We start from the raw sequence: 72,089 nt of genomic DNA, 5'->3' as shown, positions 1-72,089 counted from the left end.
GAAAATGGCTATACTGCTCAAAGTAATGTACAGATTCAATGCTATCCGCATCAAGCTACCATTGACTTTCTTCACAGAATTGGAAAAAACTACTTTAAATTTCATATAGAACCAAAAAAGAGCCCGCATAGCCAAGACAATCCTAAGACAAAAGAACAAAGCTGGAGGCATCAAGCTACCTGACTTCAAACTATACTACAAGGCTACAGTAACCAAAACAGCATGATACTGGTACCAAAACAGATATATAGACCGATGGAACAGAACAGAGGCCTCAGAAATAACACCACACGTCTACAACCATCTGATCTTTGACAAACCTGACAAAAACAAGCAATGGGGAAAAGATTCCCTATTTAATAAATGATGTTGGGAAAACTGGCTAGCCATATGCAGAAAGCTGAAACTGGATCCCTTCCTTACACCTTATACAAAAACTAACTCAAGATGGACGAAAGACTTAAATGTAAGACCTAAAACCATAAAAACCCTAGAAGAAAACCTAGGCAATACCATTCAGGTCACAGGCATGTGCAAAGACTTCATGACTAAAACACCAAAAGCAAAGGCAACAAAACCCAAAATAGACAAATGGGATCTAATTAAACTAAAGAGCTTCTGCACAGCAAAAGAAACTATCATCAAAGTGAACAGACAACCTACAGAATGGGAGAAAATTTTTGCAATCTATGCATGTGACAAAGGGCTAATATCCAGAATCTACAAAGAACTTAAATTTACAAGAAAAAAACAAACAATCCCATCAAAAAGTGGGTGAAGGATATGAACAGACACTTCTCAAAAGAAGACATTTATGCAGCCAACAAACATGAAAAAATGCTTATCATCACTAGTCATTAGAGAAATGAAAATCAAAACCAAAATGAGATACCATGTCACACCAGTTAGAATGGCAGTCATTAAAAAGTCAGGTAACAACAGATGCTGGAGAGGATGTGGAGAAATAGCAACGCTTTTACACTTGGTGGGAGTATAAATTAGTTCAAACATTGTGGAAGACAGTGTGGCGATTCCTCAAGGATTTATAACTAGAAATATCATTTGACCCAGTAATCTCATTACTGGGTATATACCCAAAGGATTAGAAATCATTCTACTATAAAGACACATGCACACTTATGTTTATTGTGGCAATGTACGCAATAGCAAAGACTTGGAACCAACCCAAATCCCCATCAATGATAGACTGAATAAAGAAAATGTGGCACATATATACCATAAAATACTATGTAGCCATCAAAATGGATGAGTTCATATCCTTTGTAGGGACATGGATGGAGCTGGAAACCATCATTCTCAGCAAACTATCACAAGAACAGGAAACCAAACACCGCATGTTCTCATTCATAGGTGGGGGAGTTGAACAATGAGAACGGGTGGACACAGGGAGGAGAACATCACACACCAGGGCCTGTCGGGGCATGGGAGGCTAGGGAAGGGATAGCATTAGGAGAAATACCTAATGTAGATGACGAGTTCATGGGTGTAGCAAACCACCATGGCACATGTATACCTATGTAACAAGCCTCCACACTATGCACATGTACCCCAGAACTTAAAGTATAATAAGAAAAATAAATAAAAAAAGTTCCCCTTGAATGTCTAACCATAGCAAATAAAGTTCTAACTATACAAAATTTCTGATATCCAACCATTTTTGACCTACAAAAAATAGCATTTTCAATCTAATAATCATCAAGCACAAGAATCTTTAATACATTAAGGAGACCAGCAACTGCAAGATAATTTCTTATGCTAAGGAAGAAAAGTTTAGGTAAGATGATCTCCATGAAAATAATTTAGTAGGCTGAGTGCAGTGGCTCATACCTGTAATCCCAGTAGTTTGGGAGGCTGTGGCAGGAGGATCATTTGAGTCCAGGATTTCAATACCAGCCTGGGCAACATAGGGAGACCCCCATCTCTATAAAAAATAGAAAATTAGCCAGGTGTAGTGGCACATGGCTGTAGTTCTAGCTACTTGGGAGGCTAAAGTGGGAGGATTGCTTTAGCCCAGAAGGTTGAGGCTGCAGTGATCCGTGATCGCACTAGTGCACTCCAACCTGGGCAACAGAGCGAGACCGTATCTCAAATAATAATGATAACAATAATAATAATAATTCATTAGAATACAAGGAACAGGAGAAATTGTGAACAATCTATATGTATTAGTCAGACATAATATCGGCAGAAGGGCACTCATAGAGTAGACTGAGTCATTACAGTAGTTGTTTTAAACAGGGTAAACATTAAGGGAAACTTGCGCCTCTTTGGATCAGTCAATTTTTGCAAAGGAATTTGAGCCAAGTGAAAGGAAATAAATAAAGGAGGAGTGAATTCCCACCTCTGTGTGTGAGGGCTTCATAAAAATTAGTGAGACCAGAGGCCCTCTAGCTCAGACATTTTCCTATTTATCAGCAATAAATAGTGCCGATGAAAGCTTCATTCATTTGGGATAATTTACTTCTTTAGCCTTCATGCAGCACTGGCAAAATATTTCAGCTTTATCCTCCTTCCCACTTAATTCCCAGTAGCCATTTAATTCAAAAACATCATGCTTTAGGAGACTGAATCCACTTCAAAGGGAAGTAAAGATTTCCTTGCCATAGGAGAAAGAACATAATGGAGGATTGGGTAGCATACTGCAACTACATTTTGAAAGTGTTTCATTCTACCAAGGAATGTATGAAGCACTGTTCGAAACCCAACCGAATAGATACCCCTCCCCCAACCTTTCACATGTGAAAAGTGTTTCTAGAAATAGGGCCTTTTAAATATGAAAAGTTCATGCCTATTACAACAGGGCTGTTTTCTTCAGTGTATTCCCACTTTTAAAGGAATTTACAGTGTAGGGACTATTAAAATAATTCACTCCTTTTGGTGAATTTAGCAAATTTCATAGGTGAGAACTGAGCCATGAGACAGAGCACAGATGAGCAATTTTACCCCATACCTGTGGATGGTGTTCCTTTGGACTTAATGAAAACAAACTTGGCATCCACGTTGTGGAGTTGCCATATTTCTAAGGAGACCTGAAACTGATACCACACACAGGCCTTTTGAATCCACTACTCATATCAATGTTATCCTTATAAGCTATTATCAGTGTGAGAGCGAGCTAGTTGGAGTAGCCAAGAACAAATGCTTAGTGTCAATTAAATGAGGCATTCTTTTCCTTCAATAATCACAAGCAGAGATCCCAAGAGAACCTTGTGCTGAGCCTGATTTTGATTCTATCATATGGCTCCTCTCTATTAATTAGAGAAACTCATGAAGTGTACACTTTTTTGTTGTTGGCAGATCAACATCTGGACCCTCCAGCTCACAACTTTCCAAGTGCCAGTCCATTTCACAAAGCAACTCGGAACTTTCATGAAAAACAATCAATATAAATGCCCTGGCCATAAAGAAGAGTAGCCCTGGAGGGCCTCACTCAAGAGAATTAGAACATGAGGCCTACTTTAGTAAAGATAAGCAAGGTTATATTGCAGGAAACAAAACTTTCAGGGGCTCAGCACAATGCAAACTTATTTCCCACTTATCTTGAGTGGGCCATGAGTCAGGACCACTCTCCTTTCAGGCGGTATCAATCTTTTGGCCCCTGCATGTCAACCTCTGCTTCCATTATCATCGTCACAGGGAATGACAAAACTCAGTAGTCAAGCATCAGCAATTAAGTGCTGCAGGTACTACATCTGCACATATTTCACTGTCCAAACAAGTCTCATGGTCATGGCTAACTTGAAAGGGGCAATAAAATCACATCATCCCATGTGGCTAGAAAGGGAGAGAAACTTGAAATCATGCTGAACCATAATAATGGTAAAGGCAAAGTCTGAAATGAGTAAATGAAGACAGCCTGCATTTAAAGCCACAGGAAAAAAAATTCTAGAACAATACTATCTTAGAATCTACCATGAATCTATTTCTCAGATAACTTCAGTATTTGAATTAAGCATATTGATTCCACTGATTTGTTGATTCTGTTGAGGATATATCCCTATGATGTCCCTGGGAAGCGATGGGGCATTCCCAGTCATCTGGGATGTGCAGTTTCTAAATATTATCAATGGCGCCTCATTCATTTTACACAAATAAAACTCGATAGAAAAATATGCTCAAACGTTCTAAGTTTCTAAGGCTTTTCTCCAAGGGCATAGTACACTGTTAATAGTTTACATAATACTTTATTAAGAGTAATAGAAGGTCCCTTCCCTTGTCCTACTCAAGATTTTATAAAAGTTGGCCTTGGAGCACTCAGCAAATTTTGTCACCCTCATAATTCCTCCTCTGAGTGATACCTGAACATCCCATGTTATCTTAGTTCAAGGACAAGCAGCTAATAGGCATGAATTGATTCAATTTATTTAAAATGAGCTGCATGAGTGACCTGAATGGATGTGCTATTTATTGAAGGAGGGCCTCGCTGCATTTCTCTGCTCACAGAACTGCAGAGAACTGTTGTGGGGGCAGGAAGAAGGTGGGGAGAAAATGAGTTAATGCCATAGCCAACTATTCTGAAAAAGCTTCCTGATTTGAGACTGATAACATGGGGTGAGATCTGTCGAAGGATTTCAGTACACTGTGCAAAGGGGCACTAAAAAGAGGTCAGGCCAAAGCAATCAGTAGAATTTACTCAAACATCTGTAGCTTCTTAGGGCATTTAATGAAAATTTCCATATTAACATTTGGTTTTACCAGGATACTGCATAATTTTCTGCTCAATTTACCCCTGACAGTTTACAGACATAAAGGCATTCTTATCAAAATGACTTTCCATAATGTAGAAAGACATGGACATTTTATGATGTTCTTTGCAGGATAAGGGAGAGAGGATCAGAGAGGGAATAACTTTAAGGCAAGGAAACCAAAACCAGGCTCCTTTAAATATGTATCATACTTTTATTTTTTTTCATGAATTTTTAATATTCATCAAAAATGCATTAACCATTCTGTTTCACTTCAGCCTGGGGATCATTTACAAAATAGAGAGTGGTGTTCAGATCCAAACAGTGGAAAGTCTGTGCCTCAGCAACAGAAATTAATTGAGTTTAGGAAAGAAATCCATTAGTTCAGTTCTGAACTGAAGGTGTGGATTCAGGTTCTAGGAGTTTTCTTACCAAACAGTATTTAGAGGAAATTCAGGAATCACCTAAAGAATGGGGCATTGTGTCACTGACTCGAAATGAAGAACCCTGAGTTATTAGATTCATAGAGACTAAACAGTATTGATTTTTGATCACCAAGGAATTTATTTAAAAATATTACAAAGCCTTTGAAATGGGACCAGGAGTTGTCACTTGTACCTGCTTGAACTACACAGAGAGGCAAGATGTGAACCACATGCTCTGCCACTCTCTCTGAAGATAGAGCTCTATTCCTAATTCCTGGATGTAAAATATTTAGATGTGCTTCCCCAAGGAACCAGCCCATTGAGCTCTTTATTTCCCGAGTTGGGAAATCATGTATCTTAGGTGGAATCTATACTTTCCAGTGATTGTCCTTCCTCCCTCAAGTAGATCTGGTTCAATGTTATCTTTATTTATGAATACTTTAATTTGGGATAAGCCCGTGTTGGAGTTCCATCCACAGAAATTCTGATTTAATTGTTTTAGGGAGGGTCCTCAAAATTAGAGACTGAAGACATGCTATAATTTGTCAAGAAAACCAAAAATGTAGAAGTAATTGACAACTCAAAGAGACATCAAACAAACAAAACATCCTCCACACATACTGTTTACTAAAATGTAAAAAACAAGACACAAAAATTAGGCATGCCTTTAATTACTAGATGGTGTGAACAACATGAGAATCATTTAACCTTGATGGTCAGGACCTTCTTCTTCCAGTGATCCTGGAGGTCACCAAATGAGACCTGGTCACCACTTGGCCCACATAGAACAATATGTTACTGGTCAAAGTTAGGTAAAAGCCCTTTGCAGATCTTCAACTTCTAATATTAATCCATGGAGGAAGAAAAGAAGACTCAATTTTGGTTTAAGAAGAAAAGGCAAATAATGCTAAACTTGACAATATGAAGGCACATATATATCTGACAAAAAATGAAATAGAAAAGAAAGAAGGTCCAGTGGGCAGATGCAATGCTAATGTTGATGTAAATAGAGGTATGATAAATGCAAGAATACAGCAAAAACAATAAAACAAGCTCCATGGGAGATGTGGAGTAAAGTGAGGTAAATCCTCATTTTTCATAACAGTGAGTCAACAGACTTCATGTAAAGTTAATAAATCAATAAATAATAGATAAGTTATGTAAAGTTAAGAAGGTAACCAACAGAGGAAAAGAAAATAGTAAAAGGAGCTGGGCACAAGAGAAAGAAGAAATGTATTATAAGCTGTAAGTAAACTTTAAATTTTAAAGCCACATGCTTATAGTTTTTGAAAAAAGGAATAAAGAAAGAAGTAAAGAAATGATTAGGAAACATGCATTGTTTGATTTACAGCTCAGCCAAGAGCAGAGAACATCCGCTTATAACTATTACAGTGCAGACAGCAGGGGCTGGGGAGCAGGTTTTCATGAGCACCAGCCCACACTGGGGCTGCAGAAACAAGAAGGGGTCAGGGATGGGCAGGTGTAGACAGAAGGATCTGAGCCTGCAACCCTGGCTTCAACATTACACTTAAGAGCTTTGACCTTTCCCAGGAGGGCATTTGTGACACAAGGACTTAAAAACTGGGACACATATACCCAGAATTTACCTTGGCGCAGCTGTGTTCTGTTCAGGTTAATTCTACATAATCAAAAAGACATGAATCACACATGCAGATCAAGTAATTCATGTAATTAAAGAAAAATGAGCTAGGGATAAACAAGAGGGAGGGCCCTCCTAAGAGTGTAAACAAGAGTCCAATGTCATTGGTTCCACTGGATGGAAATTTCGGGGGATCACTCAGAAGATGAAAGCCAACAGAGAATGTGGAAGTCAGAAGCAGCTCAGGAACTTTCTAAAGATTTTTAACCTGGATAGAATGCGGGGTGGCATAAACTGGATGGAATGAATGAATGAATAAATGAATGAATGTATAAAAAAAAGCTAAATCTTTATTTTTACCAACTCCTATGTGAAATTTAGCCTTTCCTTCCACTATGAATAGAAGCAGCCAACTGTAAATGCACTAGCAATCGTGTGACATTGACACCCATAGAAATGGCAAGTAATTTCATCACACTATTGCTGTTGCTGTCTCAGAAGATGGTTTTTACTCGGTATTTCTTCTACATAATAGTAACTCTTAGACCTACCACTAGATCTTATTATTTAATGTGCTAACAAATAAGTGCACACGTTACACTAACTCAGATACATTTTTAAAAAATATGTTATTACTCTTTCAATAAAAGCAGTTTCTTTTGTAACCCTTTGTATTTTATTTTAAGCATTTAAAATTCATTCTGAGCAGAAGTCCATAGGCTTCACCAGACTTCCCAAGTGGCCCATGGCACAAAACGAGTTAAGAATCTTGAGTCCCATTGTATGTTTTATGATGCTGCATTAGGAAAATCACCACAAACTTTGCACCTCAAACACCGCAGTTTATTATCTCCTAGTTTCTGTGGGTCGGGAGTCAGGACACAGCTTACTTAGCTGGGTCTCTGCTCAGGGTCTCACAAGGCTGAAATAAATATATTGGCTGAGTCAGGGTTCTCATCTGGAGCTTAGGGTCCTCTTTCAAGTTTGTTCAGGACGTCTGCAGAATTTAGTTCCTTGTGACTGCAGTAGAACTGAGACTATAAGCCGCTAGAGGCTGCACACAAAATCTCTCCACATGAGGCCAGAGGAGCTGGCTTCTTTCTAACTTCTATTTTTGGCCTCTAAATCCTCTTAGAAGAGCTCAACTTACTAGATCAGCCCTCTCAACATAATTTTTTATTATTAACTAACATCAGCTGATTAGGCCCTTAATTGCCTCTGTGAAACGTCTTTACACTTGCCATACAACAGAATCAACAGTCTAATCATGAGAGAGATATCCCATTTGAGTCACAGTCCCTGAAGTGGTGGGGATTATGCAAAGCGTGTGCACCAGGAGTGGACACCTTGGGAGACATCTTAGCATTCTGCCTCCTATATCAACTATCTTATTAGAGGTGAGGACAAAGAAGCCCAGAAGTCTTCATATCAGGGCTGGAGGCACAGTAGGCTCTGCCCCAGGCCTCCCTTGCCAGTTTACCTTCATCCTAACAAAGGTTCTAATTCTAAACCAGATCTAGAGAAATGACTGTTCTCCACTGATACCTGATGATAGATTCCACCTAGATGCCAGTGCCTGGTATTCAGCCTCTGGTGATGTATTTGCTTATGTTGTTTCAGGCATTCTTTCAACAAATATAAATTGAGCTTCCCTGAGGAAGTGATACTAGAGCTACAATGTGCAGCAAATGTTGCAGTTTAGAAGATGGAGAGAAGGTGCTAGATTTGCAGAGGCTTGAGGCAGAAGTGATCAAAGTTACTGAGAGTAGGTGGTAGAGGCAGAGAAAGCCAGGGAAGGGTGGCTGGAATAAAGCTGGAGTTCTGCTACCCCAAGACAAATCAAACACCTCCATGAGATGGGATCTGGCCTTCATTTTGAAAAGAATATTTAGGTAGCCACATGTGGCTAGGTACTACATCTTGGACAATGCTGAGCTAGAAGCAATGCAATGGCAGCTTGGGTGAGTTAGGAGGTGATATGAAGGAGATGGTGGGGCTTTGAAGAAAGTTTAGTGGGTGAAGTAGGCAGGGCTTGGTCTGTGATTGGTGGTGGGAGCGAGGGAGGGGAGGCTGGCCAGGAGAGCTCCAAGGTTTTACCTAGCAGCTCACCTTAAGAATTTAACTCATTATGACACATGCTTTTTATTAGCTGGTATCAGCTGACAGATATCCCCTCTGAAGGGCACACTGACTTTAAGCTCATCGTGAACAGCCATATCAGCCACTGGGGAGGGTTGCAGCAGCCTGCAGACACAGAATGCTGGAGGAAGAGGGAGGCTGAAGGTTTAGAGACCTTCACAAGCAGAGTGGGATTTATACCTGCAGAGGCTGCCTATTTAACTGTTGAGGCTTCTACTTGGCTCTGGTCTGACTCCCAAAATATGCTGGGTAAATATTCAAGGGCACCGAGGGTGATTTTCAGTGGATTTGGTTTCTTAGCACTGTGATGACTCAGCAACTGAGACAGCCAGTTTCAGACAACAGAGGCAGAGCCGCAGAACTGGATAAGGATCTGACAGCTGGTGGGCTTGAGTGTGGTGACAGTATCCACACTCTCACAACAGGGAAACCTCCCATTCCTCCAAACTACTTGGGGATTCCAGAAAATAGTTTCAATGTTTCCTCCTCAGCAAATCTTCGACTAAAATTTTACTGTCATTGCTGCAGTAAAAACAAAACAAAACAAAAACAAACCAAAAAAAACAAAACCAAAAACAAAATACACCTAAATTCAGACTGGAAAAACTAACAGTACGATAACATTGAATCTCCACTAATGAACTGAGTCAGTGCATCCAACACTCCCATGTGTTAAATATTCTCTCTAAGTAGGGCAAGGCTCCTCCAAACTCTGCAACGTGCCCGATTCTCCCCAGCCTCAGCATTGCACCGGCAAGAACCAAACATGGTAAGTTGAAAATGATACCAATTTCTCTTTCATCAGTGGATGACACATCATTTAAAGCAGCTTCTGTCCTGATGGAATTGAAAAGGTGGTTCTAAATTTAGAATCTTTCCAAAAGATTTGAGATTTATAAGAGCCCAAATCGAGGACTGCGTTTTTTAGCAGCCTTCGTGGTGTGATCAGACTTGATTACCCACATTTTTTAAAGCTCACGCTCATTCTAAAATATAATGACTCTTTTTCAGAGCATCAAGCCATGGCTAAGCTCCCTGCTCATTAGAAATAGTTTGCTGAGTTTCGATTATCCTGGGGCATATGGGGAAAGGAGCCATTCAGCAGATAACTGACATCCTTAGCAGGGTCCTATTGAGGAGAAAGAGATGACAAGACTTGAGCAGTGGTTAAACAAGAGATGAAAAAAAAAAGTTTGGTATTGACAAGTATTAGGTGAATTTCAAGTTCTCAGCCTTTCCTGTCCCTTGGGCCCTGATAGCCATTTGACAAGATGATAGACACTCCCTCAGGCTAATGTCTTTAAATTCACAAAGGGAAATGCACAGAAGTACAAAGTAGAAACAAAATTATAGTGAAATTTACTAATCCAAATATCAAAAACATAAATTTATGATGCAGTAATGTTTGTGCTTCTTTATTAGTACAATAAATAATAAGAATCAGTGGAAAGTCTAATAATAACATTTTAAAGTCAGGTTTAGGGGAAGGACATTTTAAAATATTTGAAACAATTGTAATGTGTTTTTAAAATAACTGTGATTTCTACGATGTCAAAGACCTAGATATGGCCAATACTATTGCAGTTGTTTGCCTACATACATTATCAAAGGGAATGCTAAATTCCAATAAAATGAAGGTATTGTAACATTTTTTCTTACAAGTTCATGGTTCCTCTGGTCAACTACCCTATTTAAGTATCTGGACATTAGGTCCAGAACAATGAAAATTATCTGGTCACTGTCGATTAAATAATTCTAGTCAAGGTAACCCATTCTTCAGTTACATTGACTATATTAAACTGACAATGGCCCAACACCATTATCTTTTCCATAATTTCAAAGACTTTGAGAACAATGAAGGAGAATGGAATTTTCTGTAGAATTTTAAGGCCATACTAGTGAAAGTGTAGAGAACTCTAATTTTAATTCTGCCTCTATGGAGTCAAGAATATGCACAATATGCAAATATATTCAACTAGCTTTTGAATTAGCATATTGACCCAGGAGCATTGGCACTGGAAACAAAATAAAAATTAAAGCATAGCTTTTAAGCATCAGGAGTAAAAAGAATGTTGGCTTGCTGCCTAGAGCTCACAGTATACCTTCTACAATTTTGTCTATGACACAAGAACAGATTTGTTGCCCCCGACCCACTGTTGCTTGCCAAGTAAAGCCTCTTTTCTCCAAAGAGAAATCTGTAGCCAACTGCCTTATAAAGGTTTAGTTTATAGTTACCTCTTAGTGATTAAGTCCATTTCATCTTATTATACTTAAGAAACCCCCCACATGCAAAAACACAAATTGATAATTGCACTGAAAACAGAGCTTATCATCCTCATTGAAGAAGATACTTTGCTTTGGGAAATAATTTTCTGTAGCATTTTTAATTCCATCAACTCAATTAATGGCCATCTTGTGCCATGTACTCTACCAGGTGGTGCAGATGTAAGCATGAATATGAAAGATGTCTTGTCCTAGAGGGGCTGACTGACTCTTCACTGGAGACTCCTTGAAACGAGTTCACCTGTGTTCATTATTTTTTTAAAGTGCTTCAAGCTTGACAGAGAGGCTGCACTCATAGAAACAAAAACAAAAACAAAAACAACTTGAAGCTTTAGATGCCATTGTTAATTGAAGAAAGTGATCAGACATGAAGATAGAGCCCAGAAACGCAAGCAAGGCTATTTTCTCCTAAGGCAGCAGCAGTGATAGCAGACAGCAAAGATGACCCTCCAGGGTCATCTTTTGGGGACTGGGGTTTAGGAAAGGGACACAAAGGCTGCAAGGAAACGCTAAACAAAAAAGTGGAACAAGAATGAAGTTAAGAGGATGCTGGGCCTGCCTGCCTTCCTCATGGGACAGTGAGAGTCTACACCCTCAATGCATTTTGTCTGATTGGATTTCTTTTAGAATCTGGAGAAAGAATCACATTTTGCATCCAAACAAGGAAAGGCCAAACTGGCTTGCATAAAAAAAATCACAGAACGAAATATACAGGGGATCATGCCAGTGCGAGAAATGCACAGAACCATGGCATGGGGCTTTAGAACTCATTTTCTAACTTTCTGGAGGGCAGAGAGGTTTCAGAGAATGCCACAGTCTTAAGAAAGGCCAATGCATAAGCACTTTTTCAGGAACACCACTCTTGTGTAACACGAAGTGCACCTTGAAAGAAGATGTTAAATATGTGATCCCAGAGATAGACTCTGAACAAAAGTACTGAAACCATAGGATTAACAGTTGTGCAACAAGCCATGAAAGACTGAAAATGGTGTGTGAATGTGTATCTTCTATCATCACACTGTGAGGGTGTTTGGCTCATCGTGGGTTGGGAGTTAGCAACTTTCAGTAACACAAATTACCACCGTCTCAAGTTCTAGCCACAGTGAAATGGCTTGGTTAGGAGCACCTTCCAGGGGAAAAACCACCTGTGGGTTTCGTGCCCACGGCAATCTGGGGTAGAAGCTAGGATCTCAGTCTGTGGTCAGAGTCCCAGGTCTCTAGAACTTTAAAGAATATTGCAGTGATTGAGAGAAGGTGCTCATGGACTCAGAGAATCTCAAAATCATAGACAGGGGCACACTGGCCACCAACGTACCTGAATAACTCATAAGGTGGAAGGCAATGGGGACTGTGGCTGGAGGGAGACAGGAAGCCTGACCATATTGCGGGTTTTGTCTGCCAGATGCTCTGAGTTCCAAGTGCCAAAAAGACAAGGGATCTTCTATATAATGTTACGATGCACATACACTCACACAGATAAACACATACATACACACGCATACACACTAGCTTCTGACTTTTCTTTAAATATAGGAAATTCCAGTTAGACAGAGGAAACCAAAAACGTATGACAGAAGAAAATGATGAAGTGTTACGTGCCTTGCAAAGAAGAAAAAGAAAAAGCCATTTTAAGACCTGGAATTAGCATAAACAGAAGGCAAAGGGGGAGGGAATGTAAGAGCAGCAGCAGAGAAGAGAGTCGTGGAGAGCTGCTTCCCATCCCCTGCTGGTCTCCCCTCCAGACCTTTCCCATTCTTGGGGGGTATGTCTGAATGGGAGGAGACTAGGTAGCAGTGGCCTGGAAATGGAGCTGTAGAATTTGCTTGAAATTGCATGTTCCTAGCACAAACATCTTATTTAGATTTTATGTCTCAGATTGTCTTCATTCACATCTTCTAGAAACAGAGTCAGGGAGGTGGGCTCAGACAGTCTTCTGGTGACTGCAATTGGGATATATACCTGCAAAAGAGTGAGAAAGGTGGGACTGGGCAGACAGCAAAGCTGACCCCCCCACTGCACTAACAGCAAAGGCCTTAGACAACCCTGCCAGGAGCTCTAAGTCTACATTGGCTTTCTCAGTTGTCTGTTTGAGGCAAGGGGGCCAGGCCCTTGTGTTCTTGCATTAGTCAGCATTGCCTAGCTGCCCTAGAAGGAGACATAACTATGATGAGAGAGTCCCTTGAGGCCAAGGGTAATTTCAAGGTAGAGTCCCTGGTATGAGCAATCAACAACTGAAATTCCTGACAGTAGAGGGTAGAGGTATTTTCCTGAAGAGGGGATCTGGGCAGTGCCCCATCATATCCATTATGGAGATCAATAAAAATGGGAACATGCTGGTGGAGATTATAGAGGCCTAAATGCCCCTGTCTTTGTCAGTTTAGGCTGCTATAACAGTATACCCTAGGCTGGGTGGCTTAAACAACAGAGATTTATTCCTCACAATTCTAGAGTCTAGGGAGTTTGAGATCAGAGTACCAGCATGGTCAGGTTTCAGAAGAGCCCTCTTCCAGGTTTACAAATTGTGCCTTCTTACTGTATCCTCACATGGTGGAGAGAGATAGAGAGACAGGTGAAAACCTCCCTTCTCTCTCTCTCTTTCTTTTTTTTTTTTTTCTTTTAATATGAAACCTCACATGGTGAAAGGGGCAAGGCAGCTCCCTGGGGCCTCTCTTATAAGGGCACGAATCACATTCATGGGGGTGTCCAACCTCTGACCTAATCACCTCCCAAGTTCCCATTTCCAAACATCATCACATTGAGCGTTTGGATTTCAACATATGAATTTTGAGAATAAACAAATAAGCCCCATTCCCACCCTCCCCTCCTCAGGTTCTTAGACAGGGTCCTCAGGTGAGCCAGGCTTACCCTGAGCACGTCTGTAAATGATCCACCACTTGGTCCACCACCACTGCTCCCTTTGGAGACCACCTGTCACTCATAGTGCATCACTGATTGCTTCTCTCCACTCTTAGACCCCCAGCTCTTAACAGAATGGCTAGGTTCTTTCCCTTGTCCCAACTGAGCCTCTTTATCTTTTTGAATCAGAGAATGTCCATATCAGAAGGGCCTCAGAGATCTGCAACACAACCCAAGTTTTCACAGACAGCTGAAGGGAATCAGTAAAGGCCTCACAGAAATATTAATGTGCAGCTTCACACCACTGTGGGAAATGAATACAGAAGAGAAAGCAGGAAGGAGCATCTGGTGGGGAGGAAAACATGGACTCTTCAGAGGCTCTGAATATTTTGAAGGGTTGGGGAAGGATGCAGTTACGACTCGTGAAGTTTCCAAATTCTATATTCTATTTCTCTTCCCCTTTAACACAGCTTTGTGACATGTTCCCTAGCAAGGAAACATTTAAAATATTTTTATTATCCACGTGGTGTGAATCAGCCATTTCTTGACTGCCTATGAGTCAGCAATACCTGGGATGACTCCACATCCTGTTTACCTGGAACAATCCCATTTTACCTCTAGGTACTTGCTTAATTATTAAAATTCCACCCTTTTGCTCTGAAAAACAGGCTTTGTTTAGTCAACATAGTTGCCTGAGCAGTGGGCAAGGGGTGTTCTTCTGCAAAGGAGTTTTTAATTACTGCAGCTTCACAGCTCTGCTTCCTCACACCATATCTTTTATATGTAGAGCCTGAGGCCTTCCGTAGGGTCTTCTCCCCTGATTGAGCACACAGCTACACAACATATACCAGTCTCCCTTGCACACATGTCTGAGTTCTGCTTAACGGAATGCAGGTGGAAGTAAGGTTGCCACTTCCAGGACTTCCCTCTAAATTTGGCCCTAGTGCAAGCCTCATTGTCTTTCCCCTGAGGAGAGAGGATGCTAGAGAAGCTAGAGCCACAAGATGGAAGGAGCCTGGGTCTTTGAATGACTGACTTCCTGGTGCCTACAAAGGTACATTGATCTATAGTAAGCAAGAAATAATCTTTTAGTGTTTTAAGCCACTGACATTTGGAGTCCATTGCTACTGTAATTAGACTCTACATTTAATATATTATCTTTCATATCCAAACCTGTAGTCCTGGGCTGAGTTTCCCAGAAGAAAAGCCTGAGCAGAGTTTCAGGTGTACATTGTTCATTGAGGAAGGGCTATCAGAAAAGGAATGAGAGAAACAAGATGGCAGGAGGAGTTGAGCAAGGATATGGTCTCCACTGGAGTCTAGCCTTGGCCTGATCCCTGAGGGCTCTGACACAGTATTGATTTGTTCTCTCTGAGAACAAATATACCCTCATATAAACTAGTTATTGGCTGTGAGTTGCCTCCATGGGGGCTGGTAGAAAAGGGAGGCATAAGTGGCTCTGAGTACCGAGGTTAAATCTTTAGTTGAGGGTTCAGCGGTAGGAAAGAAAATTGTGATGCCTCACCAGCCAGTAGAAATATTATCTGTGGACAGGCTGCATATGTCTGGTAAAGAGCCCTGGGAGGGACACCACTGCTTCTCATTCACTTACATTAAAAGATTGTTGTGAACCTATTTTAATGCAACTTTCATCACAACCTTGGTCTCCAAAAACTAAATATTTGAGCTAAGAACTAAGAAAGCCTGAGGATACTTACAGGGAAACATTTTTAAATAAATCAATAGGGCTTTGGGTTGTAATCAACTAAAAACGATTCTGGTTATCTTAGCAGAAGAGAGATTTATTAGCAAAGGGGATTATTAGTGAGAGGGATTTTATTATCAAGTAGCTCCAGGAACTGCTGAAAAGGCTGGAAAATCTACCTCTTACAAATGACAGGAACCAAAAAAAGATGGATAGAAAAAAACAAAACCAAATTTATTACATCTCAACATGATGCTACTGCTGGCACCACAGCACTGGACACCCTACAACAGTGATCATCTCCAACATTACCCTTTACTTCATATATATGGCAATGCCTTGTACAGCATTCCTCTCATGTGAATTCAGGACTGACAATAAGAGACAGTTCTATGCTTAGCCAGAAAAGGAGGAGAAGAATTATCCAGAAGCTACATAGAGTACACTTTTCAGAGGCATTAGAACCTCTGCCTGTCGTTCCACCATTATGACTTTAAGTCTTTCGCCCATTAAGGCTTTGGAACTTCAATAGACCCCTATAAAAATGGAAATACCCTTAACTTTTTTTCCTAGCACCTTAACTATAAGCCAGCACCATACTTATGACTATGTCCAGGTTGGCAGAGGACAAGGCAGTGATGACTTGGAGTATTACATGTCTAGAGAGACAAAAACATGCTGATAAAGAAGAACCTAATTTAGTGTAGAGATTTTTTTTTGGCATTCATTGACCATGCTGTTTTGTTTTGTTTTGTTTTGTTCCTGATGAGACTTTACTGCCTTCAAACTGGTAACAAACATCAGCAGAAAGAGCTCTCAGTCCTGAAGCAATAACTCATTATCCCTCTCCAAGAAATAGTACATTCATCCTGCATAGCAAAACTGGGCCCTGCTTCTGACTCTAGCACAAAATCCACATTGGTTTATGGTTCTCAACATCTGGAGACTCAACTGATGGACTTACTTTGCACATGTAGATCTTTTAAATAAATAAGATTTTATCTGGTGTGGTAGATTAGCTAAATTATGCAAACAACCTCCCTGTATCCAAGTCCTTTGCAATACTATTTTCTAGCTCCTCCCATCAAGATATAAACTCTATTTCCCTCCCTTTAAATGTTACTGGATCTCAGACTTCCTTAGATCAATAGAATGCGACAAAAGTAATAGCATGCCTCTTCTGAGTCTTGGTCTTAAAGAGATTTGCATGCTTCTGCTCTTTCTTAGAACCCTGCTCTGTCTAATCTAACTGGATGGTAAGAGGCATTTAGAGCAAAAAATAGCAATCTTAATGGAGGTAATTTTGAAATAGCCAGCCCTCAGCCAACCTGGCAGCCAACCCCAGACAAATAAGTGATCCTAGTCAAGACCAGAAGAACCACCCAGCTGAGCCCAGTCCAGATGGCTAACCTACCTGCAGAATCATGGACTAACAAAACAGTTGTTGTTTTAAAACACTAAGCAAAAGGGTGCTTTGTGAGCCACAAAATCTAACTGCTAAAGAGTGAATTTAGCTCTTGGCAGATGGGCTGGACAGAAAACAAAGGTATGCAAAGCCTGACTCTCACACTTACATGTGTCATCCCAGAGACTTCCTCCCCTGCTTAATATTCCTTATATACCAAGGCTCTGGGGAAGCATGTCAGCCTCAGCCATTTGGCAAGCATTAGTTATTTGACCACGTATCATTACCATTTCCAGGAGAACTTGATAATACCTAATGGCTGCTCACTTCCAATCTCCAGAGAGAAAGAGAAAAAAAAAAAGCCTCAACATGTTTGTAGTAATCACTAGCTACATAATTAAAATAGAAATCTGTCATCTAAGCCAGAGGTGAGGCAGGTAAAATTAAACATAAACTGCCATAAAAATAATTTTAGACTTTTAAATTAAAAAATATCTTTTCATAATTAGTTAACATATGCTATTGTTTTAAACAGGCTTGCTGTTAACCTTTGGCACTTTGCATATGCATTCCTTTCTTAGCCAAAATTTAATTATGTCTGGGGAAAGTGAAAAAGTTACCTATTCATTAATTTTTTCAATGCCTATTCTATATATGATGGGCCTTCAAGAGATGCCAAAAATAAGAGGACAGTCCCTGCTCTCAAAGATAGGATAATACAGAAGGGGAGAACATGCTCCAAAATATCATTTGATTGTTGATTTTAAATTAATTAGCATAAGGAGAAGCCTCTCTCAAAAAGTTGGCAAAGGTATGCAAAACCTGACTATCTCAGTTACTTGAAGGGGAATGTATCTGAATACCAAGAGGGGAAGAGGTTGGATATTGAATACATGAAGGCCATGCAAAGCCACAAGCAAGACAGCTGATGAGGATCTCTCAAAGCATACCCTCAACAATGGATTGGGTTCTGCAACTCTCAGGAAGGGGATTGTCAACACCTTGGCTTGTGAAGCAACCCCTGTTCTCCCCAGAAAGATCCAACAGTGTTTCCTCAAGCAAATAAACTTTCTTTTTAGAATCACAGACTCGAGCATCAGAGGAATGCAAATCTAAGCACCAGGTGACTCTAATACAAAAGACCTTCTGCAGGAAGACCAAGTATTTTTGTGCTTTTTCACAATCCCACTTGTTCCAAGTCAAAAAAGCATCTGCAGGTTGTTGCTATAAATGTCTTTGCTGCGGGTGTCTTTGATTACTTCTATAGGCCCTTATTTTCTCCCTATGTTGAGTATTTCAAATACATTGTGTTTGTTTGGCATTGCAGCACCAGTCTGGCTTTAAGAAGGTACTTGACTGGGGCTACGTCAGTTGAAAATAAGACACCTAACTTTGGACAGTGGACAAATGTTTCCTTCCTCAGTGGGAGAATAGAAGTTCCAGAAGAGACTTGCACTAACTCCTACCAGCACATCTCACCTACCTGCCTTCCTTCTTGATAGTATGGGTAAACCGAAAATAAAATGCTAAGCACCCCCAACCAACTGATGGACCCTCCTCTCGGCCAAGGGCATTCCAAAGTTAACCTGAAAAATTAGTTCAGACCATAATGGGAAATGGGGATCAGACACGCTCCCTTATACACTCCTCCCTTTGGAATTCAGGCATAGTTGACCAGCATTAACATTGAAGCAGAGATATTAAGACTAATCAAATAAAATTTCTGTAGCAATAAGACACCAAATTCCAGCCTGATTCTGGTATAGCATCACATGACAGATAGCAGGCCCTGAAAGAAATAGAAGATTTTACCCCCAAAATACATTTCTTTGACATACTTTGAAATGGCCCTGCAAAGCCATCTTTTGGGTGGAAAATCTACATTCTGTAGAAAATCCCCATTGCTTTCCTGGTCTTTTCCTTGATCCAGGAGAGAATTAACTAAGGGTCTGGCACCTTTTCAGATCTGATAAGAGCTCTGTAGCCTGCAGTAGCCTGCTACCTGGAGGCTTCACCTGCATGATAAAATCTTGGTCTCAACAACTTTTTATCTTAACCCAGACATTCCTTTCTATTGATTCTAGGTCTTCAGATAACAACTCTTTCAACCAATTGACAATCAGAAAATCTTTGAATCCACCTATGGCCTGGAAGCCCCTGCTTCCAGTTGTCCTTTCTTTCCAGGTGAAACCAATGTACATCTTACATATATTGATTAATGTCTGATGTCTCCCTAAGAAGTATAGAACCAAGGTGTAGCCCAACCACTTTGGGCACATGTTCTCAGGATCTCCTGGGGCTGTGGCACAGGACATTGGTCATTAATACGTGGCTCAGAATAAATCTATTCAAATATTTTACAGAGTTTGACTCTTTTCATCAGGATATGGATGAAAGATCCATGTTTATAGACAAAGCACACCCCACTTCTCTTGCACAGAAATTTCTCACCTCAAGCCCATCAGTCCAATAACTTTTTCCTCTCAGCTGTATCACTGTTTTTTCTCACTCTAGTGGGTCTTATGATGATATTTTTTCCCAATTATAAAGAAAATTATTCTCCCTTAATACCCCATCAGTCTCCGGAAAACAAACAAAAAACTTTTACACTCCCCTTTTATAAAACTCCTTGAAAGAGTGATCTTTTCTCACTGTCATCAATTTCTCTTATCTCATTCTCCCATTCTGACAAACCTTTTGCTCATCATTTCCATTAATCTGTTCTCACAAAATCATCAATGATTTTCACATTGCTCAACCTAACAGTTATGTGTTCTTATCTTACTTGACACGTCAGCAGCTTTGGGCAGAGTTGAAACCTTCCTCCTCCTCTAGAACGTTTTTTCACTTGATTTCTATCACATTACACTCTCATCATTTCTCTTTTATACTCTAGCCATCTATTCTAAATCTCTGTTGCTGTTTCTTAGATATGGAAATTAGAAGTGCCCCATGGTTCAGGACCTGGCTTTCATCACTATTTCATCTAAACTCACTTTCTTGGTGATCTCGTCTACTTTCATGACCTTGTATAGCTTTAGACATACATGCAAGCATACAAATATGTGAAGGCTTCTAAATTGATCTCCCCGGCCTGAACCTATCCGCTACTCATCTCACTTATTTGATAACCTACTTAACCTTTCCACTTGAGCAACTAACAGGCACATTAAGCATTACGTTTCCCAAACCAAATTCCAGATCTTCCCTTTTCATGTGCTCCTCACAAAGTTTTCCCCTTCTCAGGGAATGGCAATGCTTTTGTTTGTTTGTTTGTTTGTTTGTTTGTTTGTTTTGAGACGGAGTCTCTCTCTGTTGCCTGGAGTGCAGTGGCGCGGTCCCGGCTCACAGCAACCTCTGACTCCCTGGTTCAAGTGATTCTCCTGCCTCAGCCTCCCAAGTAGCTAGGATTACAGGCATACACCACCACGTCCAGCTAATTTTTATATTTTTAGTGAGCCAGGGTTTCACCACATTGGCCAGGATGGTCTCAATCTCCTGACCTCGTGATCCACCCACCTCAGCCTCCCAAAGTGCTGGGATTACAGGTGTGAGCCACAGTGCCCGGCCAGCAATGCTGTTTTTATGCAGTTGATCAGACCAAAATCCTTGCCATTATTCCTAACACCATATTGCAAATATGATCTGTCAGCAAACCTGATTGTCTCAACTTCAAAGCATTTCCAGAATTCAACCGATTCAATGCTTTATCACCACATCCACTGCTATGATACTTCCCTAAGCCACCATTATCTTTCCCCTATAATATTGTGATAATCTTTTAGCTAGTCTCTATTTCTTCCCCACCAATATTCCATTCCCCAAAGGCTAGCCAGATTGGTCTAATAAAAGGTATAAGTAGATGGTATCATTCTTTTTCTAGAAATATCCCAGTGGACCTTCACCCCATTCAGAGTTACAAGACAAAATGTTTTACTGATCCTAAACAATATGAGCTTATCCCTCATTTGCTGTTCCTCACTCACTTTGACTCACCCTCTTTCTGCTCTTCAAGCATGCCATATAGACCCCCAACATCAATCAGCCTTTGCAGTTGCTTCTTCCTAATTTTCCTCAGATATCTACATTATGCCTCTTTCACTTCCATTAAAATGTACTGGATTGTCATTTTATTTTACAAGGTCTTCTTTCCTGGTCTAAAATTTCAACCACTATTTCCATGATTGTTCTTCTTACCCTCCTTCCTTGCTTAATTTTTTTTTTAAATTTTTATTTATTGGCTGGGCGTGGTGGCTCACGCCTGTAATCCCAGCACTTTGGGAGGCTGAGGCAGGAGGATCACAAGGTCAGGAGATCGAGACCATCCTGGCTAACACAGTGAAACACCATCTCTACTAAAAAAATATACAAAAAATTAGCCGGGTGTGGTGGCAGATGCCTGTAGTCCCAGCTACTCAGGAGGCAGGAGAATGGCATGAACCCAGGAGGCGGAGCTTGCAGTGAGCCGAGATCATGCCACTGCACTCCAGCCTGGGCAACAGAGCAAGACTCCATCTCAAAAAAAAAAAATTATTTCTTTTTAAGACAGGGTCTCCCTATGTTGCCCAGACTGATTTTGAACTCCTGAACTCAAGAGATTCTCTTGCCTCAGCCTCCCAAAGTGTCAGGATTACAGGTGGGAGCTGCCACACCCAGTCCCTTATTTTCTTTTCTTTAACAGTTATAGTCACCTAAAGTTTTACATATTTTCCTTATCGATAATTTTTCTACAGAATATAAGCTACACAAAGTTAAGAATTTCAGTCTGATTTATGCTTGTATTGATTGAAATATTGCCCTGTTTTGAATCTCCGTATTTTGTCACAGTCTTTGCAGTTTGTCCCAAGAGAGATGGATTACACTTCTCTGCCCACTCTTGCTGTTGGGCGTGGCCATAGGCTTGCTTTGATCAATGGAATGTAGACAGGTGTGACAGCATGGAAGTTCCAAGCCTTAGGTTTAAAGGAGCATTACATGTCTGCACTACCCTTCTTATACTGCTGCCATTGCCATGAGAATCACATGCCTCATGCAACCACTGGTATCAGGAGAATATGGGCTATACGTCATAGAACCATACAACCTAAACAGTTTATAGCTCACAGTCTTGCTTAGCTGAGCACAAGCTAGATCAGACAGACCCAAGGCACTGAACACATGAACAAAAGAAAAATAATGCTTATTGTTGTATGTCAGTGAGATTCTGTGATAATTATGCATTAATAGTGGATGAATATACTATTATATTCACATAACAAGTGCCCAGTAAATAATTGGTGGATAAATGACAGGATAAAAGAAGTCTAAATCCTGGCATCTGTGGGAGTCATTAGTTTCTGCCAAACACTCTGTCTTTGCATCTTCCAGCAGAAAGAATAGGGCTTTATGACTAGTTCTAATCAATAAGTTATGAGCTGAAGCAGCACTGTGTCACTTCCAGGCTGGAGAATTTAATTGGAAGACATTATAAAGCTTTATATTTCCCTTTGGCATGATGAGAAGCAATGTTTGCAATGGTGACTGCTCCATGTGTAGCAGGAATGAGCAGAACCTCCCATTGACCTGCAGTAGACATATAGAAGCTTAGAAGCAAATTATTGGTGCTTTAAACCGCTGACATTTGAGGTTTGTTTGTTACTGTAACATAACCCAACATATACATTTTCTCTGCAAATCTATACACAAATTAGACATATGTTTAGCATCACATTCAGTAATTTCAAGCGTTAGGGCAGTGCTTCTTACCTTTGTTTACGAGACAGGACGTTTCTAACATGTTCTGGGGCTAAGAAAACTTGGGTCAAGGTCTAGATATAGCCACAGATTAGATGGGTAACATTAGGTAAATCATGAAATCACTCTGACCCTGTTTTCTTATTTGAAAAGAAATAAGAAATCAACACTCTGGGCCAGAGAAAATAGTGAATGGAACCTTACTTTCCAGGGAAACTTTGCTTTTAATATTTAGCTCACTAGACCATCAAGCTGCTGTTTTTCTCCTTTCTGCAAAGGTTTCTACTTCTTGTTCAGAAGCATTTGATCCTTTAAATATGAGCTTGCTGTCTTGGTTAGCCCCATGGCCCTAGCAAAGTTAACTTTTGGAGACTTTCACATTCTTAAAGAATCTTTTCAGATCATTGTAACTCCTTGCAACTCCCCTTCATCGAGGTCACTGCAATCTCTAGATATTAATTCTGTGATTATTTACATATTAATCACTTCACTAAATAAACCACATGTCCCATGATGAAAAAGTCTATATAATACACTCAGTTGTATAGCACAGTGTGTAACACATAGTAAGAGTTCAATGAACAACGGGCAAATTAATGAATGAATGAGTGACAGGCCTCCTTTCTTTACTGTGTCACTCCACCAAGACCAACACTAAAGTTGGGTTCAAAAATGTTTGTCGAATCTGAATGCTTAGAAAGGAAAATGATCTAAATAAAGTGATTTTACCTCAAGCATACCTGAAACTTTCCTATTTAGATGTGTTTACATCTTAAAAAGGGATCTATAGGCTAGGTGTAGCGGTTCATGCCTGTAATCTCAACACTTTGGGAGGCTGAAGTGGGAGAATGGCTTGAGGCCAGGAGTTAAAGACCAGTCTGGGAAACACAGTGAGACCTCATCTCTACCCATGCCCTCCCCACCTCACAAAAAAAAAAATTAGTGGGCATGGTGGTGCATGCTTGTAACCCTGGCTACTCAGGAAGCTTAGGCAGGAGAATCACTTGAGCCCAGGAGTTCCAGAATACAGTGAGCTATGATTGCGCCACTATGTTTCAGCCTGGGTGAACAGAGTGAGACCCTCTGTCTCTAAGAAGAAATAGGGTTTATATAGAAAAGGCTATCTAAACCAAATAAAAGACTATCTAATAGTAGAAATTCATGACTAAAGAGATATTTAACAGAAAAAGGACAGGAATGCATTGTGAAGCTCTTTCATATGCATTATGATGTTGCTCTTCAAATTGTACCATCTGCGTAATTGTTTACTCATAAGGCCAATGAGGATTAAGAGATGAGAGAGGCAAAGAAGTGTTTGAAAAAAACACACATATTTTTTCTAAATCAGTATATTTTTTATTCATTTCACCCTCATTAAAAGTGAGTAACTAATTGAATTAGTTATTAGTATGTCCTAGAAATTATAACCATCCTTTGAAATGTAAATGTTTAGATGTATGAAGAACAATTAAAGAAGCAACCCAAAAGAAGATTATTTAACGCATTGTGAAGTAGCCAAAACATTTTAGGTTGTGCTTTTCACGTCAATTTATTTGGCAATGCTTCACCATAATGTGAAATACCAAAATAACTTAGGCACTTAGGCAAGGATATCTTTTTTTTTTCTTTAGCAAGAATGAACTGTAAAACATTCTGTGCTTGGATATAAAACTGGAATCATAGGACTCAAGAAGTAATTCCTCATCATAAATGCTAACTCTATAAAGAGTAAAAGAGTAACAAGTCTGTAAAGAGTGTGGGTTTCCATCTGAATGTACGGATGCTGAACCAAATTATATAAATACTTGGTTTGGATTGGAAACCAACTCATTTAGCACTGTGTCAATAGCCCTAAAAACTGCATGTTTCCTATTTTATACATATCATCTGCTCAATTTGCCTTTAATTTACTGTATAAGTAGTGTGACCTCATTTCACGGAAATGAAGAAAACCTCAGATTCATTCAGAAGCAATAATTATGGATTGCAGAAGGATAACATAATGAGAAGATCCCGTTTGCATAAAATTGCTATTTGAGTGTTGGATGCTAGTGTTGGCTTTATCAGGGTTTGACACATCTGCCAGACTCAGCTATAGCTCCAATGGGAAGCAAAAATTTAACGTGAGTGCTGAAAATGTTAAAGCCTATAAGATTTATAGGAATGGGTGTCTCAGCTGATGTAACAAGTTATCTTTCTATGTAATATCATTATCATGTGCCTGCCAACTTCCTAAGCCTGTATGAGGATTATTTTATTTCAGACTTAAATTGACCCTCTGAGGCCAGCATTATCATTATCATTCCCATTTGACAGATGAAGAAAGGAACTTGCTGAAAGCTATGCAGTTAGACGGTGACAGAACCCAAACCACCAGATCTGAATATAGAGCCCAGACTCATGACCTTCTTATTACATTACCTCTTCTCTCTCTTTAATTATCTTGTATCCATATATCCATCCATCTATCCATTACTTTCATTTCTTTCACTCATCATCTCTGTCTGTCCATCCAATCATATTATTTCTTTGCCTTTCTCTGTATCTCCATGTGTCTCTCTGTCTTCCTGTTTGCTCTTTCTAGCTCTGTGACTTTCTCTAACTCTGTCTCAGACCCTGTGGATTACTATCTGTCTCCCCGTTTTTCCCTGTGTCTTATTCTTTCATTCTCTTTCTCTCACTCATTCAATCTCTCTATTTGCATAATTAATCCATCTATCATCCATTTATATACCCATCCATGGATGCATTAATCTTTATTTTTCCATCTGCCCATCCAACCATCCATCCACCCAAGCTTTCTATACCTCCGTCTCCTCTTCTGAATATGTCATATACTTTCTCTCTGAGTCTCTCTCCTTATTTCTTTATTTTCCCACCCCCACCATCCTACTATCCTCCTCTCCCTCTCTCCATTCAAAATTGCTGCAAATCCAAGTATTTTAGGCCTGTCCTTTCATCCTCTGTCCCTCCAAAGTCAGGAAATGTGCCATGCGTCACCAAGGCAGTAACAAAATCTATGTACTGGTCAACCAGAGGTCGATTCTGTTGCTACTAGACTACAAACAAAGTATTAAAGGAAATTATTTATGGATCTCTTGCATTTCTGCACATCTTGTGAGTGAGGCATAATCTGCTTTTTGTTCCAGGTTATCTTTTCAATGATATTTGTATACTTAGCAGCCTTGGAAGACAAAGATAGTGTCTCCCTCTGATGTCAAGGGGAGGTTTGCTCATATCCTTGGAAGGTAGGTACAGTATCTCCTTCTAGAGGAAAAGGCAGGCATTTTTACTACCCAGGATAATAAAATAATGTCTCCTTCTGAGCAAAGGGAGAGCTTGCCTGCCAATATACAAGCTTCAGATTCCTTAAGCTCAAGGTCTCTCCTCCCTTCTCTAATGCAACCTACTACATGTATAGGCATCCATTTGGGCCCACTTGCATAGCCCCTGTTGGACTTGAGGGTAAGCAGAACCAACAAAAATAAGTGAATGTTCATGCTTCTTGGTGTGCCCTGAGTGAGAAAGTCCTTTTTTCTCTGACACAGGAGTCTCCTATATTCTGCCTGCCTCCATGAAACTATGGCAGACCCGCCCATTTGTTTGCAAGTGGAGGGAAATCTCAGCCCCTTCTGAGTTATTGAATCAAAGCTATACCTTTGTTTACTCGGTCTCATGGCAACATGATACTGAACATCAAGTTATTTATATCTTGAATAGGAGAATATTTTAACTAAATTCTTCTAGCCTCCTATTTTCCATTGGAAAACAGCACCTATTTCAACAAGAAACTCAGGATCTCATTGGTCTATCTGCTATTTTCAATAAGGAAGAAAATCCTTGAAGACTTAATTTGTGGGGTGGAGCTGGTTTGTCACTTGGGTGTCAATGAGGCAGAAGGCTTCACATGGCTTCACATGGTCAATGTGGCCTGAAAGAGCTGAATGTGGGGGAGTGTGACTGTATCAGAGGACCTTGGTGCCCCAGCTCACAGTCTCAGCCTCACTGCAATCCCAGGTGCGGGTGCAGCAGGCAGGTCCTTATAGGCGTAGACTTCCTCTGTGCCCACTGTATCTCATCTCAATTGTTTCCTGTGAGTCTTTCTCTTTCTATTATGGGGCTTCCCTCATGCTTCAGAGGCAACACAGACCATTCATCAGGTATGGATGGACTTCCTGGAAGTACAGAGCTTCTAGGACCTCCAGAGACAGCCCTCAAATATCGGGGGATAATCATTTCTCCCTGTTGGTTCTCAAATTGAAGACTCTGAGAGACATCTGTAAGCTGTTTAGAAAGTTCTAGAAAGGATTGAATCCAAGTTTTTCATGGCAGTGACCCCAGGAAAATGCTTCTCATATTGGCTCTTCCTCCCTTCCTCACACTCTCTTGTTCCTCTGTCCTAATCTCTAGGATCACCTCACGAATAAACTGCCTGTACACATGTCCTGGCCTCATGGGGAAAATACAAGCCAATCCAATGGTAGAGCAGAAAGACCAGGGTCTCTGGAATCAGGCAGACTTGGGTCTGTGCATCAGCTCTGCCAGTTTTTACCTAGGAGACCTTGAACAAATTGCTTAACGTCTCTGAGCTTTAGATTCTTCATTTGTAACATGGGAAAAAATAATACTTTGTAGAGTTATATATGGAATATTGATAATGGATAAAAAGCATTCAGTCCTTAGTACAGGGTCTTTCACAACATCAGTGCTCAACAAATAGCTGCAATTATTGTTATTACAGCCTGAGCAAATCCCAGGGGCACCCCAGGCACTACAGGTGCAGAATTGTGATGTTCTGACTTTAATGGCTGTCCCAGGATGCTAAGCTGTAGAGCTTAATCACTTTAAGGACCCCAAACCACATCAATTATTTATAAATTACTGTTTATAGAAATGGCTGCATCATAAATAGCTTCTAGATTCTATAAATGTATTTATGCATATGTGGCAAATACAAAGATAATATATTTGAAGCATTAAGCCATTTTTAGTTGATTCCTTGTACTTTCCTCTGTCCAGTCAGGTTAGGAATTGTATATTTGAGACAACAGGGAAGAGATGATACAGAAAAAACATAAATTTTAAAAAAATTCTTACTCTTTTTAATTTTTCCAAAAACCTGGAGCAGAGATCGTAGCTTTAGGAGAAAGTCTTCTCTTCTCACTAAATAGGAAAAACTTCCCAGAGTATAAGATAAATTATGGACAGTAGAGGTTTAGAACGAGACCATGGTGAAACAACATGGGAAGTATGAAGGCAGGATTTGGAGAGGCGCATCCACTCAGGTGAGCTCCATCTCATGCCCCCTGGAGTTGTGTGGGATATGAATGAGGTCCCACAAACAGTCCAGTGCATTTCAGCAAGTACTGTGTTTCCTCTGGTGGAGATGTTAGTTGTTCTGCCTGTTGTCACCTATTAAAGAACAACTTTCAACAGTAGCTGGATTTCCAAATGGCCTCCGAAACTGCTGGGTCAGCATTCAACTTATTCATGTGGAAAATTCTCTTTACTGCATTTCAAGACACCTAGAAGACCCTAAATGAAAAGTAGTCCTAAGGATAAAGGTAGGAGAGGATTACATCTTTGGAACAACTAGCAGGACAGACTTCCACCCACAGGCCAAGACAGTGGTAAATCAAACCCCATGAGACATGCATTAGTTATCAAAATATGCCACCTTGTCTACTTGTTTATCTGGTTTATGCTAGTCACATTCCACAATCTCCAGGAATCCTGAAGTGCAAAAGGCACACATTCTTATGGGTTACAGCCCAAGAGGAGGCCATCCCTCTAAGATGTGAACTGTGAACTGAACTTCAAGTGAACTCTCCCACTTAACCCCAATGTGTCATTTCCAGAAAATTCTTACATTACAGTCACTAATGAACTAGACAAATGGGTATCTGTGAACACCGCAGCTAAGAGGCACATCTGGGTAGAAGCGGTTCCTGCTGGTGGCTGAGTAGTGAGATGTCTTAAACGTGGATGGCAGCCTCAGGGCTTCTGAGATTATCACACTCAGCAGGCACAGGGCACTGACAATTTTAAATGGGGTAAAAGCTGACAGCTGCAACCCTTTCCTTCACAAGTTCAGTGGGAGCCAATGGTCTTGAACTACATAAATGTCCTTTCACCAGGAAAAGGTTGGTGCATTTTGCAGGAGAGGGCACTGAACTTCTGAAAGACACTGAAAAAAATATCTTTTCTTTGACCCAGCTACCTGGTCCCCAACCCCAGGAAAACGCCTTTGTAAGATATCTCTGTTTCAGCTGGTTAGTGGATAATGAGTGTATTATTATAGTTATCTAGAGATGAGTAACAAATTACCCAAAACCTAGCAGCTTAAAACAACAAACATTGTCTCATGGTTTCCGTGGTTCAGGAACCTGGGCAGCTTAGTTAGCCACATGACCCTGACTCGAAGTCTCTCACAAGGTTGCAGTCAAGCCACTGGTGGCTCTATAGCCCCATCTGAGGGCTGCAGTCCTTCACCACACATGCACTCCACAGGGCTGCCTCATGACATGACAGCTGGCTTCCTTGGAAGGTAAGTGACAAAAGAGTGAGAACGGGAGCACCCAAGACAGAAGTCATGATCTTTTATGACCTAACAATAGAAGTAACATCCCATCCCTTGCTTGGTATTCTGTTTGTTAGATATGTCAGTAAGTCCAGCCCACACGTGAGAGTTGGAGATTACACAAGGGTGTGGATACCAGGCAGGCAGTGGATATCACTGGGGTTCATCTTAGGGGCTTCCCACAGAGAAAGTCAGTTGAACCCTTAGGATTCTCAAATGTGTTGCATTCTGCCTCCAAGGTTCTTAAGTTTGCTCCATAGTCATTTTATTTTTCCCCATTTCATTCCACTCAGTGTTTGCCCTGAATCTTTTCTGTTCATGTGATTCTTCACCAGCTTTTCAGAGGACAAAGCTCATGAATTTCTACTTCATGACCAAAGATAAGTCATCTATTTTTCCCTCTAGTTTCTTCCTTTACTTCAGAATTTAATCTATGTATATATCCAAATCCTCCTTTCTATTTTGTCTCATCAAAAAGGAATGAGAGTACGAAGGAAATGTAATTTTGCTGAATACTATCTATTGGCCAAGCTCTGTTTTGAAATATGTATTATTCAAATATATAATATATAATATGCATATTATATATAATATATAAAATATTTCAAAATATATAACATATTATATATTGTGTATATTATATAATGTGCATATTTTATATGTACATATTATATAACATACATATTATAACTACAAATATTACATATTACATATAATATACATATTAGATAATATACAAAATATATATGTTATATATTGAAATATTTTATATATTATATAATATGTATTTGAATAATATATTTCAAAATATATATGTATATTCAAATATATAGTATATAATATACAAATATGTATTTGAATAATATATATTTCAAAATATATAATATATATACTATATAAAAATTTATATATAATATACACATACAATAACATATACATATATGCATATATAATACCTATGTATATGCAGTACAATATGTTCCATGATGTAAATATTCCTACTGTATCCAATATATAATATACATATTATATAAAATATAGTATTTCACATATAATATGTATATTATATATTGTATATAAATTAATTATTTAATAGGTTCTAGGGAATGTGGTAAACTTGACAGTTTATTGTCTCATTTAATCTGTACAGCATTTTTTACTTGTCGTATCTGAGATTTACATAAGCAAAGTAACTGGCTTGAGGTGAGACAGCTGGTGAAGGATTGCAGCAAAGCCGTAATCCAGGCCAGCATTTCTATTCATCACTGTTTCCTTGTCTCTAAACTGATTCACATCCTTAGTGTTGGTCCTATCTCATCCTGCCTTGTTTAGAAGCCTGCACCCTTCATTGCTTCTATTTTTTCATTTCTGGTCTTACTAACTACAAACTTACTTTCAGCTAATAAGTGTGAGCCTCCCTTATCCTTAAAAAAAAAAAGACACAGAGGGAAGAAAATAAAAAAATAAAGCCTTGTGCCTTCAACTCTCACCTTACTGTATCTTTGCTCCATCTCTCCTCCTCCAAATGTCTCAATATAGAGACTGTACCCCATGACTCCACAGTCTTGCCTTTCCCTCTCTGTCCATCCTCTGGGTTCCATGCCTCCCCCACCCTCGCTAAGGTGGACAATGAACAGAGCCTTGGCTCAATTCTTCTCCTTCACTGCTCAAGTAAATTTACCCTCCTCAACACCTTTTTCTTAAAACACTTAATTTTTGTGGTTGCTGTATTATACATTCCAGCTTATTTTTTTGTGTTTCTCACCAGTCCTTCTTGATTTTATTCATTTACATTTTCTCTCACCTCTAAAATAAGATCTTTGTATTAGTTTCCTAGAACTGCCATAACCAAGTACCACAAACAGGGTGGCTGAAAACAACGGACATTTGTCTCTCTCAGTTGCGGAGGCCAGAAGTCTGAAATCACGGTGTTAGCAGAGCCACGCTCCATCTGAGACTCTGTGGAGAATCCTTCCTTGCCTCTTCCTGGCTTCCGCTGGTAGGCTCGATCCTTGGTGTTCCTTAACTGTTAGCTGCATTGCTTCCATCTCTGCCTCTGTTGCTACTTGATATTATCTTTTCGTGGGTCTGTGCTATGTCCACATTTCCTCTTCTTATAATGACACCAGTTCCATTGGATAAAGGGCCCATTCCACTCCAGAATGACCACATCTTAACTAATTACATCTTCAATGATCTTATTTCCAAATGAGATTGTATTCTGAGGTACTGGAGGTTAGGACTTTGACATATTTTGAGGGAAACACAATTCAACTCACAATAGTCTTGTCTGAGATTCTGTGCTATATTTTCTACTCTATTTCCTGAATCACATCTGTATCCACTGCCTCTAGGTAATGGTGCCACAGATTATGTCATTTTCTCAAAATTTTGTACTTTGCACCAATGTTCTCTTGAACTAAAACAAGCGGTTTCAAATGCCTAAAACACCTCCCCACTTGGATGTCTCATGAACATAGTAATGTAAATATTCCAGAAGGCCAGTGGCCAATGTGAGATGACATACACCCATAAATGTCCAAACCACCATCCTTATTTACCAGGACTCCTGCAGCAGCCTCCAATCTAATATCCACTTTCACTCTGCCTCTGCTACCATTTCTCATGGTGTCCAATATGGAAACCACAGCCTTTTATTCCACAAAACCCCATGGCTTCCCATTGACTTGAGGTATGGGGGCGGGGATCAAGCTCCTTCAAAACTGTAAATATTCCACAACTGTTATACCATGAACATCAACCTAGGCAAAAAGAGTTCTGCAATTTTCTGGCCCTCCAAATCTTTTGTCTCCATGGACATGTGAGTCCAACCTGAAATTCTCTCCACTGACTGCAACCCAAACCTTTCTCTCACCAAATCTGCCCTTTCTCTCAAGCGCTCATCTCTAAAAACAAAACCACCATTATCTCAGCCATTGATGAGGAACAGCAGCCTCATCTGTACATCTTCCTTTCTTTTGGCCTAATACATTCATTTGGTGGCCAGAACACAATGACTCAAGTCCTGCTCTGTTTTTTTCCCCTTCTCTTTTCTTTCTGGCTCTATAGACACACTCCTAGCTCAGGCCCACATTTTCTCCCAACCAAGGCATTGCAGTTGCTTCTAAATCACCCTTCCTGCTTTCAGCTTCTCTCATTCCCCAACCCACTATACATAGTGAATGCATTACAATATTTTTAAGTTATTTATTTTTTTTTTATTGAGATAGGGTCTCAAAATATTGCCCAGGCTAGTCTCAAACTCCTGCCTCGAGCAATTCTCTCACCTCTGCTTCCCAAGTTGCTGGGATTACAGGAGTGAGTCATTGTGTCTGGCTCCATAAAAATGTTTCTAAAGTGGAGTTTTGATCATTGTCCCACACCTTCTTCAAAACCCTTGGGGCTTCCACAGGGTTCATTGTAAAAGCCTGTGGTTCTTGAATGTTCATCAAGCCCTCAACAGCAGACAATGATAGTGCCTTTCCAACAGGTCTTGGCCTCCCCACTGTGGGCATGGTGGGGAGTGCCAGAGTCAACACCCACAGGAAAAGCTCTAAACAATGAGCCTAAATTTCCTACCTTCTCAGTAGGACAATTCTCAGAGGATCCCCAGCATTTTAAGTCCACAGTGGTAACCAGTGCCATGTATGCCGTACTGAAGCCTGAGGCAAAAGGAAATATGTATGCTTCTGTGTACTTGTTTTTATGTATTTTTAAATGGCTAATGGTTTTAATAAAAATACTATTAGTGTTTGCTTCCATGGAAACCAATAAAGTAAAAGTATAGCTAAATGTTTTTGATATAAATACAATGTTTAAATTTAAAATAATGATGTGAGTTTTAATACTTCTACTTTTAAATTTTACATTTTTCAGGTACTTAAATGTTCTGGAAAAAAATTCCCCATTTTAAAAATACAAAGAAAGGTATTCTTGCATATTGTTGTCTTTTTCCTCAGGCTCCTATATGGCCCAATGCAGTATTGTTAGATCCTGTCCTTATTTAAAATTTTAATAATGTGTGTATCATGGATTTTTGTGTTAATTTTGATGGTTTAAAATATTATATTACAATATTGTCTGTATTGACTACTGAGTGTTTGAAACTCCCATAAATTCAGCAACCTGGGTGAGCTTCCCTCTCCTCACACTTGTCCTAGCCCTAGGAGTCATCTGCTAACTCAGGTTTCTTTGGTTGCTTTTCCTTCCTTCCCTGCCTCGCTCCCCAGTTCCCTCACCCTACTTCCTGGGATTATTTCCCAAATAGACTACTTAAAATCTTTATCTTGAGATCTGCTCTTGAGAAAATCCAAATTAGCATATCATCTGTGGTGTAGCAACAACGAACTGTCCCAGAAACAGTTCCACCTTTGTCCCTCAAACCTAAGCTCAGCCAATTCAGCATGTTTCTATTCCTAACTTAACTGTGATAACATATGTGAAAGCTCTTTATCAAGAAGCACCGTAACATTATAAGTGTGATGTCATAAGAAATATATTTAGTCCTTGCCCCTTGTTTTGGCACAGAACTCTTAAAACCCTGGGAATTTTCTGAATGATAGGAATGTTTATTATTATTCATAAGGAGCTCCTTTTGATCACACCTGAGTTTACAATAATGAGGTGACTTATGGCAGGTACTCTAGATAGTCTCAGGATGGGGCTGGCTACAAGGAAGACCAAGTGATTAGAAGACTAAAACTTTCATCCCCACCTGCCCACCTCTGGGAATGATGGGGGAGCTGGTGATTAAGTTCTAAGAAAACTCTTAAACAATAAGATTTGATGAGCTTCTGGTTTCGTGCGCTGGGAGGGTAGTGCACCCCCACTCAACATGGACAGAAATTTCTGCATTGAGGGACCCTTCCCCACCCTATGTACCTTGTCATCTGCCAACCCTTTTTAATATCCTTTATACTAAACTGGCAAACATAGGCGTTGCCCTGAGTTATGTGAGCTGTTGTAGCAAATTATAAAGCCTGAGGAGGGGGTTGTGGGAACCCACAACGTCTGGCCAAGTTAGAAGTGCGGGTAACCTAAGGATCCACTACTTATAATTGGTCAGAAGCAGGAGGGCAATCTTGTGGGACTGAGCCCTTAACATGTCGGATCTGTACTAACTCCAGGTAATTAGGGTCAGAATTAAATAAAAGTGTAGGAAACAGTTGGTATCTGCAAGAGAATTGCTTGGTGTGGAAAACCCACACATTTGGTGTCAGAAGTGTTGTGAGTAAAAAATAGATCTTAGGAATGAGCAATTGTTATTAGCTTCCTGTTTGTTCATGAAACTCACTGTCCCTAGCATTTCTTTATTCTGTGTTCACAAGTTGAAAAATTACCCATGCCACTACTCTGATGAAGGCATTGTTTTACATCTCCTCTCTCAGATTTCTCTCTTTTTTCCCTCTGTTCTCGTATCATAGTGGTAATTCTTATGATAGCCTCCATCCCATGTACCTTCTACTCAGGGCATTTTAATACCTCTTATCGCCCTCTGTTAGACTGCCAGTCTCAAAAATGTGGGCAGTGTCTGCTCAACTTTCTAAACAACCACAGAAGCCTACCTTGCAGTGGACACCTGCACATTAAATGTGTGGTAAGTCAAATTAAATGAAGAATTTAATAAATTCAGAACCAGTGCATTCAGCAACAGAACCTTTACTTGGGTGAACAGAGCAGGTGGAGATGCACACAAATCCATTCAAAGCACAGCTATCAGGGAACACAATGTACCAGATAGCTGTGCTGCCTCGGCGGTAGGTTCAGGAACACGCTGGCCCAGGAATCTGGAGGTGGATTTGGCAAACAAGGCTTCACAGAAAGTTTTTGCCTCACCCACCAACACAAGGCTCTACCTTTGCTGTTACCAAACTCTTTGTGACCATGTTGCTTGACTCAATATGCATCAAATGAACAATATTCCTAACAGGTGTTCCCAATCAGGTCCAGAATTAGGGTATGAAAAAAATAGCTGGCATTTGCTCTGATTCTGATGATAGGGTTGATTTAAACCTTGGAAAGCTCTTTTCAAAACCACCTGGCAGAACATCGCAACACACCCACATACACCATTCAGTTGGTATTTAGAGGACTTCAATAAATCACCAGGTTCTCCAAACTGCTCTGTGGACAGCTGAATTTTTCTCGGCCATGATTAAACTGTTCATGCCATCTTCTCCCCTACTTTGTCAACAATTCAAGAGGTTCAAGTCTCAAACAAACATTTTATATTTCCTCTTCACAGCCTTTCTATGCTATTTAAGTTGTATCAAGTTGCTCACCACAGTATTATTTATAATAGCAAATTGGGAAGAAACCTAAGTCGTGGAAGAGTCATAGGTTAAGCAAATTACCTGTATTCAATTTTCACAGGATCGCTTATAGGAAAAATTTTACTGATAGTAATATACTACTAATAATATTACTAATAGTAATAATTTGGATTATGTAAATATGGATGATTATTTTGTCTCTTCCATTTATAATTCATTTTAATGTATTACAAATGTGTAATCCTTTAATAATTATAAAATATAAATATATAATTATAAAAATAGTACACTTTACACACTTAAAAAAATTAATTGTGTAGACATCCTAGATTGGGGAATAAATCATAAAAGATGGACATTTGGGAGAGGGAAGTTCTAGTCCCATTCTTTGCCTTGATGAAAAGACACTTCAAAATTCTGAATGTGTGTGTTGGTTGTGAGATACCCAGTTGTAGTATTTGTAAATTGTTAACAACTGACTACAATAAGGATCCTGATTTGTAACATTTGCTAGTTCCAAGATGTAAATATACCCGTTGTAATCAATTCCAAGCCACAGATACGAAGTCACTGAATATGGGGTTAAGTAGAGGCGCATGATTGACCTTGCAGGGCTATAGGAGCTGAGTCAGCCCCAACATACCACTGACCTCATTTTCTCACTGAGCACCTCTGTGAGCCAATGGCTAACCATCTGAAAATGGCTCTTACAAAGCAATTATCCATGGTCAGTTTGAAACTCCTCTCCCAAGAGCATAGCTTTCTAACAAGACAAACTCACTCACCAAGATACCAGCTAGAAAGAGCACACTCACATTACCTTGGCCCATCTGTCTACGCTCCTGGAGCCCTCTTCTGTATCCTGGACCAAAATAATTGTATTCAGTTCTGAGGCCCTAATATCAAACAGGAAACTACATACTGGACTTTTATCAAGGGAATAGCCCAGTTATGAAAAATGTTAAATGTGAAAAACAACATATGTGAAGAAGAGCAGTAAGCATATTTTGAAATTTTTAAATAAACATTAGAACACTAAAACATCATTGAAAAACTGATCAAAGAACTTCAGGGCTGGTAGGACCTTAGTGAATACCGAAACCAATATTTTGAAGTAAAAAACATTGAGTCCCAGAGAACCCTGACTGGTTCAAAGTCAGGTTTCAATTCAATGTTTTCTGATGCCAAATTCACTGCTTTTATTATTAATATGGTACCATATAGAAATTCATGTTAGCTTAAATTTTAGTAGGATTATTATAATATAGTACTTATGACAAAAACCCTAAGAATGTTTTCTATTTTATCCTGTGAGGAAGAAGTAAAGTTGTTTTTTTAAGTATCTTCAAAAGATTCATATTCTATGAAGAAACTTTTTTGACACTTAACAGGAGGCATTGATGTTCACTGTAAATAAAATTCTCTCCTCTACTTTTCTGTTTTCTTGTGTGAAATAGAAGCACGGCTGCCCTGTTCACCTCTTTCTATTTCATCAAAGTGAGAGTGGCCGAAGCATACACTGCAAGGAAGCCACATCTTTGACTTTGCTGCTGGTTTAGTCTTTGGGGAATGAAACCTGAAAATGACTTCCTCAGAAGGAGAGCTGGGCAGCTTGTTCTGGCTGTTACTGCCAGAAAGATGCATCCTGTCACAAGTGACTACGTTTCTGAGTGAAAACCTGAATGCTCTGAAACCTCATAAAAACTAACCAGTTAAACATAAAATAGCAGAAAGCCAAATTTATATTCATACTTATATTCTAACCATCATGTTTATTAATGTTATAAGTGTGTCTTGGGGTGTACAAACCAACCCACACACATCAAACTACGAAGGCTTTTTGATTTGTCTACATTAATTCTGGTTAGGATTTCAATGGAGAGTTTCTCATCAGTAGCATGCAAATATACATTAATAGTCTGTGTAACTAGCTGAAATGTAGATTCAGTCTTAGGATGAAAATTAGTAATTTATGCTACAATACAAATAGTTTAAAAGAAAATTACTAGGTTGACAATTTAAAAAATTATTAGTAACAAAACCAATTGTTTATGTACCATACATTTAAGAAAAACTTAAAAAGCATAATTCTCTGGCTGATAGACAAAATGAGAAACCTTCGTTACAGGTTTCTTCTGGGTAATTTTAAAGTGAGATTAGGAGGTATCCAATAAGCAAAGAACAATAATTTGGAAAAATAACCAGGAGGCCTATTTCTCCAACAGATCTTACTTCTGTGGTTGACATTTTTTCCTGCAGTGGGTGTGAAATTGTAAAGAATCCACTTAGGTACCATTTCACATTCACATGCTAATTTATAAAATTTGGACTTCAGTATCTTTCCTAATAGAGCTCTTCAGAATAGTTTAAGAGTGTTATTTCTTTACTTACTTAGTTATCTGCTTACTTCTAGATCTGGAAGGTAGCATGAGAAGAATTATCCACTGAGGACACTACTCAGAGTGTGGTCCTCTGACTCGTAGCATCTGAATCACCTAAAAGATGTTACAAGTGCAGGATCTCAGGCTTCACCCACAGACCTACTTTAGAGTTTACATTTTAAACACATCCCAGAAAATTCAAATGCACATTAAAGTTCAAACAGCACGGGTCTAGGTCCATTTTACACATTAAGCCATTGAGAAATTGTTCCAAATACTCATAGCTGGTTAATTGATGATGAAAACTCAAGCCAAGATTTCTTGAATTCCAGAACTCTGTCTTCTTCCTGCTTTGCTTTCTTCCCTTTGGCACCTTCTTAGTTAATATAAGTAACTCCTTCCATACAACCACTTAAAATTAATCCAATCACTATCAATGTCCATCATTAATGCCAATGCCAGCTTTGGCTGGATCTGTCTCCCTCAATGACTTAAATTTTGTCAACTTTTTTTTGTTAATATGGTCCAAAATTAGACATTGACACAATGGCTGGCAAAGTTAAAATAAGTGTATTTGTATCCTTTGGCAAAGGCAAATCTACTCAGGAAGACTGAAAAAGGGTCTTTGGAGTATTTTTCAGTTCACCAGCAAATTAGAGAAGCTGTCCCTGCCCCTCCTCCCCTTCCATTCCAATCAGGAAGAAGCAAAAATGGGCCTTAAAATGCCTGCATTTTCCTAGAACCAATAAAGTAAATGGAACCTCATTTCAAAAGGGTGGCTAAGTATAAACCAACTGAGGGAGAAATCTTCAGCTGATAACTTTGTGTCAAGAGGAGATTCACAGCCGTCAAGAGGAGATTCACAGCCGGTGAGAGTGATTTGAAAGCAGATCATAGGAAAAATCGTGTCTTCTATCACTTTAAGAGGAATGAATTGAAGAATAGTTTACTTTTTCCAGTCTCTTAAATCATATCAATGAAAAAGGACAGCCCTTATACAGCAGGAAAGAAAGGAGGAGGGGGCACCACCAAAATTTTGTCATTGCAGAGGCAACAATTCACTCAGTGTTTCAGTTGAAAGTTTGCAACCAAACACAAGAGATTTGCAATGCATTGCAATCATAAAGAATTCTTCAGGGCCGGGCACGGTGGCTCACGCCTGTAATCCCAGCACTTTGGGAGGCCGAGGCGGGCTGATCAAGAGGTCAGGAGATTGAGACCATTCTGGCTAACAAGGTGAAACCCCCTCTCTACTAAAAATACAAAAAATTAGCCGGGCGTGGCGGTGGGCGCCTGTAGTTCCAGCTACTCAAGAGGCTGAGGCAGGAGAATGGCGTGAACCCGAGAGGTGCAGCTTGCAGTGAGCCGAGATCAGGCCACTGCACTCCAGCCTGGGCAACAGAACGAGACTCCGTCTCAAAAAAACAAATAATAATAATAATTCTTCAGATTCCCATGTCCTACCACGATTCTTTTATGTTAAAGTAGAAAGGGATCCTGAGACATCATTGCCATTTGACACATGTGAAAATGAGGCTCAGAGGAGTTGCACAACCTTCTCAAGGTCACATAGTAAGGTACAAAACCAGGACAAGGATCCTGTGTTTCTGACTCTCCATCCACTGCTTTGACTTGGCAAAATACCTACATTTCCTGCCTAAAACGTTTGCTGGATTTCCGGACAGGAATCTAGCTTAGTTTTTGTTTTGTTTTGTTGGGATTTTTTGTTGTTATTGTTTAATACATTCCTATAAGAGACTTTAATAAAAACAGAAAAAATTTCAAGATCTTGGGGAAATAACAAAAATATGTGGGTTCATTTCCCAGGAATCTATTATCTGGAACTTAAAATGTTGACATCTTCTTATGGTGATAATATTTAGACTTAGAGATCTGGGTCAAGTATGGGGAAGGTCAAGAGAAATCTGTTTGCATCCGTTGGCAAAAAATAGTGCATTTAGGAAGACCAGACAGGGGTCCTTGAAGTCTTTGGGGCTTAATTAATATCTCAGTAGTATGTGTGGCTTTTTGGTACTGCTCCTACTTCTGTTTTCTAACTTTAGGGAATGAGAATTTGGCCTCAAAGCTACAGACAGCTGTGAAATTCAATGCTCTATTGGAGCATTTTAAACAGCACATTTGGCCCTTTGGAGGTAACTAAATGGGTTTCACTTCTACAGATTTATAGAACTTGCTCTTTTGCCCAAATTTCTACCTCTTCCGGCTGACTCACTCCCAGCTCTTTCAAATTGAGCCCTTCATTACTCACAGTCTGTACAATATGTAAGATAAGCTAGGATCAAATTCATGCAAGCCTGGCAAAGATTATTTCCTTTCAGATGCTAGAATTTTACCCATCTCTTTTTCTACCATAGTGACATACTGGAAAGTACAAATTGCAGATCGTGTAGTCTTGCAATGCAGGAATGAAGGTATGGTCTACAAATGGTTTTCAACCTTGGCTGCCCATTACAGTGATCTTGGGAGCTTCAAATAATCCCCATGTCAGGCTGCTTCCCACTCCAATTTCATCAGAATCAGCCGAGTGAGACCCAGGCATTGGCATTCTTTAAGCAACTGCTCATGTGGGTCCAATGTTTAGTTAAGTCTGCGAACCAGTGGTTTTAAACAGCTCTTCTCAAACTTTAGTGAGAATTGGTTATCACCTGGATGCTTTTTAAAACAGACCGCCGGGCCCAACCAGTGGTCAGCAGATGAGTGCCTCAGTGCTCCTCAAACTGTGGCTCACAACCAGCACAATGGCATCGCCCAAGAGCTTGTTAAAATGCAAATTCCCAGATTTTGCTCAAGACCAAATCACTGGAAGTGGAGCTCTTGAATCTTCAGGATTACTAGCTCTCCAAGCGATGATGGTGTACACTAAAGTTTAAATACCATTGGTCTAAAGAAGCTAGTAAGAACTGTACAACCATGATAACAACTGAAAATAATATTGACAATGCTAATACTTCAGTCACCCATAAATTGCTCATTCTATTGTTTGATATCACATGCCCCGATAACTGCAGAAGGCCTGGGTTAAATCCACTTGTGAGTGGATTTCTCACCCTATCTCGTTCATCTGAGTGAACCTTGCCAATCCTCTCAGTCAGTACTCATCAATGCTAAGGTTTCCTCAGAAGATGAGGCCCCTCCTTGCTAGGCTACATCTCCAAAAAAAAATTAATAGCAATATATCTGTCAAGGGCCCAGATTCTCACTTTTGGTCAAGGCTAAAAGAGGGCAATTTAATTTGAAAGAAAAGTCCAGGGCATATCATTGGGGAAAAGTGTCCAGGATAAAAATATATGTGAGAGGCCCGGCATATTGCTCTGGCTTCAGTCAGGAATGATGTTCTCACTCAAGCCTCTAGCCTGCTTCATGGGGTCCAAGCAGGCTCTGGACATAAAGCATAAAGGAGAAAGAGCTTCTACCTGGACACAAACTTCAATCCCATTTTTCAGCCCCTCTTTCTCCAATACAATTCCCTGGATAAAACATCTGATCTCCCTCTCTTAACTACGGTCATCTGCCAGGTCCCCTGAGGTAACTGAGCCCAGCATTTATTTTTTCTGTAGCCATTGTCTCTGTGGGGTAAAAACTTTTCTAGAGCTGAAACAGTGCATCAAAGTCACTAACAATTTCAGGGTTAACTTTTAGTATTTTCTCTTTTATAAATGGAGTCTTGTTCTTGTCACTCAGACTGGAGTGCAGTGGCGCTGTCTTGGCTTACTGCAGCCTCCACCTCCCAGGTTCAAGCAATTCTCCTGCCTCAGCCTCCAGGCACCTGCCACCATGCCCAGCTAATTTTTGTATTTTTAGTAAAGATGGCATTTCACCATGTTGGTCAGTCTGGTCTCAAACTCCTGACATCAAGTGATCCACCTGCCTCACCCTCCCAAAGTGCTGGAATTACAGGCATGAGTCACCATCCCCAACCACTTTCAGTATTATCTTTAGCTGTGAGCAGTATTATAAGCTCCTTCGAGCTAGTTTTTGTTTTTGTTTTTGTTTTTGTTTTTGTTTTTTTGAGACACAGTCTCTCTCTGTCGCCCAGGCTGGAGTGCAATACCACGATCTCGGCTCACTGCAACCTCCATCTCCTGGGTTCAAGTGATTCTCCTGCCTCAGCCTCCCGAGTAGCTGGGATTACAGGCAACTACCACCACGCCCAGCTAATTTTTGTAATTTCAGTAGAGATGGGGTTTCACCATGTTGGTCAGGCTGGTCTTGAACTCCTGACTCCCAAGTGTTCCACCTGCCCCGACCTCCCAAAGTGTTGAGATTACAGGCATGAGCCATCGCACCCAGCCAGAACTAGCTTTTTTTAACCAGTGGAACTCCAAAACTGTGAGGAAGTTTAGCCACCCCAACATCTATTGCTTTGGTATGCTGATTATTTCAACATACCAATGGGCATTTGAGGAACAGCAACATATCAAGTGCATTTGGGGAACAGCAAATGCAAAAGAAGGGCTTTACTGAACTTCCTTTATCTGCCTAAGGAAGACATTCTTCAAAAGAGACTCAATTGTCATGAATCCCTTCCCCTGTAATCTTATCAACCAGGGAAGATGAACTGAAATTACAAGACAGGAGACTGGAGGTTGACTCATGCCCAGACAGACTATTAACAATTATCTGAGGGCTGCTCCCAGACAACTTTTTTTTTTGACTCCTGATTTTATTATTTGGTTTCTTTTTTTCATTTAAAGTAGTCTTCTGTGGTTGGGAAGCCTCACCTCCCAAGACCAGAGTCAGCTGGAGCTGGTTGTTGTTGGAAGGGAGTGGGTTGGGGAACTGGGATGGGGGAGAAAGGGAGACCCCTGCTCTGCTGCGGGTCCTAGGTGGAGAAGAAGAACTGTACTTCTCAAAGTCTGGGGTATGGTGGGAAGGGGATGGAGCAGAAGTAGCAAGCTGGGGAGATGGGACCCACCTCAGTCCCCAGCTTCACTTTCTTCTAATGTTTCCCCACTGGTGGCATTCTCCGCAGTCTTGGAGGCCTTTTTTCTTTTCTTTTCTTTTCTTTTTCTGGGTTTCTCGACTTGCAGAACTCTAGAGGAGGGCCTTTAGCTCTGCATCCTGGACCTCCATCTCAGACCTGTAGAGGTCAGGCTTGAAGGGACCACTGGTTTTCTGCATGGGGCCATTGGGCATGAGCAGAATTGTAAATTTAAACTGGGCAACAAATTCGCCCTCCTTCTCATAGAGAACATTAAACGGTTGCAGCAGTCTATGTTTGGTGCACTCCACCACATCCATCGGAGCCTTCTTCTCATCTTCAAATGCTCTTAAAGTAAACGGCATGGCATCAAAATGCCTTTCCACCTCACTGAAGAAGGCACGTGAAGTTTTCCTCTTCAGTCCATACTGTTTAGAGGAGTCTCGTTTCTAAATAGTGGTTCTCTGTCCTGCATCCTTGGCCTTGCCCTCTCCTGAGCTGACGAGAACATCCGCAGCATATACTTCATGTACCTCAAATTCAGCTTTTTCATGGTCCTTCTTCTGCTGGTCTGTAGGATTCTGGATAATGTTTTTTTCACCATCGATGACATGCTGCTTCAACTGGTGTGACAGCATACCTTCTATTGGCATGCAGTTAAATGAGAGGGCAACTTTGCTCCAGGCTTCTCTCACTTGTATGTTCTGATTTCCAGGTTTGACCAGGCATAAGGCAGCTTCAACACAAAGTTGAGCTGCCTTAATAACATCTCCTTTCCTCCCTGTTACTTGGGTCCCCTGAGCTACATCAACCACAAAAGTATGAGTTACATTAGCGATGAAGCCATCCACATGGACCCCAAGGTCAATTTTTACCAAGTCACCTTCCTTGAGAATATAATCCTGGCCTCTCTTCAAAGGGGAGAAGTGACATCCACAGTTATTTACTGAAATGCTGGTGGGAAAAGCAATACGTTTCTTCATTTCCTTTTCTTTCTTGAAGATTTTCCCTGTTTCTTCCATAATCATGGCATCTCCTTTCTCGCACAGGCTCAGTACCGACACACCTGAGCTAGATGCTTCCACCAACGACCGAAGTACCCGGTTGGCGATGTGGTCCCCCCACACATCTTATACTTGGTCACGACCAGGTCCTTGGCGATAGTTTGCTCCTGCTGCTGGACCTTGCCCAACATCTTCCTACTACCACCACTGCAGCCTCGTTTCTCCTGAGCCGCCTCCTCTCCCAAACAACTTTTATTACCTCAGAAATTGTATCTGTGTAACAAGACCACTTCTACTCATCATATATTTTTTCTTGTCATCCTCTCTTAACTTGTGTAGGTATCACCCTCAAGAAGCCCTAAGCCCTACTTTTTTTCTATAGCTCAGGAATCTATATAAGCTTCAATCATCTGACCAATCTTTGAGTCTCATATTTTTGGGGACTCCAGTGCCTGTATATGTAATTTTCTTTTTTCTCCTGTGAATCTGCCTTATGTCAATTTAATTTGTAGCCCAACCAAAAAACCTAGAAGGATAGGGGGAAGCCAGTTTTTACTTCTCTACAAAGGGCTCAGATGATCTGATCATTGATTCACAAATCATGACTTCCTGGCCTCAATCTCTGAGTTCTGTCACAAAAGCTTTGAACTTTTGAGCATAAGTCAGTTTTTTTCTTCCCTAATTAAAATGCTACCTCACTTCACTGTACAAGGTAAAAACAATCACTAATGTTTCAGACACTTGATTGACATCAAGGAAATACATTGGAAAATCAGACCAAATATTTTCACTTTGAAAATTTGAGTGGCAGGACCAGGAATCTGCCTTCTTCAAAGAAAGAAAGAAAAATAATTCTTAGGTGAAGCTGACCTAAGTTAAAACTTCCCACAGAGAAACAGCAAGCTTTCTATGTGGGGTGTGGGCTGTGCATAATATTTTATTATTTCCCACGCATCTCAGCTTACAAACATGCAAAAGGAGCAGAATGCCCAGAGTCAGGAAAGACACACAGATTAAATAATTGTAAAAGAGCCTTAAACAATTGCCAGTTTCCAGTTTGGGTTGCTCTTTTTTATGAGTTTTTATGCACCAGCTTTCCCCCTTAAAATTATATTTAATAAGAAATTAGGTTCACTTTGCACATTGAGATACCTCCTCCTTTAGGAAGGTGCTTTAGGAAGGGAGATAATATTCTCCCTGTAAAATCCTAATATAATTATAGATTCTTCCGTAAATTTTGTGTTCACCTTTTGAAGGTGATTGTTGGTATTTTTTCAGAGTTTTTATATAACCCTCTACCATTTGTTGAAAAAAGAACCCATTATTTTAGTCAGATAAAAGCAGCTGAAAAAAAAAAGCCTGCTGATTTTTATAGCTGGGAAAAGGAGCATGCAGAATTAGATCCTAATTAATGAATGCCTAATGAGCCAGAAGTGCTTAATGAACATTAAATAATAACAGTAAAATAGATATGCTTTTTAAAAAAACATGATCTACATGAAGAACTTTGTTTCATTTCTTGAGAAATGTGACTATTCATAGGATGGATCTCCTCTTGCCAATCTCTCTGTTTTTCACCTGAGGTCAAGGAAGATCTTCATTGGCCGGATCAGTGGGCCCCATGCCTCCCGGCTTTCAGGTGGATCCATCCAATGGGAGATTGGAGGGAGGGAGGAAAGTGCAATTTGGCTCCCCCTGTGCCAGGTTACTGCAAGTTGGCTGAAATTCTTTACCTCCAGCCGCAGCTCCTGGGTGCTGGTTGTTATTTCCTCCCCTAGCCCATTCCATCCTAGGAGTGATAAACAGCCCCTCACTATTGCTAGCTCCAGAGGCTTCACATTCCTTGTTTGTTTCTCTTAATCATGCCCACAACCTTGTAAACATGTTCCTTTAACTGTCCTTAATTTCCCGACCTGAGTGTGCAACTAATTCCTTCTGGAGCACTGACCACTACTCCTAGAGAGTCTGTTTTCCATACATAATAAAATAGGTGTATTAAACGGCGCACTTAAATGTTTATTTAAACACATGTTTTTAAACATATACTTTAAGATATAGCTATGCCTTTGGGCTATTTCAATGCCAAATATGCTACCTCTCTGTTGAAATAATTTGCAAGGTCAAAAACACTTGCTTTCTTATATTCTTATGAATCACTCTGCTTCATAATTTGTATTCTATTTACATCCTGTTTCCTGCATATTCTCTACGTCTTCTCTACCATAGTGGACACTCTGTGAAGGAAGCTCTCTAAATGGCTTTTGTACTTACATAGAAACAAAAACAGACGGCAAGAAAAGAGCATAAAAACTCAACCTGATATAAGGTGCTGTGATGACGTTTTCCTCTGTGTATCTTGTCTTTTATTTCCATTGGTAACCTTCATCTGACAGATAATGCCCTTTGAAGGGTGACCCCCAACTCAATATTTGTTCTCTCTCTATTCTAGATTCTCTTGGATAAATGTATAGTTTGTAACTGATGAGAGACATTGAGAAAAAAAAAAACTTTGACTCTCAGCGTTGGCATGTACTTTATCTTGGAGCCATAAGGAATGGTGAAATAGGGGTTTTAGACAGAAGTAGTGTGTCTTTCTCTTTATCTAACTCCTTCCTCCAAAGGCTCTGTTTTCCTCCATATCCTAATGCCTAAGACTATCTCCCTTGACAAAGAGGAGTATGCAAACATCAGGAAGGAGGCAGTACCTCTCTTCCCCTGGCAGAGCCTCATCTCATTAGCAGAGCTCTTGAACAAGGCTTGGCCCTCTCTGCAGCATCATTGGGACCCTAAAAGAATAGTAATTTTCCAGACACATTATCAATTCTTAGAGGAATACTGGGTGATTGTGTGTTAGGAAGTTTCTCTGTGCATGATAATGTTGGTAGCAAGGACCTTCATCTCTTACCAATCTGTGAGTAATACACTGGATAGAGCCCCAGGGAGCTGAAGAAGTTAGAGCAGCTTTCAAAACTGCCTAATTTGCAACTAAAGAATAGCTTAGGCCCAGAGATAAATAGATTTGTTAAGTTTAAAGTGGAAAATCACAAAGTTATAAGCAAAGTGTAGCCACATGTACCTATGACTAAGTCTACATCACCCTCTTATTAAACTTAAAAATAGACTTTTAAAACAAGCTGGAAGAATCTACTAATGCTCAACATACACAAATCCTACACCCAGCAATTCTACTTATAAGTGTATACCCAGAGGAAATGTGTCCATAAGTTCAACAAAAGATATAGTAGAATATTCATAGCAGCACTGGTCCTAGTGGCTAAAAATTAGTAGAAGTTTCCAAATTGTCCATACTTATATAAAATATATAGATAAATGAATGTTATATGGAATGAGAAGTAACGATCTACAACTACATGCAAAAATATAGATGAATTTCACAAGCATGTTAAGTGAAAGAAGTAAGACAAGAGCACATAGCCTGTGACTCCTTTTATCTAAAGCACAGAAAAAGGCAAAACCAATGTGTGTTAACCAGAGTAAAGATAGTGATACCGGTTTTGGAGCATAGTGACAGGAAGAGAGACTTAGAGGAGGGCTTTCATTATTCTGGTAATATTCAGTTTCTTGACTGGGGATAGTTTATAGTTCAATACATTTTCTAAAAGTTAACACACCTCATAGAAAAAAGGGTGGTTAGGAGTCCAACTGATTTAATGCACAATCATTAATCTATTGGCCAAGAGCCTTTAATCTTCCCTTAGAATAGGAACAGGGCCGGATTAATGGGTGGTCCATCCAGGCAGCTGTCTGAGGTGCCACTTTATGCTAAGGCCTGTCTGGGGATAGAAGATATAGAAAATTGTACTTGTCAGAATTTCTTCCAGAGATGGCATTGTACATGTTTAAAAAATGATCCTTTGATAAACAGTTAAATTTGGTAGAATACCCTCAAAACAGTTGCAAAGACCTTTAGTATGCATTAAGAAAGCTTAAGAAAATGGCCACAATTCATTAATAACCTCTGTGACAGTTTGTTTTTAGCATTTAGCAACTATTCTCTACTTTCTCTTTTTCTGTGGGCAAAGAATGTATCCAGGCATTGATGCTGGGCTTGGCTGGGTGACCTGCTTTGGCTAATAAAATGTTAGTAGACCTGAATTGTAATCTGAATTTGTAAAGAGAACATAAATTTCTTGTCCAGTGATACAATGAAAAGTGGAAGCACTAATGTATAAAGAAGCTGTTATTATTTCTGTTTTATTGGTTAGACTCCAGATTCTTCATTTTTAACAAGCTCCCAGGTGGTACTGATGATGCCAGTCAATATAACACACATTGAATACATGGTTTTATATCGCAATGTCTTCATCTATAAAATGGGGACCATAATACCTACTCACAAAGTTGTTTGGGGGCCAATTCAAATGCTGTGTCTAAGTTTCTTAACACTGTGAACAATGAATGGTCATTTCTCTTACTACCTTCTACTCCTTCTCAGACTATAAAAGAGGAGAGCAAATATATGTGGCAGGTTTTGTATAAAAAGTATAAGATATGGGTGGGCACGGTGGCTCACCCCTGTAATCCCAGCACTTTGGGAGGCCGAGGCAGGTGGATCATTTGAGGTCAGGAGTTCGAGACCAGCCTGGCTGACACAGTGAAACCCAGTATCTAGTAAAAACTCAAAAATCAGCCGGGTGTCGTGGTGTGCACCTGTAATCCCAGCTACTCAGGAGACTGAGGCAGGAGAATCACTTGAACCTGGGAGGCGGAGGCTGCAGTGAGCTGAGATCACACCACTGCACTCCAGCCTGGGTGACAGAGAGTGACTCCGTCTAAAAAATATATATATATAATATATATATATTTTATATATATTTATATACATATATATGCTACATAATGAGGATGTGAGTTCAATACTATCTGTGTCACTCGCTAGCTGTGCAAACTTGGGTAAGTCCTTCAGCTTCTGTGCATCTCAGTGTTCTCATCTGCAAAAGGAGATCACAATGTCAACTTCTAAAGATTATGAGGATCAAATAAGGCCTGTCCCTGACACATGGTAGGCTCTGGAAATGTGTTGGTTGATCCAGAAGTGACTCAGAATTCAATGTATTTAGGGTCTCTGTGATAGTCAAAAGTACTGAATAGTGGCATCAAGGGACATTGTCCTGTGAGTTTCCACTGAGCAACTACAGTATATGCCATGGAGAAATTTTGCAGGATGTTGATACATGTCCCAAACTGCCACAGGCAGTTAGAGGATGGGATTCCTTTAAAAATAGAAGTCTGCTCATGCCCCCTTCTTGCTCAAAACCTTTCAAAATCATCCCATCACCCAATAAAATGCCAACTTCTCAACAGGCCCTGCCTGGTCTGGCAACTGGCTGTTGCTCCAAATGCACCACATATTCTCTGGCTATTATTCCCCACTTTGCTCACTCCATTCCAGCCCCCTTGCTTTTTTCTCAAAACACCAAGCACCTTTCTTCTCCAGGGCCTTTTCACATGCTGTTAGAGTGTTTCATCATGGACCATTCTTAACCCAGACATATGTGTAACTCGCTCCTTCCTTTTATTTTTGTCTTAGCTGATCTCACCTCATCAGAGGGGCCTACCTGACTGCCCAGTTTCAAATATCACTGTCATTCCCACAACATCATTCTATGACATCCTCAGGGCTCTTGTCACTGACCGATATCCTATTATATACAGTTTTTATTAGCATATTTTCTGACTCCACTGTGAGAATCTTAGATTCATGGGGAAGAGATTTTGTCCCTTTAATTCACTGGTATATCTTCACCAGATGCATAAGATGCTTAATAAATATTGTTGAGTGAAAAAAAAATGGAAAAATGTCTCACCAGAAAATTCCAATCTGACCTGTAAGAAGGTATGCACAGACATGTTGGTTATCAACACTGAGGTTTTGTATGAAGAGGTTGTTTTTGCATTTACATTCATTCATGCATTCAGTATTTCTTAGGCAACTATGTCCTGCCTGATACTCTTGCAGGTGTTCAGAAAATAGACCGAAATAAATGTTAGAGGAGCAGGAAGTTTGGAGGTCATGTTGTTAGGATTGACACCTGTGGAAGGAAGGGAAATAAGACTGAGAAGAGAGAAGCGGGCCCATGGAGCAGTTGCAGCAGAGGCCTCAGCTCACCTACCACAGAGCTGTGGAACCTGGATGCCCTTCAGAGTTGTCCCGAATGGAGGTAACAAATTTGAGCCTTTGTACCTTTGAATCCACAAGTCACTGGACATAGAATGTTTCTGGGGAAGAGCATGACATTGGGAAAAATGAAGCTCTTATGCAGAGAGCAGATCCAAGAGAGAGAATCTCTTGAGCTGTCAGCTTCCATCATTCCCAGGAGCTGGGGAATGAGTGCTTTAGTCATAAAGATGTAGGGGGAGGCAATGGGGATGTCAGAACAGCACATACTGGCATGCACTACAAGGAATAACATGAACAGCTTGTCTTTTAGGAGCTTACATGCTAGTGTAGGAGAAACGGATAATCAACAATAAGCAAAATAAATAATCTATATGGCATATTAGAAAATAATGAATGCCAAGGAAGGTGCACAGTAGAGCCTGATGAAGAGTAATTAAATGCCAGAGGGAAGCAGAGAGGCAGAATTCAATAGGAAAAGGGTAGGCTTCATTGAGCAAATGAAATTTGAGCACAGGCTTGAAGGGGGTAAGAAAATTAACTCTGCAGAAATGAGCCCGAAGGGAAGAGCATTTCAGTCAGAAGGAACAGCTGTTCCAAATCCCATGAGGTAGGAGCAGGCTTGGTGGGTCTGTGATACACTACTCCTAAGACCCTTGACAAATAAAAGCAAGTGAGACTTAAGTCAATAGTAAAAAAAAAAAAATAGTCATCTGTGAGCTTTAGATGACAAAAAGTGGAAATGCATCTTTTTGCCCCTCGTTTTAAAAGAAACGTTTCTAATCCAAGCTATAGCTGCATTTGGGCTGCTCTGGAGGAAGCAGAATATAGCTGATTTGTTTCTTGTCTTCCTCATTTGAATGAAGAGAAAGCACACCTTGTTGACAATGGTCCACCTTTAACTCAACATTTTCCCTTTATGAATTCTTTCAGGGGCACTACTCTGAAAGTGAATGTCATTTTACTTGACAGAAGGAGTATTTTCAAATGAGAAAAAGAGAATTTTACTGTGGTGAGCACAGTCAATTCATATCATTATATTCAGTCTTTGTTCAGGGGACAGCCAAGGTAGGCATGGCTCTTCCTGGCTTTACCCTTGCAACTTGTGAACGGCTGCCATGCTGGAATTTGTGTCTAGAGCTGAGGATCACTGTTAAGTGTCTGGCAAAAGAGCCAAACTCTTCCCATATTCTGGAATGAACCATAGACAAGACAAATAATCTCCCATATTCTAGAATGAACCATAGACAAGACAAATAATCTCCTCCCATATTCTAGAATGAACCATAGACAGCCTTTTGTGCCAGGATTCTTCTTGTGTAACTAGGAGCATTGCAAGGGCACTCATTGAACAGGTGCATTGTTCTCTGTGGAGAACAGCTGGGGATGTGTGAGGAATAAAGGCAAAAGTTGCTTCCTGTAGTTGCTGTTGACACAAGGAGAAGAGGTTCCTGAACTGAACTCTGCGCATATTGTTTACTTGGAATCTGGGTGTAAATTTTATTTCAATATTTTAAAGGAAATTCATCTGAAATTGCTCAATTATTTACATGGATGATGTGAAGACTTGGGGTGTGAATTTTGGAGGAGAGGCAAGAGAGAAATCGGGGATTTATGAGCACCAGAGCAAAGAGAATCATCACATGTTTTGTCAGAGCCCTGTACTAAAGGAAACACCTGCTGGGGGCTGGTTTTAAGCCTACACTATTCCCTAGGTCAGTTCTAATTAGGTGTAATTGAAACGTGCAGTGAGGTGCAGTATAGTACAGTAGAATGAGGCTAGGAATGAGCATTTAGACATCTATTCATTTTAATCTCATCCCCACCATTTACCACAGTTACAATGCAGAAAAAGACCATTAAGCTTTCTGAGCCTTGACTTCATTTGCCATATCTCTATAACCTCTCCTCCTGTGTCAACAGCAGCTACAGGAAGCAATCTCTCCCTTCATCCCTCACACATCCCCAGCTGTGCTCCTCAGAGAACAGTGCACCTGTTCAGTGAGTGCCCCTGCAAAGCTCCTAGTTACACAAAGGAAAGCAAAGAAGTTTAGGGATACATATGTGTACAGGAACTTGAAACAGCATAACTAGAAGCAGAGCCTGAAATGAGGATTCATGCACACATAATTTATCGAGATGGTGCTTTCAGAAGTAATTAGTAAGAAAGTGAGAGAAGCAGGTAGAACAGGGCCTTTAGTGCAAAGAGATGAAAGTGCTTCCCATGCATTAAGCTTGGTTGCAGTCTCAGCCTCTGTTCCCTCATCTTCCCAGCCCCTAGGTGCCTTGCCAACTACAAAGCAGGCACTCCTTATATGCTTGTTTTACTGACTTAAGTTAGAAATGAAGGGAATCAGCAGTTTTAAGCTGTATATTTAAACTTAACATAGTAATTAAGTAATATAATCCCCAAAGGTATATTAAAGTTTATATAAGATATAAGTTAAAGTCTGAAGGTAGCTTTGTACAAAGTTCCTATGGCCCAATTTGGCCTTAGTTCAATTCAGTGCAGGAAGTTTATGAGGTCTTACCCTTAATTCAGTTATGGCACTCATAACTGGGGGAGAAATACAAAATTGGAACATGCCACTGATCTCAACACCAAATAATTTATAATCTTATTTTGAAATCAGACTCCATCCAGTCCCTCTCCCCAGCCCTGGCAACCTCTGTCTGCTTTCTGTAATTATGGGTTGCTTATCCCAGGGTTTCATTTAAAAGAAATTGGACAATATGTTACATTTTGTGTCTGGCTTTAAACTTTCACTTGGCATAATGTTTTTGAAGTTTAGACAAGTTGTAGCATGTGCAAGTACTTAATTTATTTTTATGGCTGAATAATATTTATTTTGTGTATATACCATAATTTGTTAATCCATTCATGCATTAATGGACACTTGGGTTGTTTGTAAATTTGGCTATTATGAATAATGCTGCTATACTCATTCATATTAATGTTCTAATTTCTATGTGGGCATGTGTTTCATTTCTCTTGGGTATAGAGTTAGGAGGAAATTTCTGGAATATATGGCAGTTCTATGCTTAACTTTTTGAGAAATCACCACATTTTCTACAACAATTGTACCATTATACATTCCTACCAGTAATGTACAATGGTTTTCATTTATCCATATTCCTGCCAACACTTGCTATTTTCCATTATTATTATTATTGATTACTAGTGGGTGTGAAATGAAAATGATTTTCGTTTTCATTTTCTTAACGACTAATTAGGTTAAATATCTTTTCCTGAGGATCACTGTGGGTAATTTGCATATTTTCTTTAGAGAAATGTCTATTCAAGTCCATTGCCCATTTTTTAATTGTTTTAGGTTTTTTTTGTCATTGAGCTGTAACAGTTATGTATATTGTCTGAATACTAAACTAAGTCAGATATATAATATGGAAATATTTTTTCTGTTCTGTAGATTTGCTTTTCACTATATTTATAATGTCCTTTACTGCATAAAAATTTTAATTTTTATGAAGTTCAATTTATATGTTTTTAAAATTTTTTGCTGGTAGTTTATGCATTTCTTTTTATTATTATTATACTTTAAGTTTTAGGGTACATGTGCACAATGTGCAGGTTAGTTACATATGTATACATGTGACATGCTGGTGCACTGCACCCACTAACTCCTCATCTAGCATTAGGTATATCTCCCAATGCTATCCCTACCCCCTCCCCTCACCCCACAACAGTCCCCAGAGTGTGATGTTCCCCTTCCTGTGTCCATGTGTTCTCATTGTTCAATTGCCACCCATGGTGAGAATATGCGGTGTTTAGTTTTTTGATCTTGCGATAGTTTACTGAGAATGATGATTTCCAATTTCATCCATGTCCCTACAAAGGACATGAACTCATCATTTTTTATGGCTGCATAGTATTCCATGGTGTATAGGTGCCACATTTTCTTAATCCAGTCTATCATTGTTGGACATTTGGGTTGGTTCCAAGTCTTTGCTATTGTGAATAGTGTTGCAATGAACATACGTGTGCATGTGTCTTTATAGCAGCATGATTTATAGTCCTTTGGGTATATACCCAGTAATGGGATGGCTGGGTCAAATGGTGTTTCTAGTTGTAGATCCCTGAGGAATCGCCACACTGACTTCCACAATGGTTGAACTAGTTTACAGTCCCACCAACAGTGTAAAAGTGGTCCTATTTCTCCACATCCTCTCCAGCACCTGTTGTTTCCTGACTTTTTAATGATTGCCATTCTAACTGGTGTGAGATGGTATCTCATTGTGGTTTTGATTTGCATTTCTCTGATGGCCAGTGATGGTGAGCATTTTTTCATGTGTTTTTTGGCTGCAAAAATGTCTTCTTTGAGAAGTGTCTGTTCATGTCCTTTGCCCACTTTTTGATGGGGTTGTTTGTTTTTTCCTTGTAAATTTGTTTGAGTTCATTGTAGATACTGGATATTAGCCCTTTGTCAGATGAGTAGGTTGCGAAAATTTTCTCCCATTTTGTGGGTTGCCTGTTCACTCTGCTGGTAGTTTCTTTTGCTGTGCAGAAGCTCTTGAGTTTAATTAGATCCCATTTGTCAATTTTGGCTTTTGTTGCCATTGCTTTTGATGTTTTAGACGTGAAGTCCTTGCCCGTGCCCATGTCCTGAATGGTAATGCCTAGGTTTTCTTCTAGGGTTTTTATGGTTTTAGGTCTAACGTTTAAGTCTTTAATCCATCTTGAATTGATTTTTGTATATGCATTTCTAGAATTATGTTCCATTTATCTAGACTACCTAACCTGTTGGTGTACACTTATTCATAGTATTCTCTTATAATTCTTTTAATTTCTGAAATATTGGTAGTGATATCCCCACTTCCACTTCTGAGTTTATTAATTTGAGTCTTTTCTCTTTTTTCTTTGTCAGTCTAGCTAAAAGTTTGACAATTTTGTTAACGTTTCAAAAAGACAATTTTTATTTTTGTTAATTTTCTCTATTGTTTTCCTGTTCTCTATCTTATTTATCTTTGCTCTAATCTTTGTTATTTTTTTCCTTCTGCTAGTTTTAGGTTTGATTACATTTTCTAATATCTTAAAGTTTGAAGTTAGGTTGTTTATCTGAGAACTATATTTTTTAATGTAAGTGTTTACAGCTATAAATTTCTCTCTTAGCACAGCTTTTACTACATCCAATGGTTCGTTGTATTTTTGTTTTCATTGTCTCAAACTATTTTTCTAATATTCCTAATAATTTCTTTTTCAACCCACTGATTGTTTAAGAGTATGTTGTTTAATTTCTACATATTTGCAAATTATCTATGCTTCCTTCTCTTCCTGATTTTTAGCTTCATTCCATTGTTCTTGGAGAATAAAACTTTTTATGATTATAGTATTTTTAAATTTATTAAGACTTGTTTTATGTCCTAATATAGTGTCTATCCTAGAGAATATTACACGTGCCCTTGAGAATAAGTATGTTCTGCAGTTATTGGGGAGAGTGTTTTTCATGTTTGTTAGGTGTAGTTGGTTTACGGTGTTGTTTGAATATTTCTGCCTTCAATTCTGTCAGTGTTTGCTTCATTTTTGGGGGGACTCCATTGTTAGGTGAATATATATTTATAATTGTTATTGTCTTCTTTATGAAGGGAGGTTCTACCGTTTTCTGTGATTCACTCAATATATTTTAATATTAGGTAAACCAAATTCATTATGCTTCCTTTATTGTTGGTTTTTTCTAGCCACTTTTGCCTATTTACCTTCTCAGGTAAAATTATTTTTATCAGTTCTTAAAAAGAAATAAAAACGAAATCATATTGGGATTTTCCATGTAAATTGAATGTATTGGTTAATTTGAGGAAAATTGTCTTTTTTCCAATAGTATGTTATTTAGCCATATAAGACACTGTTCTACAATTAGTTGTCTTCTTCCAAGTTTTTATATAGAGTTGTATATCTTTTATGCAATATGTGTCCATTTATTCTGATATATGTTCTTTAATATTTTATATTCATGAAATATTAATATTTAGTTTTGTTATTGTGAATGTAATCATTTTCTGTATTATATATCTGAAGAGTTATTATTATATCAGAAAACTATATTTGAATATTGTGTGATTGGCCCCATTACTTAATTCTTTCACTAATTCTAATTGTTGTTGCTTTTCTTAAAACTTCTTGAATATAAAATCACATAATTTGCAAATAACAATAATTACTTTCTTTCTACTTCCAGTATTTATATCTTTTATATTTTCAGAATAATTATAAATAATAGTGATTATTGCAAATGTCCTTTCTTTGTTTCTCATTTAAATGAGAAACTGCCTCATGTTTTAATATTAATCATGATGCTAGTTACCAGTGTGTGGTATATATACATATATATAGCATATATTCCTCATATATAATTTTAATAAATATTATCATAATACTATTAAAACTATTATATGCCATAGATGTATTTTTGAATTGTATTATATACCTTTATGGAATATTTTGAGATAATTGTAACTTTCTAGATTTTTTTTATTTGATATATTAATCAAATTAGTAAATCTCTTAGTAGATTTCTGGAAATTTAGATTTTTTTCATTTTTAATATTAACTTCATTCGATCACTGTAATTGACATTTTCTGACTTCATTTCACATTTTGTTAAGTATAAATTGTTTAGTCATTTATGTCTCCATTTTGCTACTTTGTCATGATTTGGTTTCAATCATAACTGCATTATTTTTAGTTAACTAGACAATTTTGTTCTCATTTTTTATTTTAAAATTATACAAAATGCAGAAATTTATGAGTTTTTTGAAATATTCATAATGACCCATGTATTGTTTTCCATTTCAGCAGGAATATGTTTAATTACTACATTTTCCACATGATTATTGTATTGTTTAGATTTTACATTTAATAGTTTAAATTTTTTTAGAAAACCATTTATTGGGCCGGGCGAGGTGGCTCATGCCTGTAATCCTAGCACTTTGGGAGGCTAAGGCGGGCGGATCATGAGGTCAGGATTTCGAGACCAGCCTGACCAACATGATGAAATGCCATCTCTACTAAAAATACAAAAATTAGCTGGGCATGGTGGTGCGTGCCTGTAATCCCAGCTACTCAGGAGGCTGAGGCAGGAGAATCACTTGAACCCGAGAGGCAGAGATTGCAGTGAGCCGTGATCGCACCACTGCCCTCCAGCCTGGACAACAGAGCAAGACTCCATCTCAAAACAAACAGACAAACAGCATTCATTGCCCTCAAGCTTCTAAATTTATTATTATAAAGCTAGGCATATAGTCTGGCAATTGTCTAAATTTCAGTGGGTATTGAATATTTTCCTTTGCTTATGATTTATTTAGCAAATTTATTTTGTGGCTATGTATACACAGGTATGTATATTTATATGTATACATCATCATTATATGTATTTATATAGTATACAAATATACATTCATATATGTTCATTCTTCTCTCAAAAAACTTTTCATTATTTATAATTTTTGTTTTAAAATGTATTTCTCACTAGTTTTAATCTATTTTAAAAATTAGATAATGAGTTATCATACATGTCACCAAAAGCATGATCTATTAAAAATATCACCAAGTTAAACTTCATCAAAATGTAAATACTTTGCTTTGCAAACACCCTGTTAAAATGACAAAAAGACAAGGCATACATTTAGATAAATTATTTTCAAATTACATATTTGACAAAAGACTTGAATCCAGAATATATAAATAATTTTTTTAACTCAACAGTAAGGGAAAAAAAACAGTTTGATTACAAAAAGGGCAAAAGTTTGAACATTTTTCCACACAGGATATAGGAATGACAGACATGCCACAAAAAGATGTTGAACATCACTAGCCTTTAGTGAGACTTAAGGTTATAATAAGACACCAAAACACACTTATTAGAATGACTAATTATTTCAAAAACATACTGCTAATGCCAAGTGCTGACAAAAAATGTAGAACTACTGGATTTCTCATATGATGCTAGTAACAATACATTGCTAGTAAAATGGTACAGTAAAATGTACCATAAAATGTATAGCCATTCTGGAAAATAGTTTGGCTGTTTCTGATAAACACAGTTACCATTCTGACTGGTGTAAGATGATACCATATTGTGGTTTTAATTTGCACTTCTCTGATGAGAGTAATGTTGAGCATTTTTTCATATGTTTGTTGGCCACTTCTATGTCTTCTTTTGAGAAATGTCTCTTCATGTCCTTTGCCCACCTGTTGATGGAGGTGTTTGTTTTCTTCTTGTTGATTCACTTAAGTTCCTTATAGATTCTGGATATTAGTCTTTGGTTGGCTGCATAGTTTGTGAATATTTTCTCTCATTCTGTAGGTTGTCTGCTTGCTCTTTTGGAGAGTTTCTTTGGCTGTGCAGAAACTCTTTGGTTAAATTAAGTCCCATTTGCCTATTTAAAAAACTTGTTGCATTTGCTTTTGGAGTCTTCATCCTAAATTCTTTGCCTATACCAATACCTATAATAATTTCCCAGGATTTCTACTAGAAATTTTATAATTTGGCATCTGACATTTGAGTTTTTAATCATTTTGAGTTAATGTTGAGTTTTTATAATTATTACAATTTGACACCCGATGTTTGAGTGTTTAATACATTTTTGAGTTAATTTTGAGCTAAATTTTGTATTGGTGAGAGGTAACAGTCCAGTTTCATTCTTCCGCATATTGGTTAGCCAATTTTCCCAGCACCATTTATTGAATAGGGTGTTCTTTCCCTGTGGTTTTTTGTTGTTGTTGTCGACTTTGTTGAAGATTGGTTGTGGATGTGTGGCTTTCTTTCAAGGGTCTCTATTCTCTTCCATTGGTCTGTGTGTCTATTTTTGTGCCAGTACCATGCTGTTTTGGTTACTGTAGCCTTGAGATATAGTGTGAAGCAATAATGTGATTTCTCTAGGTCTGTTCTTTTTGCTCTACATTGCCTTGGCTATGCAGGATCTTTTTCTGATACTATATGAAGTTTAGACTAGTATTTTCTAATTATGTGCAATATGAAGTTGGTAGTTTGACAGAAATAGAGGTGAATTTGTAGATTGCTTTGAACATCGCTTTGGACAATATTGATTCTTCCAATCCATGAGCATGGAATGCTTTTCTATTTGTTTGTGTCATGTATAATTTATTTTAACAGTTTTTGTAATTCTCCTCATAGAGATCTTTTACCTCCATGATTAGGTGTATTCCTAGGTATTTTATTTTTTATCTGGCTATTTTAAATGGGACTGCACTCTTCATTTGATCCTCAGCTTGAATGTTATTGTTGTATAGAACGCTGCTGACTTTTGCATGTTTATTTCATATCCTGAGACTTTGCTGAAATTGTTTATCAGGTCTAGGAGTCTTTTGGTGGATTATTTAGGATTCTAGAGGCATAGAATCATATGAGCAGGAAAGAGAAATAATTTGACTTCCTCTTTTCGTATTTGGATGACTTTTATTTCTTTCTGTTGCCTGATGGCTCTGGCTTGGGCTTTCAATACTATGTTAAACAGAAGTGGTGAGAGTGGACATCGCTGCCTTGTTTCAGTTCTTAAAGTAGTGCTTCCAGCTTTTGCCCATTCAGTAGGATGTTGATGATGGACTTCTCATAGTTGACTCTTATTATTTTGAGGTTTGTCCCTTTGACGTCTAGTTTCTTGAAGGTTTTTATCATGAAGAGATGCTGAATTTTATCAAATGCTTTTTCTGTATCTATTAAAATGATCATACAGTCTTTGCTTTTAATTATATTTATGTGGTGAATCATGTTTATTAATTTGCGTATGTTGAACCATCGTTGCATTCCAGGAATGATGCCCACTTGATTGTGTTGAATTAACCTTTTGTTGTGCTGTTGGGTTCACTTTGCTGGTATTTTGTTGAGGAGTTTTGCAACTATATCAGGGATATAGACCTATAGTTTTCTTTTTTGTTGTTGTGCATTTGCCAAATTTTGGTATCAGAATGATACCGGTTTCATATAATGAGTTAAGGATTTGTTTAAGGTTACTGTTGATATGTGAGGTTATTTTTCTGTCATACTGTTATTAGCGAGTTGCTTTGCTGTCTCAGTTGTGTAGTTGCTTTATAGAGTCTGTGGGCTATGTGCGTATGTGTGCTTTTGTAGTAGAAAGTATCATTCTTTCATTTCCATGTTTAGAACTCCCTTAATCATCTTTTGTAGGGCCATTCTGGTGGTGACAAATTTCCTTAGGAATTGCTTGTCTGGGCAATACTTTATTTCTCCTTTGTTTAAGGAGCTTGCTTTGGGAAGACATATAATTCTTGGCTGACATTTCTTCTATTTTAGAATGCTAAAAATGGTTCCCCAGGCCAGGCATGGTGGCTCACGCCTGTAATCCCAGCGCTTTGGGAGACGAAGGCAGGCGGATCACCTAAGGTTGGGAGTTCAAAGACCACCCTGACCAACATAGAGAAAACCTGTCTCTACTAAAAATACAAAATTAGTCAGACATGGTGGCACATGCCTGTAATCCCAGCTACTCGGGAGGCTGAGGCAGGAGAATTGCTTGAACCCAGGAAGTTTAGGTTGCGGTGAGCCGAGATGGTGCCATTGCACTCCAGCCTGGGCAACAAGAGCAAAACTCCATCTCAAAAAAAAAAAAAAAAAAAAAAAGGTTTCCTAATCTTTTCTGAATTGTAAGGTTTCTGCTGAGAAGTCTGCTGTTACTTTGATGGGCTTCCCTTTATAGGTAATATGGCCCTTTTCTCTAGCTGCCTTTAAGATTTTTTCTTTTGCACTGGCCTTGGGTAGTCTGACGACTATGTGCCTTGGTAATGGTTGTCATGGTTGTCTTGTAGAGTATCTTGCAGGAGGTCTCTGGATTTCTTATATCATGTAAACCTCTCTACCAAGACTGGGGATATTTTTCTAAACCATATCCTCAAATATATTTTCCAAGTGGCTTACTTTCTCTTCTTCTATATCAAGAAAGCCCTTTAACACTCCACTGTCAACATTACACAGATCAACGAGACAGAAAGTAAACAAGGGTCCCAGGAATTGAACTCAGCTCTACACCAAGCGGACCTAATAGACATCTACAGAACTCTCCACCCAAAATCAACAGAATATACATATTTTTCAGCACCACACCACACCTATTCCAAAATTGACCACATAGTTGGAAGTAAAGCTCTCCTCAGCAAATGTAAAAGAACAGCAATTATAACAAACTGTCTCTCAGGCCACAGTGCAATCAAACTAGAACTCAGGATTAAGAAACTCACTCAAAACCGCTCAACTACATGGAAACTGAACAACCTGCTCCTGAATGACTACTGGGTACATAACAAAATGAAGGCAGAAATAAAGATGTTCTTTGAAACCAAGGAGAACAAAGACACAACATACCAGAATCTCTGGGACACATTCAAAGCAGTGTGTAGAGGGAAATTTATAGCACTAAATGCCCACAAGAGAAAGCAGGAAAGATCCAAAATTGACACCCTAACATCACAATGAAAAGAACTAGAAAAGCAAGAGCAAACACATTCAAAAGCTAGCAGAAGGCAAGAAATAATTAAAATGAGAGCAGAACTGAAGGAAATAGAGACACAAAAAAACCCTTCAAAAAATTAATGAATCCAGGAGCTGGTTTTTTGAAAGGATCAACAAAATTGATAGACTGCTAGCAAGATTAATAAAGAAGAAAATAGAGATGAATCAAATAGATGCAATAAAAAATGATAAAGGGGATATCACCACCGATCCCACAGAAATACAAACTACCATCAGAGAATACTACAAACACCTCTATGCAAATAAACTAGAAAATCTAGAAGAAATGGATAAATTCCTCGACACATACACCCTCCCAAGACTAAACCAGGAAGAAGTTGAATCTCTGAATAGACCAATAACAGGCTCTGAAATTGTGGCAATAATCAATAGCTTACCAACCAAAAAGAGTCCAGGACCAGATGGATTCACAGCCGAATTCTACCAGAGGTACAAGGAGGAACTGGTACCATTCCTTCTGAAACTATTCCAATCAATAGAAAAAGAGGGAATCCTCCCTAACTCATTTTATGAGGCCAGCATCATTCTGATACCAAAGCCGGGCAGAGACACAACCAAAAAAGAGAATTTTAGACCAATATACTTGATGAACATTCATGCAAAAATCCTCAATAAAATACTGGCAAACTGAATCCAGCAGCACATCAAAAAGCTTTTCCACCATGATCAAGTGGGCTTCATCCCTGGGATGCAAGGCTGGTTCGATACATGCAAATCAATAAATGTAATCCAGTGTATAAATAGAACCAAAGACAAAAACCACATGATTATCTCAATAGATGCAGAAAAGGCCTTTGACAAAATTCAACAATCCTTCATGCTAAAAACTCTCAATAAATTAGATATTGATGGGACGTATCTCAAAATAATAAGAGCTATCTATGACAAACCCACAGCCAATATCATACTGAATGGGCAAAAACTGGAAGCATTCCCTTTGAAAACCGGCACAAGACAGGGATGCCCTCCCTCACCACTTCTATTCAACATAGTGTTGGAAGTTCTGGCCAGGGCAATTAGGCAGGAGAAGGAAATAAAGGGTATTCAATTAGGAAAAGAGGAAGTCAAATTGTCCCTGTTTGCAGATGACATGATTGTATATCTAGAAAACCCCATTGTCTCAGCCCAAAATCTCCTTAAGCTGATAAGCAACTTCAGCAAAGTCTCAGGATACAAAATCAATGTACAAAAATCACAAGCATTCTTATACACCAACAGACAAACAGAGAGCCAAATCATGAGTGAACTCCCATTCACAACTGCTTCAAAGAGAATAAAATACCTAGGAATCCAACTTACAAGGGATGTGAAGGACCTCTTCAAGGAGAACTACAAACCACTGCTCAATGAAATAAAAGAGGATACAAACAAATGGAAGAACATTCCATGCTCATGGGTAGGAAGAATCAATATCCTGAAAATGGCCATACTGCTCAAGGTAATTTATAGATTCAATGCCATCCCCATCAAGCTACCAATGCCTTTCTTCACAGAATTGGAAAAAACTACTTTAAAGTTCATATGGAACCAAAAAAGTGCCCCCATCGCCAAGTCAATCCTAAGGCAAAAGAACAAAGCTGGAGGCATCACACTACCTGACTTCAAACTATACTACAAGGCTACAGTAACCAAAACAGCATGGTACTGGTACCAAAACAGAGATATAGATCAATGGAACAGAACAGAGCCCTCAGAAATAACGCCGCATATCTACAACTATCTGATCTTTGACAAACCTGAGAAAAACGAGCAATGGGGAAAGGATTCCCTATTTAATAAATGGTGCTGGGAAAACTGGCTAGCCATATGTAGAAAGCTGAAACTGGATCCCTTCCTTACACCTTTTACAAAAATTAATTCAAGATGGATTAAAGACTTAAATATTAGACCTAAAACCATAAAAACCCTAGAAGAAAACCTAGGCATTACCATTCAGGACATAGGCATGGGCAAGGACTTCATGTCTAAAACACCAAAAGCAATGGCAACAAAAGCCAAAATTGACAAATGGGATCAAATTAAACTCAAGAGCTTCTGCACAGCAAAAGAAACTACCATCAGAGTGAACAGGCAACCTACAAAATGGGAGAAAATTTTCACAACATACTCATCTGACAAAGGGCTAATATCCAGAATCTACAATAAACTCAAACAAATTTACAAGGAAAAAACAAACAACCCCATCAAAAATTGGGCGAAGGACATGAACAGACACTTCTCAAAAGAAGACATTTTTGCAGCCAAAAAACACATGAAAAAATGCTTACCATCACTGGCCATCAGAGAAATGCAAATCAAAACCACAATGAGATATCATCTCACACCAGTTAGAATGGCAATCATTAAAAAGTCAGGAAACAACAGGTGCTGGAGAGGATGTGGAGAAATAGGAACACTTTTACACTGTTGGTGGGACTGTAAACTAGTTCAACCATTGTGGAAGTCAGTATGGCAATTCCTCAGGGATCTAGAACTAGAAATACCTTTTGACCTAGCCATCCCATTACTGGGTATATACCCAAAGGACTATAATCATGCTGCTATAAAGACACATGCACACGTATGTTTATTGCGGCACTATTCACAATAGCAAAGACTTGGAACCAACCCAAATGTCCAACAATGATAGACTGGATTAAGAAAATGTGGCACATATACACCATGGAATACTATGCAGCCATAAAAAATGATGAGTTCATGTCCTTTGTAGGGACATGGATGAAACTGGAAATCACCATTCTCAGTAAACTATCGCAAGAACAAAAAACCAAACACCGCATATTCCCACTCATAGGTGGGAATTGAACAATGAGAACAACACATGGACACAGGAAGGGGAACATCACACTCTGGAGATTGTTGTGGGGTGGGGGGAAGGGGGAGGGATAGCATTAGGAGATATACCTAATGTTAAATGACGAGTTAACGGGTGCAGCACACCAGCATGGCACATGTATACGTGTAACTAACCTGCACATTGTGCACATGTACCCTAAAACTTAAAGTATAATAATAATAAAAAAAATGATGCCAATAAATCATATATGTAGTCCCTTTACATAATCTCATATTTTGTAAAGGCTTTATTTTTTACATTATTTTTTTCTTTATTTCTTTTGACTTGGTTAATTTGAGGAACTAGTCTTCAAGCTGTGAAATTCTTTCTTCTACTTGGTCTAATCTGTTGTTAAGGCTTCCAACTGTATTTTGAAGCACTTGTAGTTAATGGGGAAATTTTTTAATTCCAGAAGTTATGTTTGGTTTTTTATTAATAACTGTGTTGTCTTTCAATACTCGTATCATTTTTCTGTTTTCTTTGTGTTGGATTTGAACTTCCTCTTGGATCTCATTGAGTTTCTTTGCCATTCAAATTCTGAATTCTGTGTCTGCCATTTCAGACATTTCATTCTGGTTAGGTTCCATTGCTTGGAAGCTAATGGGATCTTTTGGTGGTAATGAAACACTCTGGCTTTTTTAATTGCCAGCGTTCTTGCACTGATTCCTTCTCATCTGAGAGAGCTCATGTTTCCTTTTTTTTTTTAATTTTACTTTTGTTTGGATGGGACTTCTTGATTTTTTGCTCTTTCTTCCCTTGTAGATACAACTGTGGTGTATATTAAACATGACTAATTGGCTTAGTTTCTGGGTGCTTTCAGGGTGCCAACGCTCTGTATGGACTCCTTGGCTGCAGGCAGTTTCATGCAATGGCTTTCTCAGATGTTGCTTGTAGTAGCAATGTAATTTTGTTTGGTGGTGCAGTTCAAGCTGCAGTCCAGTAGTTGGCATTTAAGAGTAAGAGCTGGCAGGTAGGTGCAGAAGCAGAGGCAATAAAGAAGTATGAAAAGCATTTTCCTCAAGTATACATTCACCTTCAGTGGAGGTGGAACCACTATAGAATGCTTAGAATTGATCTCTTTCAGCCCATGCTTCCGAGCCCTGATGGGAAGAGCTACTACTGAGTCTTCAACAGTGCACTGAGGAGGGTGGAATGGGGGATGAGATGACCTCCTTTCCATGTCTGCTCCTGAGCTGTGATGGTGCTGCCTTCAGTGACTAGTGCCACGCCCACATTGCCTTTTACCCAAGGTGGCCTTTGGTCAGCTGCTCTTCCCCATCCCTTACGGGTGAACTGTGCTAAGGGTTAGAGCTCCGGTTCTGGGTATTTTCAGTGTCAAAGTGTCTGTATAAATTCCTTGGTTATAGGTAGCCTTTTTATGATGGTTTATCCAAATGCTGGTTATAGTAGTGATGTTCTGGGCATGTGAGCAGGCTCACTGCCTCCTGTGGGGCCAAATTGGCAGTGGTCAGGAAGTTTAACTTTCTCCAGTGTTATGTACTTGTGTCGGCAGAAATCCTAGAGTGCTGTGCCATTATTTCTCCAAGCCAGTAGGTGGCTCTTGTGGGTAAGAGCTGGCTACAGCCAATGTGGATGGGTATATACTTGATCCTTGCTTCCTGGTTAAAACTCTCTGGGAGCTCAGACCACTGTGGAATGCACAGCCCTGGAGAGTGGGAGCAAGATGGGTGGGGCCAGATCAAGCAGGCACACCTACAGGTCCCACAATATCAGGCACAAGCACTAGCTCCAAGGACAAGCTCACTGGGCAGCCACCAAGCGCCTAGAGGTGTGCCTAGACATGAAGCTGAGAAACCTCCTTTTCCCCAGTTTCCCAGCATGAAGAAGGGTGAGTGGCCTAACTCTCCCATCTAGGAGAGTGAATGCTCCAAGTGCCTAGAGAGCTGCCTGGGTATGGAACAGAAAGAGCCCCACTGCACCACAATCTCTTCACAAGAAGGGTGGGGTGGCTTCGGCAGCTTATCCAGGTGAACAGACACTCAGAATGCCTGGAAATCTACCTGGCCATGGAGCAGAGAGTGCCCCACTACACCACAATCTCTAGGGAGCAGGCTGGGGCACCTCATAATGACACATGCAGATTGGCTCTAGGTTGCCAAGTTGGCCTTGTCTGAAGATCTCATTGCCCAAAGAACCCACAGCTACAGCAACTCTCCTCCCACTCCAGACCTGCAATGGGGGAAAGCACAATTCTAGCACCTACTGCTGGGGTGCTTTCCACCCCTGCTGCTCAATTCCAGCTGTGGAAGCTCTATACTACTCTAGAGCAAGTGCTTCAATCTCTGGCCTGACACTAAAATGACTGTGAGGCCGTGTTGCCAAATTGCCAAAGAATGACTGACTTTGTATGAGCCTGGATTAAAAATGGCATCCTCGTCTCCAACCTGGGTCTGGGAAAATGATCGCAGCTTTTCCCGACGTCTTTCCCTCTCTGTGTCTCCAAGCCTCCATCCAAGTTAGCTCCAGGGACTTGGAAGAAATAATGTGCTCTCCCTTGGCCTGGGTTGCATGGATCTGCAGTGGAAAGGTGAGTCCCCTAGGTGGCTGTTTGCCCACTTCTCTTCCCCGGGATCTGCGGTGTCCTTTACTATTCTGGTAGATTCCCATTTTTCTTCTTGAATTAAAGCTCACAGAGTTCATCTTTATGTACTATTTTGCTATTTCCAAGTGGCTGAGGAAAGCTAAAGGCCTCTAATCCACCTTCTTGAAGTGGGGGGTGGGAAGAAATGTGTTTTCAAAGAGCTTACCATGGACTCAACTTTGCCAAGGAAAGAATCAATGAGTTTGAAGATATGTCAATGGAAACTTTGCAAGCCGAAATATAAAGAGGAAATTAAAAGTGGAAAAAACTTAGAACATCCAAGAGCTATAAAACAATTTCAAAATATGTAAAGATTAATCTGTTTATCTCTTCTGAATGCTTGACATTTAGTAAATTTAATGAAGTATATCTCATTATCGGTGATTCTCTATTCATTTTTTTATGAAATAAAACAAGCCCTTGAAAACATTTAAAAGGTCCTGGGCTTTTATTCTTCTTTCATCTGAGGAGATTTCTGCTGCTTCTATAGTATCATAGTCTTTGTATCTGTTTTATTTTTATTTCATTACATTTATCTCAAATTATTTTAATTTTTATGTCCTTTTCCTCTGCATCTTGGTGATTTTATCAAGCCTATTCTCTAAGTTATTATTTTTAACATATCTTAAGGGTCTCACTCAGGTTATTTTTCCTTCAATATTTTTTCTTAGTTCTGCTGGCTCTGTTTACTTGTTTTTTCATTGTGATCACTAAGTTTTCTTTTGTTTCCTGGGGTAGATTTTTCTTCAGGATCCATTCTTCATCTTTTCATGTGTGTGCTACATTGTTTCCTTGTGTGAGTATGTGTGTATGTGAGGTGGTGGAATAAACTCAGAGCCATCACTTTTTTTCCTTCTTGGGTCCCATGTTGTTTATTCCTATTGGCTTATACCAGAGATTATTCCATGGAGTCTTCTATTTGCTTCCACATACTGAAATAGACTTTCCTTAACTTCTTCCCTTTTTACCTAATTAATATCTGAATCCCCACCCTCAACTTTTTCAACAAAGACTCAAAGTCTTTGCATTGTTTATTTTTATTTATTTATTTATTTTTTGGTGAGTTTTTAGCTGCCTCAGTTGGCTGATATTTAGAGTTGATTTGGGGCAGCTGCTGTAAGAAAATGTTTGGTTTTTTACTCCAGTCTTTTTTTTTTTAATTCCTATATTGTGTCCATGCCAACAGGATGGAAGTGGCCAGTCTTGTGGGCTTTAAAATTGTGCATCAAAAAGGCCAGTCACTTTGATGTGAAAACGTTGCTGTGAAAACTTTTTGATTTTGTGGATCTATGCATTTTTTCTCACTTGCACTAAGATTTCTTGCATCCATTACTAGTATAAGTCATGCTTTTTCATAGACTATTTCTGTCTTCTTCTTCTATTCTGAATGACCAAAGAAAAATAGAAAAAATTTAGCAGCTTTTCTGGTTTATTTATATCCAAGATTTAGGTATATGACTCCACATGAGATAGGTATATTTATATTCTTCTAGCGTATCTGTATGTCCATTCACAAGGGTGTGTGTGTGTGTGTGTGTGTATGTGTGTGTGTTCTACGACTATTTTTTACTATTGCATGTTGTTTAACAAGAAAGCAATATTAGTTTAAAATAGAAAATTATTTTCACTCCTCCACTCCCTCAACATACTAGGACTATACAACCCACATCCTTTACCACTGGCTGTGCAGAATTTTCTAGCCCAGCATGTAGACTACACTTCTTCGCTCCATTGACTTTTGGCTGGACCATGTGACTTACTTTGGTAATGGTATGTGACCACATGTGATGTGAGCAAAAGTTTTAAATGTGTTTATGTGGTTTGGTTTGTTCTTTTTCATTTTGTTTTCATCTGCCAGGATAAGTGCATGTCCTATGTAGCCTTTTCCTCTTCAGTCTGGGTCCTAGAATAACACACATATGAAACTGGCACAAACCTGAGCTTAGCCAAGACACCTGGAGACCCATGAACAAGAAATACATACTGGTTTTTGGATTCAACTGAGATTTGGGGGTTGTTATGCAGCATTTTACAGTAGCAAGCTGACTAATAAGGAAATCATCTTCTTTAAATATCATCCAAATTATTCTGTGTCTTGTTTATAGTATGTGAAGACATTTAAGTTGAAATTACAGAGCTCTAGTCACTGAGCTCTGTAACTCATAGTTAAGTTTCCATTGAGGCCACACCTCCCACAGGCTGTTCTCAGCCAATGAGTGAGCACATCATGGATCATGCTAAGGTGGGTCCAATCTGAGAGACAGGGGGCTCCTCTGATGACAGACTTTAGCTCAAGAACACTGAATGGCTTTGCAGAAACTTCCTTAGACTGCAAAGTGCTCTAATGTTTTTGTCCCAACTTCCTTTATTCCAGCTTTCTCTTCTCATTAAATACACACTGCAGTCCGACAGCTCTCCCACCTTTTCTCAGTTCCTTCCGCATTTTTTCTCAGCGGAATATCCCACGAAACGCTCCCTTTGTGTTTAATCAGTTTCTTAAAAGACCTGGACTAGGACAATCTCTTATCTCTTCCTTACTCCAGACTTAGAAACAATGTTCTCTGGTGGGCATTTTAAAATCGTTGATATTCATAGATAGAAATTGTCTGTATTTTTAGCTTTTTTTTTTTTTCAGGCAAATTGAAAAAAAAGTATGAAACTTTCTCACATGTTCTGTCAGGGTTTGTTATTTAATATCTTGAGTTTTAAGCTGGACTTTTTAGAAAGAAATGGCATATTTTAAAATACAAACTGGCATCATAATAAAAAGAAAAGGCTGGATTTAAGAAACAGAGTCTGTCTACAAGATTCTGTAGGATAGCCACACACTTCATAGATTCTTAAACAGGCAAGATGAGCTTTCATTTTTGAAATTTAATTATAAATCTTAAACACACTGAGGCTTTGTGAACCCATTGTCCCTGAATTAGTTCATGAAATGACTGGGTTAATAGGACACAGTTGGAGCTTTGCAATTATATAGCTATGGCCTTGGTTTTATTTCCCTAAGGCCTGAGGAATTTAAAGTCTAGGAACATATTTTAAATAGATTAAGGGGTAGGGGTAGTATTTCATGTGCATATGTATAAAGTAGGCCAGTTGTGTATCCTTAACTTTCACAACAGTTTGCATAATGTATGGTTCAACAATTGTCTCCCATGTATTCAGTTGTGAACCTTACACCCTAACTAAAACCCACGTGGGACGTGGAACTGTCATTTCCTTGAAGCTATTAAATACTTATGAAAAATGGCTGATGCATTGAAGCCTGTTTCCAATTTGAGACTCACTAGGAGTGTCACATTCTCAGGAGCAGTTAATATCCTTTTTAGTGTCATATGTCCAAAAATAGCCTTAAAGCTAAACACTTGGGTCAAGATGAAGGTGGGTAGAAAGGACACATCTCTAAACAAATGAATTACCCAAAATGTCACTTGAGTTCTCTGTGGACAAATGAATCAGAGTTGTTTTGTATGGCACCACTCAGGCACCCACACACTCAAAAAACACCTGGCTGAGAAGCCACCAGTCCTTACTGATTGTTCTCATGGGTGAAATGGATCCACCGAAGACCTATTAAATCAGGCTTCTGGTAGGTGGCTATCAAGACTGCTATGAAGAAAAGAGTCCTTTGGAAAATGATTAAGCCATTGTTTCTGAATAGGAGAAACCTTAGTTGGAAAGGTAGGAGATATTTTAGAAAAGAAGGCCAATAACTTATAAGAAGTGAAAGACATCAAAATGAGTGTTTGCACCAACACCAAAACCTTGCAATAGGTGCTTTTCTCAAAAAAAGGGGTGTGTCCCTTTAGTCGGAATTCAAATGTGCATTTTCTTGCTTTACAGATGGAAAGAATTCCAATTCTCTATTTATTTTGTAATGCTTGGCATGTAAAGCTCTAGCTGGCTCAAGTAGTTCTGAAGAAAGGCAGGACAATGACACCTTGAAAGGTGGTGACAGTGCATCCACTCAAAAAGTAATTGCTCCTGGCTTCACGAACAGTAACTTCAAGATGGAAAATACATTTAGAATAGTAAATGCCAAGAATGCATCTAATCCAACTTATCCTTCCTTATCATTTTATGGAAGCAGGTAGGATAAAAATATGAGCCAAAAGTATTATCCATAATATCGAAACTTAGTGCTGGTTAAGTCTTCTATATTCTCTGTCTCTCCTTTCTCTCTGTTCCTTCTTCCCTCAATCCTTGGAGCAAACATTGTTCTAAATTTTATTTTTATCGTTCCCTGATATTTCAAAATTAGTTTCTCTCCTAGTTATATACAGTTCTAAACAATGAATTGTTTAGTTTTGAGTTTATTAAAAGGGTATTATACTGTACATAGTATTTGTTCTATTCGCTTTCTTTACTCAACACAATTCTTATTTTTACATTTATTCACTTGTTGCAAGAACCAGACCCCATTCATTTTCAGTACAGTCCAGTATTCTATTTTGTAAATATATTATAATTTATTGTGCTGTCCTTTGATTAATGGACCAGATATGACATAGGTTGCAAATATCTTCTTCCACTTTGTGTCTTTTCATTTTCCTTATGATATCTTTGATAACCGTAAGTTCTTAATTTTCATTTAGTCAAAATTATCCATCTGATTTTTTTCATTTTAGCACATTGTGACATATATAAGAGTCTTCCTTCTCCAAAGTTATGAAGATATTGTTCTAAATATTTGTTTGCATTTTACATTAAAGTCTTTAATCTTTCAGAAACATATTTTTATAGAGGCTTTTCATTAGGTGCATGAAAGATTAGAATTTTATTATTTTCCTGTTTTAAGCTTTTCATAACTATACAAAGACCCTTTCCAACCCTGGCCTTGTTGTTTTGTCTTTTTGATTCATTTGAATACATTTATACCGTACTTATTTTAGTTAAAATTTGCCATGTAAAATTTTTCTCATATCTTTACATTCACATGTTCCATGCTCTCATATTTTA

The 72,089-nt window shown here is 39.0% G+C and overlaps 1 long non-coding RNA gene and 1 pseudogene across 1 annotated transcript; one reads left to right on the top strand and one right to left on the bottom strand.

Annotated features, from left to right (window-relative positions):
• The first annotated feature begins 31,362 nt into the window (after nucleotides 1-31,362).
• LOC124904870 (uncharacterized) lies at nucleotides 31,363-50,401 on the top strand. Its single transcript, XR_007067531.1, has 3 exons — nucleotides 31,363-31,431; nucleotides 34,934-35,028; nucleotides 50,012-50,401. It is a non-coding gene; the product is annotated as an uncharacterized LOC124904870 (long non-coding RNA).
• Nucleotides 42,755-44,268, bottom strand: PA2G4P2 (proliferation-associated 2G4 pseudogene 2; annotated as a pseudogene).
• Nucleotides 50,402-72,089: the final 21,688 nt, after the last annotated feature.

The sequence above is a fragment of the Homo sapiens genome, chromosome 20 (genome assembly GCF_000001405.40).
Source record: "Homo sapiens chromosome 20, GRCh38.p14 Primary Assembly".
Taxonomy (NCBI): Eukaryota; Metazoa; Chordata; class Mammalia; order Primates; family Hominidae; genus Homo; species Homo sapiens.
The sequence above is the reverse complement of the archived record's forward strand: the minus strand, read 5'-3'. Positions and strand labels throughout refer to the sequence as shown.